This window comes from Coregonus lavaretus, assembly GCF_964263955.1.
Source record: "Coregonus lavaretus genome assembly, chromosome: 16".
NCBI lineage: Eukaryota > Metazoa > Chordata > Actinopteri > Salmoniformes > Salmonidae > Coregonus > Coregonus lavaretus.
The window spans coordinates 32,189,173-32,261,261 of NC_140003.1; the positions used below are offsets into that span (position 1 = coordinate 32,189,173).

Here is a 72,089-nt window from a genome sequence, read left to right on the forward strand (position 1 = left end):
TATATATATAAAAAGACCATAGGAAGATCTCATTTGCATACTCCTTGTGCCTCTCTTCAATCCTCTTCTCCTTCTCAAAACCCATTGGATGAGAAAGCCAGAGGACCTTCTCCTCCAATGGGTTTTGAGAAGGAAAGGAGGATAGAGGATGTGAGGAGTATGCAATTGAGATCTTCCCCATGTTGACAGTTGCAGGTTAGGAGAGCATTTTAGCTAACCCTAACCCTTTTTGGAACCATAACCTAATTCTCCTAACCTGATACATTAATTATCCTAACCTGCTGCGTAAGTTCTTCTAACCTGCAAGGAAAAGTTATCTTAACCTTCCGGTTGTAACTGTATACCACCTAGGGGTTTTCTCATTTGGACAAAAGACCGTCCTCCGTCCTCTCTCCTCCGTCCTCACTCCTCCGTGACCCGGAAACCGATAAGCGGTCGAGCGGTCGAGGAGTGTGTAAATTTGTTAGTAGGCAAATGGAAGAGTGTCCTTCCCTCCTCGATAGCCACCTTTCATCGAGCATACTCATGTGTACCCTACCACGGAAGAGTTTTGAAATCTGCCGCCTTTGAATCAGCTTTTGTTTTGTCAGAGGAGAAAAACATGCACACCTTTAAAAACAATGTGCTACCTATTGTTTTTATCTATAAAATGTCTTGCACAACTAATTTAATTTGTTTTGAGCGCTTTACAAAATTATTTTGGGATCCATCCCTGTAAACATAATTTGCCTAATGACACGCAAGTGGAGAAGTACCGTCTCATTTCAAGCAAGCGCATTTCCATCCATGTTCACTCTCCTCGATTACCTTTTTCAAAAGGAGGTGAGAGAGGACGGAGGAGAGAAGACGCAGGAGGTGAGCAAATCTAATTGATTAAAGGCCCTAGTCAAAACCCAGGGATAATCTCAATTTCATACTTTTCGCGTCCTCTCTTATCTCTCCTCGCCTACTTCTCAAAACCCATTGGAGGAGGAGAAGATCAGAGGGGAGGGACCTCTGGCTTTCTCATCCAATGGGTTTTGAGAAGGAGGCGAGGAGAACGATATTGAGATTCTCCCCCAGTTCGAGGCAGTGTGCACACATCCTGCAAATGTTTAGGTGCAGGGTACATGAAACAAAAGATTGGTTATGCCACCTAGTGGATTCAATAGTGAATAACATTATTGTAATATCTGAGCCTAACTGTAATATCTGACCATGAGAATACATTAGGTCTCTAAAAGCTCTCTGATAGCTGACAGCAGCTATGGGCCTTGGTTAATATGCCCACATTTATTATGATCGATTGATTTGATGAGGATGCTGTATTCTAAAGTAAAAGGCTTTCTTCTGGAAGAAAAAACTCTGGATCTTGGAAATCTTTTATATGACTGGCTGATCATTATGGCCCACTTGACAACGCTTCGCTCCAAAGATTGCCCACGAGCTAAAGCAGGCCACTGTGTGTAGGCTAATGAGCTGCTAGCTAGCTAGCTAGCCAACTTAACATACACATACTCTATAGCTAAGTGAAATATCATTAGCTAGCTAATTTCATATTAGCTTGTTATCTTGATGTAGGCCTATTTATCATTGTAAATTAAAAACACATGCTCCAAATGCATTTGTAGATAACATGGAAAATGTCGGATGTGGCAGGGCTTGCAAATTATTATAGACTACAAAGGGAAGCACAGCCGCGAGCTTCCCAGTGACACGAGCCTACCAGACAAGCTAAATTACTTCTATGCTCGCTTTGAGGCAAGTAACACTGAAACGTTCACAAGGCCGCAGGGCCAGACGGATTACCAGGACGTGTACTCCGAGCATGCGCTGACCAACTGGCAATTGTCTTCACTGACATTTTCAACCTCTCCCTGTCTGTGTCTGTAATACCAACATGTTTCAAGCAGACCACCATAGTCCCTGTGCCCAAGAACACTAAGGTAACCTGCCTAAATGACTACCGACCCATAGCACTCACGTCTGTAGCCATGAAGTGCTTTGAAAGGCTGGTCATGGCTCACATCAACACCATTATCCCAGAAACCCCACTCCAATTTGCATACCGCCACAACAGATCCACAGATGATGCAATCTCTATTGCGCTCCACACTGCACTTTCACACCTGGACAAAAGGAACACCTATGTGAGAATGCTATTAATTGACTACAGCTCAGCATTCAACACCATAGTGCCCTCAAAGCTCATCACTAAGCTAAGGACCCTGGAACTAAACACCTCCCTCTGCAACTGGTTCCTGGACTTCCTGACGGGCCGCCCCCAGGTGGTAAGGGTAGGTAACAACACATCCACCACGCTGATCCTCAACACGGGGGTCCCTCAGGGGTGCGTGCTCAGTCCCCTCCTGTACTCCCTGTTCACTCATGACTGCATGGCCAGGCACGACTCCAACACCATCATTAAGTTTGCCGATGACACAACAGTGGTAGGCCTGATCACCGACAACGACGAGACAGCCTACAGGAAGGAGGTCAGAGACCTGGCCGTGTGGTGCCAGGACAACAACCTCTCCCTCAACGTGATCAAGACAAAGGAGATGATGGTGGACTACGGGAAAAAGACTAGGACCAAGCACGCCCCCATTCTCATCGACAGGGCTGTAGTAGAGCAGGTTGAGAGCTTCAAGTTCGTTGGTGTCCACATGACCAACAAACTAACATGGTCCAAGCACACCAAGACAGTCGTGAAGAGGACACAACAAAACCTATTCCCCCTAAGGAGACTGAAAAGATTTGGCATGGGTCCTCAGATCCTCAAAAGGTTCTACAGCTGCACCATTGAGAGCATCCTGACTGGTTGCATCACTGCCTGGTATGGCAACTGCTTGGCCTCCGACCGCAAGGCACTACAGAGGGTAGTGCGTACGGCCCAGTACATCACTGGGGCCAAGCTTCCTGTCATCCAGGACCTCTATACCAGGCGGTGTCAGAGAAAGGCCCTAAAAATTGTCAAAGATTCCAGCCACCCTAGTCATAAACTGTTCTCTCTGCTACCGCACGGCAAGCGGTACCGGAGCGCCAAGTCTAGGTCCAAGAGGCTTCTAAACAGCTTCTACCCCCAAGCCATAAGACTCCTGAACATCTAATTAAATGGCTACCCAGACTATTTGTATTGCCCCCCCCTTTTACACTGCTGCTGTTCTGGTTATTATCTATGCATAGTCACTTTAATAACTGTACCTACATGTAAATATTACCTCAATTACCTCGACTAACCGGTGCCCCCGCACATTGACTCGGTACTTGTCGTGTGATTTGTGTGATTTTTTGGGGTATTCTTTCTTAAAACTGCATTGTTGGTTAAGGGCTTGTAAGTAAGCATTTCACTGTAAGGTCTACACCTGTTGTACTCGGCGCATGTGACAAATAACATTTGATTTGATTTGATTTGAATGGGTTGATAATCATGTGTATTATTGCTGGGCTGGAATAGTGGTCTGCTCACCCAGTAGATCAGGGAGTGGAGCAAGGTTGACCACCTCTGGTATGGAAACATTTTTGTTCACCTGAAATGATGCTTTAGTAATAATAGCCTACTTACTAAGATGTCTAATATTTACAAACAAGTTAGCTAATTTGTACATTTAGAAATTATATGTTGATTCGTTCAATGTTGATTCATTGAAGTGTTTATATTTGTTTTAATTGTTAACATAAAACTATTATTCAAGATGAACTAGTGTCAATGTTAATTAATCACAGATCACAATTCTGCAATAAAATGGGGTGAAGGGGATCTGTGTCTAATTTGTCTCTGTTTCTGTGTTGCTTTCTCAAACAAACATGACCTTTTTGTCCAGTTGTGAGCTCTCCAATCTGTTTAATTTGATTGTCACTCTGTCTCAAGATATCAGCCATGTGAACCACAGGAGGTTGTTGGTACCTTATTTGGGGAAAACGGGCTTGTGGTAATGACTGGAGCGGAATTAGTAGAATAGTATCAACACAGGGTTTCCAGGTGTTTGATGCCATTCCATTTGCTCCGTTCCAGCCTCCTGTGAATTGTGAACCCATTTTGCAGTTTATCATAATGGCATGCATCACCAATGCAGCCATAGGCCTACAGTATGATGGCATTACTGGCCTAATGCAGGGGTTCTCAAAGTGGGGTCAGCGGACCCCTGGGGGTACTTCAAGGGGTCTGCGGCCAGATCTAAAAAAAAAATATATATATATATATATATATATATATATATATATATATATATATATATATATATATTTATTTAATCTGTTGTTGTATATATATTTATATATACAACAACAGATTAAATAAATGTTGGCCAAGGGATCCATGGAATAAGTTGTAACACAATACAATGTAATATTATTAATCTACAATTTATATTATTAACCCTGGGCAACATGGTCCTGGGAGGCTCACATGGATATTGGTATCCACAGAGCTACACCAATTATACATTTTCCAAATTAATAGTTCTTATATTTTACATAAATGCACTGTATTTTAAAGCTACAGTCCACAGTTGCTACATCCATTTTTTGGTATGGAATACCATGATATACCCATTGATTTTTGAAGAATATAACTTATTGTCACGAATTCCGCCGAGACTGCTCCTCCTCCTTGTTCGGGCAGGCTTCGGCGTTCGTCGTCCCCGGAGTACTAGCTACTACCGCTTGATGTTCTCTATGTTTGTTTGGTTTTGTCTTGTTGGTGCACCTGTTTCGTCTTATGTATTGATTATGTCACCTATAAGTTTCCTTTGGTTTTGTTTGCAGTTGTGTGTTGTTGTCCGCCTGTCCGTTGGTGTACATTGTATTTTGTTGTTAGTGTATTTACGCACTGTTTGCGTAATCGCTCGCCTCCTGTGTTCGAGGCCCGTTATTTTTGCATTGTCGTGGTGAGCTAGTAAAGTCGTTTTGACTGAGCTTCTGTGTCCTGCGCCTGACTCCTACACCGCATCCACATCAGCTTTGTGACAGAACAACACACCATACTATGGAGTCAGCAGGAGCAGCGGCGGCGACAGAGTCGCTGGAGGATCGGATCAGCTGCCAGGACGCCAGGATCCAGCAACTCGGCTCCGCCATGCAGGAGGTGATGAACACCCTGCGCCGATGGGAAAGGGGAGGCGTGCCCACACCTCCTCCTACCTTACCACCACCATCGGCCAGCCCCACCATACCAGCTCCGGAGTCCCGTGGGATTCGGCTCTCGCTCCCGAGGGCGTATGATGGCACCACAGCCGGGTGTCAGGGGTTCCTCCTTCAGGTGGAACTCTACCTGGCCACCATACACCCGGCGCCCTCGGGATACGAGAGCGTTTCCGCCCTCATCTCCTGTCTCTCCGGCAAGGCGTTGGAGTGGGCCAACGCCGAATGGAGGGGAATAGACTATGCGGAGATCAGCTACGCGGAGTTCTCCCGCCGCTTCAGGGCTGTTTTCGATCACCCTCCTGAGGGTAAAGCGGCGGGGGAGCGTCTGTTCCACCTCCGACAGGGGACGAGGAGCGCACAGGAGTTCGCCCTGGACTTCCGGACTCTAGCGGCGGATGCGGGGTGGAATGAGACCATTCATCGACCATTATCGGTGTAGCCTGCGTGAGGACGTTCGACGAGAGCTGGCCTGCAGGGACACCAATCTATCCTTCGACCAGCTGGTGGACATGTCCATCCGTCTGGATACCCTGCTGGCCACCCGCGGACGTCCCGAGTTGGGGCCGTCCATTTCATCCCCCAGCACCTCCGAGCCGAGCCCTATGGAGCTCGGGGGTGCTGGCGCTAGAGAGAGGAGGAGAGAGAACCCGAGGGGGGCCGTCCCCTGCACCAACTGTGGCCGTGGAGGACACACTGCGGCTAGGTGCTGGGGAGGGTCTCCAGGGAGTCGGGGCAACAGGTCGCGCACTGGGGAGTCATTCCAGGTGAGTAGGCGCCCCACTCACCCAGAGCTCTCTGTTGTTCACTTGTGTATACCTGTGGTATTCCCTCAGGTTGCATCTCATTCCCAGCATAAGGCGCTAGTCGATTCAGTCGCAGCTGGGAATTTTATTGATCGGAAATGTTGTGCTAAGTTAGGGATTCCCCTCCTGCCCGTTGATGCACCCTTCCCTGTCCATGCCCTAGATAGCCGTCCGTTGTGATCTGGGTTGATTAGGGAGGTCACAGCACCACTAAAGATGAAGACGAAGGGGGGTCATGAGGAGTTCATTCAGTTGTACCTGATCGACTCTCCTGCGTATCCCGTGGTGCTGGGGCTTCCTTGGTTAATCGCCCATGACCCCACCATTTCGTGGCAACAGAGGGCTCTCAAGGAGTGGTCTGACCAGTGTGTTGGGCGATGTCTAGGTGTTTCCGTGGGGGCGACCACGTGGAGAGTCCGAACCAAGTGCCCGCAACGCACATTCCCCCCGAGTATGAGGATTTGGCACTAGTGTTTAGCAAGACTAGGGCGACGCGATTGCCACCTCATCGACAGGGAGATTGTGCGATAAACCTCCAGGCAGGTGCGGCACTTCCGCGGAGCCATGTGTATCCTCTGTCTCAAGAGGAGACGGCGGCTATGGAGACATATATAGCTGAGTCCCTGAGACAAGGATACATACGGTCCTCCACTTCCCCTGCGTCCTCGAGTTTCTTTTTTGTGAAGAAGAAGGATGGAGGGTTGCGCCCGTGTATTGATTATCGTAGTCTCAATCAGATTACTGTTAAATACAGTTATCCTCTTCCTCTGATTGCGAGTATGACGGAATCATTACGCGGGGCGCGTTTCTTCACAAAACTGGACCTCAGGAGCGCCTACAACTTGGTGCGCATTAGGGAGGGAGATGAATGGAAGACAGCATTTAGTACCACCTCGGGTCATTGTGAGTATCTCGTCATGCCATACATTGACGACATCCTAGTGTACTCTTCTACACAAGCCGAGCATGTAGCCCTGGTGCGCCGAGTGTTGGGTAGGCTGTTGGAGCATGACTTGTATGTCAAGGCAGAGAAATGTCTGTTTTTCCAGGAGTCCATCTCCTTCTTGGGTCATCGGTAGAGGTGGACGCGTCAGAGGCCGGTATTGGGGCAGTGCTGTCGCAACGCTCAGGCACGCCTCCTAAGCTCCGTCCCTGCGCTTTTTATTCTAAGAAGCTCAGCCCGGCGGAACGGAATTATGACGTAGGGGACAGGGAGCTGTTAGCCGTGGTTCAAGCTCTAAAGGTGTGGAGGCATTGGCTTGAGGGGGCTCAACACCCTTTTCTCATTCTGACTGATCACCGTAACCTGGAGTACATCCGGGCAGCTAGGAGATTGAACCCTCGTCAGGCTAGGTGGAACATGTTTCTGACCCGGTTCGTGTTTAAGATAACCTACATCCCAGGGTCCCAGAACGGTAAGGCAGACGCCCTGTCCAGGCGGTATGACACAGAGGAGAGGTCCATTGAGCCCACTCCCATACTGCCGGAGTCTTGTCTGGTGGCACCGGTGGTATGGGAGGTCGATGCGGAAATTGAGCGGGCGTTACGCACCGACCCTACTCCCCCAGAGTGTCCAGTGGGTCGGACGTACGTGCCGCTCGAGGTCCGCGATCGTCTAATTTATTGGGCTCATACGTCACCCTCCTCTGGACATCCAGGTATTGGCCGGACAGTGCACTGCCTTAGTGTTAAGTACTGGTGGCCAACATTGGCTAGGGACGTGAGGGTTTATGTCTCCTCCTGCTCGGTGTGCGCACAGTGTAAGGCGCCTAGACATCTGCCCAGGGGGAAGTTACAACCCCTGCCCGTTCCACAACGGCCGTGGTCTCACCTCTCGGTGGACTTTGTAACGGACCTTCCCCCCTCTCAGGGGAATACCACTATTCTGGTCGTTGTGGATCGGTTCTCTAAGGCCTGTCGTCTCATCCCAATGCCGGGTCTCCCTACTGCCCTACAGACTGCTGAGGCTTTGTTTACCCACGTCTTCCGGCACTACGGGGTTCCCGAGGATATAGTGTCTGATCGGGGTCCCCAAATCACCTCTAGAGTCTGGAGGGCGTTCATGGAACGTTTGGGGGTCTCGGTTAGCCTTACCTCGGGGTTCCACCCTGAGAGTAATGGACAGGTGGAGAGAGTGAACCAGGATGTGGGTAGGTTTCTGAGATCATATTGCCAGGGCCGGCAGGAGGAGTGGTCGGGGTATATCCCCTGGGCAGAGATGGCTCAGAACTCTCTTCGCCACTCCTCTACTAACCTGACCCCTTTCCAGTGTGTGTTAGGGTATCAGCCGGTTCTGGCACCATGGCATCAGAGCCAGATCGAGGCTCCTGCGGTGGATGAGTGGTTTCGGCGCTTGGAGGAGACGTGGAACGCTGCACACGTCCATCTGCAGCGGGCCATCCGTCGGCAGAAGGCGAGCGCCGATCTCCACCGCAGTGAGGGTCCAGTATACGCACCTGGAGATCGAGTCTGGCTCTCGACTCGAAACCTGCCCCTTCGCCTGCCCTGCCGGAAGCTGGGTCGGCGGTTTGTGGGGCCATTTAAAGTCCTGAGGAGACTGAATGAGGTATGCTACAAGTTACAACTGCCTAATGATTATCACATTAACCCCTCGTTCCATGTGTCTCTCCTCAGGCCGGTGGTAGCTGGTCCACTCCAGGACAGTGAGATAAGAGAGACTCCCCCGCCCCCACTGGACATCGAGGGGGCTCCGGCGTACTCAGTCCGGTCCATCGTGGATTCGAGACGTCGGATGGGGGGTCTACAATATCTCGTGGAGTGGGAGGGGTACGGTCCGGAGGAACGGTGCTGGGTGCCTAGGAGGGACGTTTTAGATCCATCCCTCCTGACTGAGTTCCACCGTAGTCATCCTACGCGCCCTGCTCCACGTCCTCCTGGCCGTCCCCGAGGCCAGGGTCAGCGCACAGCTGGAGCCGCGCGTCAAGGGTGGGGAACTGTCACGAATTCCGCCGAGACTGCTCCTCCTCCTTGTTCGGGCAGGCTTCGGCGTTCGTCGTCCCCGGAGTACTAGCTACTACCGCTTGATGTTCTCTATGTTTGTTTGGTTTTGTCTTGTTGGTGCACCTGTTTCGTCTTATGTATTGATTATGTCACCTATAAGTTTCCTTTGGTTTTGTTTGCAGTTGTGTGTTGTTGTCCGCCTGTCCGTTGGTGTACATTGTATTTTGTTGTTAGTGTATTTATGCACTGTTTGCGTAATCGCTCGCCTCCTGTGTTCGTGGCCCGTTATTTTTGCATTGTCGTGGTGAACTAGTCAAGTCGTTTTGACTGAGCTTCTGTGTCCTGCGCCTGACTCCTACACCGCATCCACATCAGCTTTGTGACACTTATAAATGCCTCCTGAGCTATGTTCAACTGTCATAATTATCAGAACCCAAAATATATGCTTGTTTTACTCCAATGTTTGTAAACAATGTAAATGTAAACAAACACTGTATAGCCTCAAAACATTGTTAAAACTATACAGCCCTTGCCTCCATAACTCTCAGGGGTTGGAACCGAAATGATTTTCCAATCGTTTAGTTCTGAACAGAACCATAATTTTTTCTGTTCCGTTCCACTGTTCCGACTAGCAAAATAAAGTTCTGAACAGTTTCGAACCCAAAAAACATAACGATGTACAGTTGAAGTCGGAAGTTTACATACACCTTAGCCAAATACATTTAAACTCAGTTTTTCACAATTCCAGACATTTGATCCTAGTAAAAGTTCCCTGTCTTAGGTCAGTTAGGATCACCACTTTATTTTAAGAATGTGAAAAGTCAAAATAATAGTAGAGAGAATGATTTATTTCAGCTTTTATTTCTTTCATCACATTCCTAGTGGGTCAGAAGTTTACATACACTCAATTAGTATTTGATAGCGTTGCTGTTAAATTGTTTAACTTGGGTCAAACGTTTCGGGTAAACTTCCACAAGCTTCCCACAATAAGTTGGGTGAATTTTGGCCCATTCCTCCTGACAGAGCTAGTGTAACTGAGTCAGGTTTGTAGGCCTCCTTGCTCGCACACGCTTTTTCAGTTCTGCCCACACATTTTCTATAGGATTGAGGTCAGGGCTTTGTGATGGCCACTCCAATACCTTGACTTTGTTTTCCTTAAGCCATTTTGCCACAACTTTGGAAGTATGCTTGTGATCATTGTCCATTTGGAAGACCCATTTGCGACCATGCTTTAACTTCCTGACTGATGTCTTGAGATGTTGCTTCAATATATCCACATAATTTTCCTTCCTCATGATGCCATCTATTTTGTGAAGTGCACCAGTCCCTCCTGCAACAAAGCACCCCCACAGCATGATGCTGCCACCCCCGTGCTTCACGGTTGGGATGGTGTTCTTCGGCTTGCAAGCAACCCCCTTTTTCCTCCAAACATAACGATGGTCATTAAGGCAAAACAGTTCTATTTTTGTTTCATCAGACCAGAGGACAATTCTCCAAAAAGTACGATATTTGACCCCATGTGCAGTTGCAAACCATAGTGTGGCTTTTTTATGGCAGTTTTGGAGCAGTGGCTTCTTCCTTGCTGAGCGGCCTTTCAGGTTATGTCGATATAGGACTTGTTTTACTGTGGATATAGATACTTTTGTACCTGTTTCCTCCAGCATCTTCACAAGGTCGTTTGCTGTTGTTCTGGGATTGAGTTGCACTTTTCGCATCAAAGTACGTTCATCTCTAGGAGACAGAATGCATCTCCTTTGTGGTGTCTAGACAACGATGCTGATATGCTGTGTAGACAAGAAATCCGCTGACACTGTCCTTGATTATAATGGTTTATTACATCAAAGATTACAGTATCAATTTACAGTCTCCTGCAGAAATCCGGAGAACAACTGACCCAATCTCTAATATGTTATTCTCTCCATCCTTTGTTCAAAACATGGTATTTATATCCTATGTAACATAAGATGGGTGGTTTTTGATAGACCAATCCCTGGCCTCTCCATATCTCCAAATGTCCTCTATTCCAAGAAGCCTATGTAGTAATGCTTTCCAGATGTTTCAGCAAAGCAGAGTAAAGTTCATCTATCACACCATTTGCAAACGTCAGCAAAATCATAGACTTTCAGATACTACATATTTCCCCCCTTCGAGTCTAATTAAGTCTCGAAAACAAAAAGAATAGGATTATGACAAATAACCATTTTTGTTCTTGAGTAACTTTAGCAATAAACCAAAATTTATGGAGAGTAAACACATTTTTATATAGACACATTTTTGTATGGAGTGTAAATAAATTGTTATGGAGTGTAAATAAATTGTTATGGAGTGTAAATAAATTGTTATGGAGTGTAAATAAATTGTTATGGGGTGTAAGAGCGAAAAACCTGTCTGGCAGCTTTCATTCCAAATATCCATCAATCAATCAAGACAGGAAAATTCTCTCACGGCCCCTCTGCCCCAGGCAACCACCTAAGTACTCCAGATCAATTTATAAATCTTTATCAATGCATTTTAAGCTATGATGCAATTGAATACACATGAAAACCTCAGAAAACAAAATACAATCAAAAATGTCCACATTCAGGCTGGTCGACCCATCGGACCCTCCTGTGGATTCTCTCTGTCCCTGCCTAGACCCAATATCCCTAAGCTTCAATGAAATAAACAAAAACATCTGAGGTCCCCACATGCATCCAACAACAGAAAACATCATTCTTCAAAAATGTATACAGAACACTGGAATGTAGTCCACTACACTGCAGCTCCTCCACAGTGTCGACTTTCAATGCAACGTCGATGATGGAATCTGAACATTTCCACACCTTCCTTGTTCCACTTCCTCCAGTCCATTCATATTGTCCATGTTTGAGTATTTGAATCCCACTCTACACATTCCCCATATACTTCTGGAAGAAAAGAAAACACCAACCAGTATCTTTTGCAAAACAACACATGCAAACTAAAACATCAATATCAACAATAATATAAAAATGATATATAAAATGATATATAAAATGAATCACATTCCATTTCCCCCCTTTGATTCATAAGAAAATACTAAATATCACAATAATATGTAAAAACATGTTTTATCTGACTTTTTTCCCCAATATTTATTTGTTTTTTCCAAAAACAAAATCCAATCCACAAAACTCTTTCCCATTTTCTGAGGATATTAAATCGGGAAATCCACACCTGCTTATGACTTCTTTACACAATAACTTTGCAATCGACTGAGCATATTTTAGTTAGCTTAGTTGGACATATTAGGACCTCTTGGTGTAGGAATGTAACCAGGAATAACAGTCACACCCCTGCAAACATAATTTTTCAGACAGATTGTGCACCGGCCTATGACATAGTCAACCTGTTCAAGCAAATAGAGTTCCCAAAAACCATACTCCTTTGTGATCTTTCTCCTAACCTCCCCCCTTGCAACAGGAGCTAACCCATGTGCTTCCTGAATCATCAGACCTAATAGGTCTAGAGGCGCTACTATCAACCCCTCATGGTTTCTCCAAAGACAACAAAGGATTGTTACTCTGAGGATTTTTTATTGTCCTTAAAACACCTGCTTTCGAAAGTCCTTCAATTTGTGGTTCAATCCCTTGGATTGCTTCATCTTTCAATGGATACTGATTCTTCCAAGGAGGTCTGGCTCCTGGTCGAAGTTCAACTTTCACCGGTTGGGATGATTTCACAAGTCCAATATCGGTACTGTGTTGAGACCACAAACATTCTGGAACTTGTTGCAACATCTCCTCTTTCATAGGGTCTTAATCCATCTTCGCACTGCAAATAGATTCATGTGTCATCCTTACAGCTTGTGGCTCTCCTTGTCCTTGAGCCGAAATAATGATTTTGAGAAATCGCTGATCTTCACTCCTCCAAATCGCCAAATTCTCTTTCATCGGTACGAAAACAGCTTTCTCTGCTTCTGTCATCATTTCTCCTATATGCTTCTGCTCATAGCCTTCAGAAACCAACAAGGTCACATGTGGCACACTCTTCTCAATCTCAAATTCTTTATCCAGATAATCGTCTGTGTTTATCTTCATAGCTGCTCCTTGTGGTCCTAAAATTATGCAACATGAGCTGAGTTGAACTTTCTTTGGAGTTCGATTGGGCAGCATTCTTGAAATACTTGAGCGTACAATGAAATGGATATTCCGGAAGCCTCGCATCTGGCATGTTTGCCACAATTAATTTCTCCCATATCTTAGCCTGCTTCAAAAAATATTCACTGAGATTTCCAATCCAGAATACTGAAGAAGAATCCATCTCTGTCGTCATCAACAATTGGTAAACCTTTTCCTTTGGCACTTCTACCAGACAGCCGTCTGGTGTACATTTTATTGTACAGTTCAATTTATACAATGCATCTCTTCCCAACAATGCGATAGGTGTATGTTCCGATACTAGTATGGGTATTGTAATTTTCTGATTTTCATAGCAGAGCACAATTGGTTCCGTAAGAGGAATCAGCTGTTTCACTCCCTCAAATCCGATTGTCCTAATTAGTTTATTGGACATAGGGAGATGTGTAGCATCTTCAGGCCGAACACAGGTAAAAGCAGCTCCGCTATCCGCCATCACTTCCAATGGTCGTTTGTTTACTTTCACCTCAATTGTTGGATCTTTTTACGGTCCTGATGCTACCAGCTGACACCCCCCTTTCGGATCTTCTGGGCACCTCTAGAATCCTTGCTCCGGGCCCCTATAAGGGTTCACCGGTCCTCCAGATGATCTTGACTGGCCCCTGTATCTTCCTCTGAAATTCCCTCTGGTGTTTCCTCCTGGCCCATTACACTCACGGGCAAAGTGACCAACCTGTCCACAATTATAACACACTTCTGAAGATTGCTGGAAGTATGGCTTAAATCTTCCTCCTCTTCCTCTTCCTAAGCCTTCTCGTCCTCTTCCTCTCCAATTCTGTGTCTGTCCAGAAACTGGCTGTGGATATGAAACAACTGGTACCGCTATTGGTGGCTGGTACAATTGCGGTTGGAACTGGTTCGGTTGAAGCTGTGGCAGTGATTGTTGATTTGGTGCACACTGATTCTGCATTACCAAAGCTTGTTTCTTCTCCTTCTTATTCTCCACCAGTTGTATTTGATTGAGTTTTCGGAGAGTTTCTTGGTCCTGTTCTTTCTGGTTGTGTTCCTTTTTCCTGTACAGATCCACTTGATGGGCTATATGATCTGTATAGACACCTTTTGTCATGCTTCCAAGTCCAACCACCTCTGCCAGTTTGCTCCTTACTGGTGAGGGCAGTCCCATCTGTAGTTTAGCTCTCAAAATTGACTGCTCAATTTGACTCACATCTGGATCATTTCCGGTAATATTTCTCCACACTTGATGAACTCTTGACACATAGGCTCTCGGATTTTCTTGTTGTCCTAGTGGGTCAATCAGAATGTTGTCAGGATGCACATTTGTTGGAAACGTATCTTTCAGTGCTCTCCACAGCCGATTTCTGCTTGCAGCTAGCAATTCAGGATCATTCACCGCAGTCCCCACATATCGATGAAGTCCAGCTCTCTGAAAAATGTCTTCCATACCTGGAATCCCAAGGAGATTAGCCAAAAGTCTCTTAATGTCTCCTATGGCAGACTGTGTTCCCATCGTAATTTCTTCCAACTTTGAAATCCAAGGATATGCTCCATCTTGAAGAGTAGGCAGCTTCTCAAGTATATCTGACATATCAGTATTCTGCAAAGGCTTATACTCCAGGTTCTATCCTCGAATTATCACTGGCATCATCTTCTTACTTGTGCTCCCTTGTCTTGGATCCAATTCTTGGGATCCTTTTTTCAGCAGTTTTTTCTTCTGTATCTTCAGCTTCTTGAGTTGTTCTTCCAGTTCTCTTACTTCTTCTAAATTATTGGCCTTATCCAGGCATGATATGCATCGGTCTATATATTTTTCTATTTCTTCTGTGCTAGTCATTGTAGGATAAAATCCTCTTGAATATGAAGCACCTTTAATCTCCAAATCTTCATCGCTGTCTCCATCTTCACTTTCATCAGAACTCGAATCTCTTGTATTCTTCTTCTTCCAACTTCTATCACCCCTTCTTTCCGCTCTGGCCAACCTCTGTCTGATCACAGGGTCATATCCACCCATGATCTCTTCTGAATCACTCTGATCATTATCATCATCATCTTCAAGTTCCATTCTCCTGAACCTCACTCCACCCTTAGTTTCCAGACATCTCATTTTCTTCTTACTTTTGGAGTTTGGATTCATCTTTATGGTCGTTTTTGCTTGTCCTCTCGCTATTATTCGTTCATCTTCATCTCTGATGCAATAATCACCCTCCTGAATGATCACTGGAAGCTGAGAATAGACGTCCTTAAACTCTACTTCTTCCTCGTAAGGTGGGGGTCTTTTTGCTGAATCCGTATGTGAGAAAGGTGTATTGACTTCTGCCATTAGTTTTTCTGTTACCTTCACTTCTTTTGCCATTTTCTCTATACCTCTGTCTCTTTTATCTTTTGTATCTTTTATCAGTTTTTGTCCTTCATTTTCAAACAGCTTAAGAACACCCAGCTCTCTTTGTCTCTTTTCTTTACGTTGTTCCCCTTTTTTCCCCTTCTTTTGATCTGCCTTATAAGTCGACACAAGCACTTTCATTATGTTGATGACATCTGAGTTAAGAGTCCCTTCCACTGGCCATGGTTGTTCAATGTCAGGCCAACGTTTATTCCATTTTCCAGATAACCTTGCAATACCATTAACTAGAGGATTACTATTTTGTACTACATCAACAGGAGTAATTACTTTCGTAGTTTTGATGTCCTTTTTCCCCATTGTAACAACTCTTTTATATTCCTTTATTGTGAATTATTTTATTATTATTATTATTTTAAATAATACATTTGTAAACCCACAAAACTTTTAGATATGTTGTTTATCAATCCCTCCTATTATTGTTTTTTATTATTAATTTAAATTAATTAATTAATCAATTAATTAATTAATCAATATATTTATTTATTTTTATTAAAATATTTATTTTTTTAGATAATTTTGTTATAATTCTTTTTGTTAAATTTTTTTTAATTTTACCAAATTATTGATTAGTGGCAATCTTACCACATCCGATCAGGAAAAGTAAAGGAAACTAGTCAACTTCAGAGCAATCCAAAAAAGAAAGACCTGTAATCCAGCAACACTACAGCACTCACAAACCAATTGCTTAATAATCACCCAATTACCTTAATTTTACAGAATAATGTCAGTGCTGGATTTCCAACACAACTCTAATCAAACCAACCCATGCACAAAAAACTCCAATGTGCAATTCTTAATTACATCAATTGATCAGTCTGTTGCCAAGTCCCTGTCAAATTGTCACAACATGAAATATGCTAGGCATACACAATATCCTGTATGGGAAAGTAAGTTTGTGAACAGAACAGTACTGGCCTTGATTGGACTGGATCCGGGGAAGCACACACTGTCGCGTGACGCACTGGTCAGCACCTCCTCTCTCTCTCTGTCTCCTCCTTCTCGTCTCTCACATGACAGGAGAACAAAGGAAACAGACAACAATTTAGTATTTTATGCATACCTATGTTCACATTCGTGCTAAGAAATAAGCAAACAGCTTAACTCAGGAATATTATAAATAGCGCAATAACATTTTATTTTATTTATTTTATTATTTTTATTTTTAATCCGTCAACATATCTCTCATTTATAAATTCAATAGATCTCAATCAAATAGTTTCATAGTTAAGCAACAGCCACTTATCAAACAGAATACTTTATCCGTGTGTATTCAAAATCTCCCCCCTTTTCACATCCCTGCAGCACTAAGTCTGCGTGTCACAGCAGCTCAGTGCAGGCAGGGGAGTGGCATATTTGCTCTACGTAACTCTAAACTCATAAAATCCCACGCATGCGCAGCTCATTCACCAGTGCGATTTCAAAGCGAGAGGAGCTCTCCCAAGCAGCTCTCTCCAAGCTAAACAACAGAAAGCAGACAGACCAGCTGTCCCTCCGTTATTTCCAACACAGACAAACAGTAACACTTAACAAAACTCACAAACCAACACAGAACATAGAACACAAATCCTACTTCGAAGTTTCTTATCTTCACTTATTCTAATCTGCAGATGTATAGTTATTTTCTTATCCATTACAAATAATCGTCCTCCCAGGGGCTCATAGTTTTTTAACAATTATTAAACGTTCCATTCTATAGAGACTCATATAAGAGTTTAACCGTAACGTCCTCCCGGGGGCTCATATATAGTAAACAAGTATTAACGTTCTCTCTAATGGAGACTCATAAGGTTTTAACCTTAACTAACATATTTCCTTACAAAAAACTAAAACCCCTGTTGTCATAGCCTTAGTCGACACACAGCAGAGACCTCCCCATTCACACACACGCATAGGCTCTCTTCCTCTCACACACACACAATTCAAGAGGAATGCATCCGTTCATACAATACACTAAGCATGCTACCGTCGCTCCTTATTTCTCATTGTTCCTTCCTAAATTTCTGCTACCTCGAGTTGCAGATATTCAATGAGAGCTTACTTCGAACATATACCTCGTCAACTATATGTCGAGAGGTAACGTGCAATTAAATGTATCTTCCACAAACTTACAGTTCCCAGAACTGACCCGAAAGTCAACCTAGTGACTCTCCTAGGATTTATGGCCCATCTTAATGATCGCCTCGTTTGAGGGCTTCCTTAAATCAGCGACGTCCTAAAAGTATACTTTTTTCCTTAGTTCCTTATTCTATTTCTTCATTCTATTCCTTTTCCCTTTAATTTTAGTCAAGCCAAATATCCCTGTGCCCAGTGTTATCAATTCCTATAGACACTCCCCCCTAAATTTAGAAATTTAGAACGGATTCTCATCACACAGCAAATAACAGCAAAGCGCACACGCAAGTCCTAAAACGGTACATCCCCTCAACGCACACACACACACAAGCACACGAACTGACCAGCACCCAAAATTGTGAGAAATCTCACCTTATCTGCCGGCGTCTTGAGCGGGAGTCACTTCGTAGCTCATGAATGGAACGCTGGAGAGACGCAACACGTCCCAAAAATCCTCGTCGCCATTCTGTGGTGTCAAGACAACGATGCTGATATGCTGTGTAGACAAGAAATCCGCTGACACTGTCCTTGATTATAATGGTTTATTACATCAAAGATTACAGTATCAATTTACAGACTCCTGCAGAAATCCGGAGAACAACTGACCCAATCTCTAATATGTTATTCTCTCCGTCCTTTGTTCAAAACATGGTATTTATATCCTATGTAACATAAGATGGGTGGTTTTTGATAGTCCAATCCCTGGCCTCCCCATATCTCCAAATGTCCTCTATTCCAAGAAGCCTATGTAGTAATGCTTTCCAGCTGTTTCAGCAAAGCAGAGTAAAGTTCATCTATCACACCTTTTGCAAACGTCAGCAAAATCATAGACTTTCAGATACTACACCTTCCTGAGCGGTATGACGGCTGCGTGGTCCCATGGTGTTTATACTTGCGTACTATTGTTTGTTCAGATGAACGTGGTACCTTCAGGCATTTGGAAATTGCTCCCAAGGATGAACCAGACTTGTGGAGGTCTACAATTTTTTTTCTGAGGTCTTGGCTGATTTCTTTTGATTTTCACATGATGTCAAGCAAAGAGGCACTGAGTTTGAAGGTAGGCCTTGAAATACATCCACAGGTACACCTCCAATTGACTCAAATTCAGTCAATTAGCCTATCAGAAGCTTCTAAAGCCATGACATCATTTTCTGGAATTTTCCAAGCTGTTTAAAGGCACAGTCAACTAAGTGTACGTAAACTTCTGACCCACTGGAATTGTGATAGAGTGAATTATAAGTGAAATAATCTGTCTGTAAACAATTGTTGGAAAAATTACTTGTGTCATGCACAAAGTAGATGTCCTAACCGACTTGCCAAAACTATAGTTTGTTAACAATAAATTTGTGGAGTGGTTGAAAAAATGAGTTTTAATGACTCCGACCTAAGTGTATGTAAACTTCCGACTTCAACTGTATATCATTCCTTTCTGTTCCTTTTTAAACCTCTGAGAAAAAAAAATATATATACATTTAGCTCGACATTAACTTACTTCACCAATGGATAGAGCAGCTTGCTATGGAGTGGGCAAGCTATGTACATGCATTGGACAGACAAGTGTAGTGTAGGTTGCGACATGCGACTGACATTTTGCGCGTGAGGAGAGCACTGGGTATGAAGTGCTGGGCATCTTGTTGTTATGACACGTATTATCTGAATTAGACCCACAGAATTATACCTAGGAGCGGCTTCTATGAAGGAACTTTGAATGTCTTTGAACTTCAGAGAGTTGGCTTAACTAGCCCTTGATCATGACTCTCAGTTCCATTACATTACACATAGTGAGAGCTAGACCACAGCTAGCTAACAAGCTTGTTTGTGCAGAGCTGCACCAGAATTAAAATAAAAACACGTCTTGCCTTTTTGTAGTTAATAAATTCATTGTGAAACGTGATAACTATAGTATCCTTAACTACCATTGAAAAAGTTAATCCATTGTTCTCTAATTAAAAATCTCTCTCCCTAATTTCAGAATCACGCCTGTAATGTCAGTAGCTACAGTAGACTATGCATGCTTCGGAGGGAGGGGAAGGGGCAGGTAGTCTACACACACTGGCAAAGATTTTCAGCTGGCAGGCAGACACTGGAATACGTTTGTGAGTAACAGTGAGTGCTTGCATAGGGGCTTTGTTGCGTTTTTTTGTGGGACTGAAAAAAAATGCCCTGAATGTAAAATAACTTTATTAACCGGTTCCCATACGTTTAAAATAATGGTTATGTTCCGTACAGTATAGATCACTTTCGTTCTTGGCTCTGGTTTTGTTTTTATGTTTGTGTTCCCTGAACTGGTTACAACCACTGATAACTATGTCTATGTATTTGAGAGTGGTTACATTTCTCCAGGCCCATCCCTCAGCTTTTTACCAAAACAGAGGCGGGGTGACTCTTTGCTATTGTTTCAATTAAGGACTATAACTTCAAGCTTTAAAACTGCAACGTTTTCTCTCTGACTCATGGCAAAATGTGTAGAATTGCAGGATATTAGCTTAAAAGCTGCAACAACAAAACAATTCTCTGCCCATGACAAAATGTGTAGAATTGCAGCAACTTTGCTTGAAAACTGCAGCATTTTCCAATGTCAAGAGGTGGGCCTTTAAAATGTTCCTTCCCAGGGCCTGGGACTTGGTTTGTCTGGCCATGCACTGCCGAAGTCAAAGTAAAACTCCTTGTATGCTATTATTTTTTCACTTGAGTTATGAGGGGGTCCCTGATGAATTCGCTATCACAAAAGGTGTCCCCGGACCCAAAATGTTTGAGAATCCCTGGCCTAATTGGCATGTGCAATGCACCCCTTGTCGTTGTACATCTGAAACAGAGAATAGCTTAACTCACATATTGCATATTGTTGAGCTAGCTATATGATCTCAATTTAAAATGATACCAGTAGATAATGTATATGAGGTAAGTACCCATTCATGTGCATTTTACATGTACAGTGGGGAAAAAAAGTATTTAGTCAGCCACCAATTGTGCAAGTTCTCCCACTTAAAAAGATGAGAGAGGCCTGTAATTTTCATCATAGGTACACGTCAACTATGACAGACAGAATGAGGGAAAAAAAATCCAGAAAATCACATTGTAGGATTTTTAATGAATTTATTGTCACGGTTTCGGCCGAGGCTGCTCCTCCTCCTTGTTCGGGCAGGCTTCGGCGGTCGTCGTCTCCGGAGTACTAGCTGCCACCGTTCTATGTTTCGATGTTCGTTTGGTTTGGTCTGTTTGTACACCTGTTCTTTGTTAGTGTTGATTATGTGCCCTATAAGATCTCTTAGGTTTTGTCATGTGTTGTGTGTAATTGTTTCGTGTCAGCTAGGCGTCAGTTTGTTCTCTCTCGTTCTGTTTTTGTTTTTGAGAGAGTGTCCGCACTGTGTGCGCAGTCTGGGTTACGCACTGTTCCCTGTGTGCGTAATTGTTTCGCTTGCCCTCCGGCTGGGATTTTGCCGTGAGTCTTTTGTATTTGTTTGATCCTCACTAAAGACTGTTGAAGAGCCTCTGTAGTCCTGCGCTTGATTTCTGCACCACATCTACGCTCAGCCCTTGACATTTATTTGCAAATTATGGTGGAAAATAAGTATTTGGTCAATAACAAAAGTTTCTCAATACTTTGTTATATACCCTTTGTTGGCAATGACACAGGTCAAACGTTTTCTGTAAGTCTTCACAAGGTTTTCACACACTGTTGCTGGTATTTTGGCCCATTCCTCCATGCAGATCTCCTCTAGAGCAGTGATGTTTTGGGGCTGTCGCTGGGCAACACGGACTTTCAACTCCCTCCAAAGATTTTCTATGGGGTTGAGATCTGGAGACTGGCTAGGCCACTCCAGGACCTTGAAATGCTTCTTACGAAGCCACTCCTTCGTTGCCCGGGCGGTGTGTTTGGGATCATTGTCATGCTGAAAGACCCAGCCACGTTTCATCTTCAATGCCCTTGCTGATGGAAGGAGGTTTTCACTCAAAATCTCACGATACATGGCCCCATTCATTCTTTCCTTTACACGGATCAGTCGTCCTGGTCCCTTTGCAGAAAAACAGCCCCAAAGCATGATGTTTCCACCCCCATGCTTCACAGTAGGTATGGTGTTCTTTGGATGCAACTCAGCATTCTTTGTCCTCCAAACACGACGAGTTGAGTTTTTACCAAGAAGTTCTATTTTGGTTTCATCTGACCATATGACATTCTCCCAATCCTCTTCTGGATCATCCAAATGCACTCTAGCAAACTTCAGACGGGCCTGGACATGTACTGGCTTAAGCAGGGGGACACGTCTGGCACTGCAGGATTTGAGTCCCTGGCGGCGTAGTGTGTTACTGATGGTAGGCTTTGTTACTTTGGTCCCAGCTCTCTGCAGGTCATTCACTATGTCCCCCCGTGTGGTTCTGGGATTTTTGCTCACCGTTCTTGTGATCATTTTGACCCCATGGGGTGAGATCTTGCGTGGAGCCCCAGATCGAGGGAGATTATCAGTGGTCTTGTATGTCTTCCATTTCCTAATAATTGCTCCCACAGTTGATTTCTTCAAACCAAGCTGCTTACCTATTGCAGATTCAGTCTTCCCAGCCTGGTGCAGGTCTACAATTTTGTTTCTGGTGTCCTTTGACAGCTCTTTGGTCTTGGCCATAGTGGAGTTTGGAGTGTGACTGTTTGAGGTTGTGGACAGGTGTCTTTTACTGATAACAATTTCAAACAGGTGCCATTAATACAGGTAACGAGTGGAGGACAGAGGAGCCTCTTAAAGAAGAAGTTACAGGTCTGTGAGAGCCAGAAATCTTGCTTGTTTGTAGGTGACCAAATACTTATTTTCCACCATCATTTGCAAATAAATTCATAAAAAATCCTACAATGTGATTTTCTGGAGAAAAAAAATCTCAATGTGTCTGTCATAGTTGACGTGTACCTATGATGAAAATTACAGGCCTCTCTCATCTTTTTAAGTGGGAGAACTTGCACAATTGGTGGCTGACTAAATACTTTTTTTCCCCACTGTAGGCCTATGTATCTTATAGGAAGTGAGCTATAAACATCAATTTCATTACACAGGTATAAGAGTCATAAGCTATAATATATGAGAATCATAATGTTAATAATATAATAATAATAATATGCCATTTAGCAGACGCTTTTATCCAAAGCGACTTACAGTCATGTGTGCATACATTTTTACGTATGGGTGGTCCCGGGGATCGAACCCACTACCCTGGCGTTACAAGCGCCATGCTCTACCAATTGAGCTACAGAGGACCACAATTAAGATACCATAATTCAATTGGTAGCATGTTACATGGGAAATTCATGCTTAGTGTTTCATTTACAATGTTATAATGTTTGTTACTGGTGATTTATAGTATATCCTTTGGTGGGTAAATTTCACAATTGAATTTAGTCAACACATTCACAAATGGTGGCTTTGATCACAGTTTTGAAGTTTAGGTTTGAGCCAGCTAGCTCGCACCACAAGCAAACATCGTTGTGCAAATCTCTCTTCACCTATCAATCCTCCTCCATGCCATTGATCTTCTGGTTTTGTCCCTGTATTCTAGCAAAGAGACATCATATAGAATTGGACAACCAGACACAGTGATGATTGGCTTTCCTACATATTTTTTTGGGTTTTGCTTGCCCGGAAGAAATCTACCCTACAAAGTCAAAACGCAGTAACAACATTTTATTTTCTACTTCAAAATCTGACTTCAAAGTATTTTTCTGTCTAGACAGACAGCAATTTCTGATACTCCATGATATATGCTGATCAACTGACTTGTTCTTGTGTCAGGAAACTACACTGAACAAAAATATACAGTAAACGCAACATGCAACAATTTCAAGGATTTTACTGAGTTACAGTTCATATAAGGAAATCAGTCAATTGAAATAAATTCATTAGGCCTTAATCTATGGATTTCACTTGACTGGGAATACAGATTTTCATCTGTTGGTCACAGATACCTTTTTTTTAAAGGTAGCGACCTGGATCAGAAAACCAGTCAGTATCTGGTGTGACCACCATTTGCCTCATGCAGCGCGACACATCTCCTTTGCATAGAGTTGATCAGGCTGTTGATTGTGGCCCGTGGAATGTTGTCCCACTCCTCTTCAATGGCTGTGCGAAGTTGCTGGATATTAGCGGGAACTGGAACACGCTGTCGTACACGTCGATCCAGAGCATCTCAAACGTGCTCAATGGGTTGACATGTCTTGTGAATATGCAGGCCATGGAAGAACTAGGAGATTTTAGCTTCCAGGAATTGTGTGCAGATCCTTGCGACATGGGGCCATGCATTATCATGCTGAAACATGAGGTGATGGTAGCGGATGAATGGCACGACAATAGGCCTCAGGATCTCTTCACGGTATCTCTGTGCATTCAAATTGCTATTGATAAAATGCAATTGTGTTCGTTGTTCGAAGCTTATGCCTGCCTATACCATAACCCCACCGCCACCATTGGGCACTCTGTTCACAACATTGATATCAGCAAACCGCTCGCCCACACGACACCATACAGGCTGTTTGCCATCTGCAAACCGGGATTAATCTGTGAAGAGCACACACTTCTCCAGCGTGCCAGTGGCCATTGAAGGTGAGCATTTTCCCACTGAAGTTGGTTACTACGTCGAACTGCAGTCAGGTCAAGGCCCTGGTGAGGACGACGAGCACGCAGATGAGCTTCCCTGAGATGGTTTCTGACAGTTTGTGCAGATATTATTCGGTTGTGCAAACCCACAGTTTCATCGGCTGTCCGGGTTCTGGTCTCAGATGATCCCGCATGTGAAGAAGCCGGATGTGGAGGTCCTGGGCTGGTTTGGTTACACATGGTTTGCGGTTGTGATGTCGGTTGGACGTACTGCCAAATGCTCTAAAACAGGGGTGTCAAACTCATTTTAGCTCAGGGGCCACATGGAGGAAAATCTATTCCCAAGTGGGCCGGACCGGAAAAATCATGGTATATATAACTTAAAAACAACAACTTCAGATTGTTTTCTTTGTTTTAATACGATCAACATACAACATAAAGCTGGAGCCTGAGGACAGTGTGTCCAAAATAGTACAAGCACAACATCACTATTAATCATAAAACACGTCAAGTTTATTTGAAAATTCTAAAGAAAAAGAACACACAAACACACAATGCCTCAGTGATTAACAGAACTGTTTCACAGATCACAGAACTATATCAGGGTGTCATTTCTCAGGCAGAAATGTAGATAAAAATAATGAAATCCTGTTCCCCAAACAAGTGCAAGAGCCACAGAGTCAAGAATAGGTTAAATATACAAATAAAATAAAATAAATTAAAAACAATAGCACATCAACATAAAAACATATAAACATAAATCTGAAAGCGTTGCTCAAACTCCCGTAACAGTCCAGTTATTTTATCTTTGAACCGCTTCATGTCTGCCACATGTTGGGTCGCGCACACATTTTTCAGACAGGGGAAGTGAGCTGCATCACCACCGGCAAGTTGCGTCTCCCACAATGACAGCTTCAACTTGAAAGAACGTATGCTGTCATAATACTGCGTGACAACTTTGTTGCGCCCTTGCAGCTGTTTGTTCAAGTTATTCAGGTGCTCTGTAACATCCACCATAAATGCAAGGTCCGGCATCCATTCTGCGGAATGAAATTCTAACACTGGTTTGCCCTTTTCTTCCATGAACTGTTCAATTTCTTCTCGTAAATCAAAGAAACGCCTCAGCACAGCACCTCGGCTTAACCATCTTACCTCAGTGTGGTATGGCAGGCCATAGATGTGGTCTTTCTCTCTGAGAAGGCTGTCAAACTGACGGTGATTCAGGCTTCTGGATCGGATGAAATTAACAGTTTGGATGACCACCTTCATGACGTTATCCATCTTTAATGACTTGCAACACAAAGCCTCCTGGTGCAAAATACAGTGAAAAGTCAAAAAATCACGTCCTCCATTTGCAGATTGCACTTTCTCTCTGAACTTTGTCACAACACCTGCTTTTTTCCCGATCATTGAGGGCGCACCATCTGTAGCCAGGCTGACAGCGCGGGACCAGTCCACTCCGACCCTGTCCAGCGCGCCGACGAGTGCGGTAAAAATATCAGCTGCTGTCGTTGTATCTGTCATCGGCACCAACTCCACGAACTCCTCGGTGACGGTCAATGTGTCATCAACTCCGCGGATGAAAAAATGGCCAGTTGTGCAACATCTGTAATGTCCGTGCTTTCATCAATTGCAACCGAAAACGCAATAAATGACTTTACTTTTTGCTTCAACTGGCTGTCCAAATCCACTGAAAGATCGGAAATCCTGTCTGCAACTGTGTTTCTTGTCAGGCTGATATTTGCAAAAGCCTGCCGCTTTTCAGGGCACACAATCTCCGCTGCCTTCATCATGCATGTTTTTACAAATTCACCCTCACTAAATGGTTTTGAAGCCACTGCGATTTCATTAGCAATGAGGTAGCTAGCTTTCACTGCAGCGTCACTGATGTCTCGGCTGTGAGTAAACACAGACTGCTGTTTCTTCAGACCCGCCAACAGTTCATTCACCTTCTCTCATCTCCGCTGTCCTTGAAAGTTGTCATATTTGTTGGCATGAAGACTCACATAGTGGCGACGAAGGTTATATTCTTTCAGCACTGCAACATGCTCTGAACACACCAAACATACAGCTTTCCCATTCAATTCCGTGATTAAATAGGATGACCATTTTTCTTGGAACACTCTGCACTCTGCGTCCACTTTTCTCTTTTTTGACAGAGACATATTGGGGCAATGAGGGTGCCAAAGCACATAATGTTAAAAGTAGAAGCCGTAATAAATATTGCGGACAAAACAAAGTAGCTCATTGGCTGCACGTGCTTGAACTACTTGCTCTGCCCCGGTATAAACAGTTTGCTTGCTTAACACAATTGCTATTGCGCCATCCAGTGGACGCAATTGGAACAGCAGTTTATTTTATTGAAAAATTGCAGCGCATTTTTATACTTCAAAAATTTTTTTTTTTAATAATAATAATAATTTCGAAATCATCTCGCGGGCCGGATTAAACCCGTTTGCGGGCCTGATCCGGCCCGTGGGCCGTACGTTTGACACCCCTGCTCTAAAACAACATTGGCGACAGCTTATGGTAGAGAAATGAACATTAAATTATCTGGCAACAGCTCTGGCGGACATTCCTGCAGTAAGCATTGCAAATTGCAAGCTCCCTCAAATCTGTGGCATTGTGTTGTGACAAAACTGCACATTTTAGAGTGGCCTTTTATTGTCCCCAGCACAAGGTGCACCTGTGGTGTTTAATCAGCTTCTTGATATGCCACACCTGTCAGGTGGATGGATTATTTAGCAAAGGAAAAAATGCTCAAACAGGGATGTAAACAAATTTGTGCACAACATTTTAGAGAAGTATGCCTTTTGTGTCTATGGAACATTTCTGGGATCTTTTATTTCAGCTCATGAAACATGGGACCAACACTTTACATTTTGCGTTTATATTTTTGTTCAGTGTAAATACCACATTGATCATATAATGTACCTGGCCATTACAACATATCAAAGATGTTTCACCAAATTCGTAGTTACTGTGACATTTGCATAAAGTAGAGCAGAGCTCAACTTTTTCCACCACTCTGCTAACAGTTCTCGCAGCTCACTTCCCACAATACCCTGCACATTTCTCTGTGTGCCCTCAAAAATGAATGGGGGCGGGACTTCTCCTGCTGACGCCACGTCTGGTGAAAATGCACTATTACAGCTCGCCTAGTCTATCAGCTCCCCGCTTTCTAATGTTAAACAGCTAGCTACAGTCGCTGTGGCTAGCGAAGTAAATGAAAAAAAGCTCTCGTGTACTGTAGCTAGTTAGCTAGCTCCGGCCTTGGCTGTAATACCGGCTAACGCATAATAAGAAAAGTAACGAATATTGTTTTTTTCCTGTAACGATAAAATGGCGGAAAAGCCAGAGGCTGGAGACAGCGAAGACGAGGTTGAAGATGTGTACGAAGTGGAGAGGATTATTGACATGCGAACGGAGGAGGTAACGAAACGAGCTAGCTACTACTGCTAGGCAGTTTTGGTTGTTAGCCAGCTAACTGAACGTTAGCTTAATCTAGCTACACAATGAGACGGTTTAAACTGTAAATAGACAACATAGCTAGCTAGAAATGCTAAAATGTCCACGCACAGTTAGTTAGCCAACCGCAAGGAAATTGAAATGGCTGCACAACTTTGCCCATACGACGCCCCCTCCTAACACTAGGCCAAGGTCGGGCAGACTGATGTTACTCTTTCGCCTTTCTGGACTTCAGCCAGCCCCACTTGCACAGACTTGCAAAATACAACAAACCCTCTGTGCTAACCGTGCACAACCAACTCGTAATTGTCTTTCATAATCTAGCTAACTAGCTACATGTGCTAGTTAGTTTGATATGCTAGTTGGTTAGGAAAGTGCTAACGTTAGCAGACTAGCTAACAGTCTAGACATGTTCTAGGTAGGTAGCTAGTTAGCTAAATAGCTAAATGTTTTAGCGATTAAGCACATTTTCCACGGTACCTAAAAAGATGGTACAGTCAGACCAGAACTATTTAGATATCACTAATTGTTGCAGTTTGGCGGATAGCCGTTGATACTTCTTAGGTAACAGTTAGTGTTAAGGGCAAGCAGGACATTTACGATCAATCTCTAATTGGCAATACTTAATCAATTCCCGACTTGGAAACCACCGCTGTCTTCTAAACTTCCATGGCTCCTTGCAGGTGGAATGTTGGAATTTAGAAAATGCGCCATTATTAAATTAAATCATTTTTTTGCACCATGAAGTAATCCAACAATGTGTATACCGCCATCTTGTCTATTTCAAATCTTAACTCATTGATGGAGAGAAGATTTGAAATAGACAAGATGGCAGTGTACACATTAGTTTGTTGACATTGAACAGCTGACTTACCTTGTATGCTAATTGGTGTAGACAGTCAACCATATTTCTTACACCAATCCAATGCTTTTATATGTATGAGGGTAAATGCACATTTCGGCGAGAAGGGGGGGAGAACCAGAGTTTGGCAAAGGTCGCTGACAATCAGACAGATGGCTACCACATTTCAGTCTGGTGACATCACTGTACTACACTATAGAGGGGCCATGTGTCACTGAGTGATTAAGCAGTAGGCTCCTCTATTAAAGTGCAAGCAAGAATATGTGTGTAAGTAAAGGGAGAGAATGTGTTTGTGTAGGTCTGATCTGTGTGTGTGTGAAATGGAGAGAGTGTTAGCTGAATGGGAGAAAGAGAGGATTGTCTGAGGCTTGTGATTGTGGCTCAACAGCGATTCAGAGTTCCAGAGAAAGAGGGGAGGGCAATATTGGATGAGGGGTCTGTGTGTGTGTATGGAGAAGTCACATGCACAGCCAGTTCCTCTTATCTAAACTGCTTTTGAGCTGAGAGTATGAAGGAGGGAGAAAGGAAAACAAAGCCTCTGAGGAAGATGGAGGCAGGTGGAGAGAAACCTGACTATCTTGTTGTGCTTTGTTTACAATCACGACCAGCCATGCACTGTGCTACAGTCACACTTGTACCCCATTTGAACCAGAACACATTAGTCACATGATACAAACAAGCAAAATCAACTGTCAAAGTAACCAGGTTTTCAGCCAACCGTTTTATGTGAGTAAAGTACATGTTGGATAAAACATTTAATGACAGGCCTGATGGAAATAGCAAATTTGTATGTAAACTTTCCAAATGTTGACAAAACAAAATACGCTAGACAAGGTGGGATCTTTTTGTGTCTGTAAAATTAATTATGTGAGAAATGGACGTGGAAACGCCTTTATACGCAAATATTGATATAATAACCATCATATCAAAGTAAACTTGGGAGTCACGTGATGATATGTTGTGGTCCTCCCACTGCGACTCGGGAAAGCATGCAGTTTATTAGGCTACAGATGAAATAAGTTATGATAAACTTCACAGGGTGGTGAAAGTGCACGATGATGAGCTTGATTCTCCTTTCCAATAAATATCTAGGGTCCTATTCTGGTGACATGATGATCATGCTTGGCTGTCATTTGACAAATATAAATTATCTCGCTCTTTTGTCCAAAATAATCTCATGTAGGTAGCCTACGCGCACTGTATTGGCTAGAGCGCACATGCCAAAATAAGAGTGGACACCTTTGCTATATAACACAACATTTTTTGTGACAAAACAATCAGTAGAGTTAAATGCGATGTAAACCCATTTAACTTGGGAATTTAACCTCAAAAGTTATCTTTATGTGCAATACGTTATCACGCGCATCCTTTTATCTGCAACAAGTACATTTGACGGAGCCACATCTCAGGCGGGAAAATACGTATATTGATTTTAGAATATTCTCATGAAAATCTGTCACCAATTGGATGGAAACCTAGCTAGTGTCAGAACTCCTATCACCTGTGACTGGGTCTCTGTTGTCCCAGTACCCTGGATGGGAAGGAGGGGACTGGGAGTACTGGCTGTGTGTCACATTGCCAGACACAGCCGCTCAACGGAATGTGTGTTTGTCTCAGATGGAGAGGTCTATGAGTAGGTATGGGTCAGACCTAATACAAAGTCTCTGTCAGGCTTTTTTATATACACAGGTCTATGAGTAGGTGTAGGCCTAATACAGTCACTCAGTCAGTCTTCATCTTCTGCAATGATGTGAAAGAACTGGACTGACAAAAAAATAAAAGCATTCTCCGTATTGCTCTCACCCACTTGTATTTGCCCTTGTCTTTAGGGGGAGGTCCTGTACCGCGTTCGCTGGAAGAACTACTCATCTGATGATGACACCTGGGAGCCTGAGGCCCACCTGGAGGATTGTAGGGAGGTGCTGCTGGGCTACAAGAGGGCTCTGGCAGAGGCTAAGGTCACAAAAGACCAAGATGCTAAGAAAGGCATGGTAAGTCCTATCCAGAAGGATCATAGCCATCATAAGAAATGCGAGTCTAATTGCTGGAATGAAAAGTGCTTTGTAGGACTGACTGTTACTTAACTACCTTTTGAGTAACCGATATTATCACTTTCAATGGCTGATGTGAATGTCCCCTCTCCTCTGTAGAAGCTGCCCATGAAGAGTGATGTGTTCGATGCTGACTCTGACAGCGACAGTGATAAAGACAAGCCCACAGACCTTTATGTCAAGAAGAAGAAAAAGAAGAAGCCCCAAGAAGAGGATGAGGAGGCACATCCCCTGAAGGAGAAGAGGAAAAAGAAGAAAGACAAGCGCAAAGAGGACTTCAGGCCTCGTCCAGCACCAGAGTCTGATGAAGAGGAGCTTTCCCCTCCCCCAACCCCGGGCCGTGGAACCAAGATGTCCGACTCCAAGAAGAGATTTGTTGACTCCGATGAAGAGGAAGAAGCCCCCGTGCCCTCCAAGAAGCACAGGAAGGACAAGGCTAAGGATGGAGGGAAGCACGGGAAAAAAGAGAATGTGGAGGAAGGGAAGAAGAAAAAGAAGAAAAAGAAGGATAGAAGGGGTGATCTGGAGTCCACTGAAGATGAGGCCACTGCCCCACTGGAAGAGGAGCTTAGCGAGGGGCCATCTGAGTCCCAGACAGATGATACCACCGCAACAGAAAAGTCTCGCGCTGACGACAAGCCCAAGAATAAGAAGGGTAAGTCAGAACTGAAGCTGCAGGGCATCAAGGACTTCCTTCAGGATAAGAAAGGCAAGAAGCCGGAAACTTCATCGCCAATGCTCTCCGCAAGCGGCCTCGCAAAACTAAAGAGCCTCACTTCCTCCAAGAGCCAGGGCCGGGATGAGCCCACACAAACCTCTGACTCCAGCGACACCCCTGCCCCGGCCCACGTCCACAAGAAGGCCAAGGGCAAGAGCCACGAGGCCACCCCTGCACCGCCTAAAATCCCCTCTTCCTCATCCTCGTCTTCCTCTTCCTCCTCTGGTGCAGGGGCCAGCACCAGCAAGACTGTGGAGGAGTCTAAAGTTGTAGTGGGCGGTGATAAGGAGCAGGCCGCCTCCACTAACCTGTTTGAGAAGTTCCTGCTGAACTGCGAGGCCAAGGACCGCGTTCCCCGCAAACAGATGGTACACCAGCCCACCCCCACAGAGAACACTAAACCACCAAAGGTACGCCAAGCTGCTCTGCACTAAATGTAGCGGGGTTAGTAAATCAATGCTGGTGACATAGCCAGCAGCAGGGCCCTCGCTGTTGTGCTGAAAGTCTATCTTAAGCTGCCTCAAGTAAAATCTTAAATATATTTCTGTTCAAATTTCAGCTCATAGGGAAAATTGAGAAAAGGACCAAGCTGACAAAGGAGTCACCTGCTCGGAAGCCAGAGCCAGACAAGACCAAACATACAGACGGTGAGAAGAATTACAAGGGTCCATTGTTAAGCTTTTATTTTTTAAAATTGCGTATGAATGATAGTGACTCAATCAAGACAAACAAAAATGTAACTGACATTTTAGTCATTTAGCGGACACTCTTATCCAGAGCAACTTACAGTAGTGAGTGCATACATTTTCATACTTTTTCGTACTGGTCCCCCGTAGGAATCGAACCCACAACCCTGGCGTTGCAAGCTACCAACTGAGCCACACAGGTCCCCCTTTTATTTGTTTATTTTCCCTTATCTAACATATTATTTGTTTATTCCTCTCTAATAGCATTTAGGCCCAGTCAGAGCCCCGCTGCTATGGAGACTGGTGACAGGGCGGAGGCAGAGGAGGAACCTGCCCAGAAGTCAAAGTTCGGCGGAGAGGACCGGAGGGAGGAGGCTCAACGTTGGGACAGGAGGACCCAAGAGGATGACAGGAGGAGGAGGAGGAGGGAGGACAGCGAGCCACGCCTCTTCATCGTCTGTGACGACAATCAAGACCCCCTGGAGAGCGCCGACAAGTCTGGTACGCAGTCTGGTACACCACAGAACCAACAAACACACACACAAACACAGAAAAGTCAACACAAACACACACACACGCATCTGTTACAAAACCTACCGTATTGCTTACACCTATCCAATCCTTTCAGATCTACACAAGTGTCTAGGGGTTAGGGGTTGTTTCTGGACAGAGTCCCTCATAATGGCCATGTGAAATAATACTAATGTACTATTGGATGTGGTTTGTGACTGACAGACAAAGGGCAAGCCTCTCTTAACCTTGGAATGGACCTCAACTTGGACTGGATGACACTGGAGGACTTTCAGAAACATTTGAACGGAGAGGATGAGATTCTCTCTGCTCCACCTCTATCTCCCAGTAAGTGTATACCCTCTTTCTCTCTCATGTTTCCCAGCAGTCTCTTAACATCGGCTGTACATGGACTTCTCTCTTCCACACACTATGTACATAGATGTTGACAACTACTGATGGGAAATATGTGTCCCCCTCAGGTGAGCTGCGGGATGCAGTGAAAAGCGGGGATTACATGTCTGTGAAACTTGCACTCAATTCCAAAGAGGACTACAATCTGGACCAGGAGGTACGTTCTGTGTTCCAAAGAGTACCTCTCACCTGTATTCTCCTCCCTGCTTTCCTCCTGTCTTTGGGGAGCCCCAGCTGTTTCACATATTTATTCAGTCCCAGTACAAGCACGAACTAGTCACAACTAGTCAATTAAATATGTTTTTACCTTTGTTAGAGTAGCCTATGTGTGTGGTTATACTTGTGAGTTCATTCAAATGAGGACCATTTTGGGACCAACATCACAGTTCTCTTCTCACAAGCTTTAGCCTTTGTTCTCGGGTTTTCCAACAAAAAACATACGTTAACCAACTTGTGCGACAACAGATTCACTTTTGATACATATGTTTAGCTATTGCATATACGTCAGCGCCAAGTGCCATAATTAATTACTTAATTAAAGCCACAATATGTAACTTTCATTAGCGCGAATGACTGGAAATTAAAGTTCCAGATTGCTGCTTTAATGAAATGTGTTGTGTAGAAAGATGTTTCATTTAGCCAGTCTGGTCAAGCATATACAACTGGATCAACTTAGCCACTCTGATCGAGTTATAATACAGTTTAAATATTGGATATAACGTGAGAGCCAGTAATGGCTTGCAGAGGTTGAATACCAGGACATTGAAGGAGAGAATCCGACTACAGTACCTGCTGACTGTATCCATTGAGGACCAGTAAGCAATCAAAGGTAAGCAGATTATGCCCTTCAACTACTGTTATTTAATTTAGCCTAATGGAGCTACAGATTGTTTTGTAATGATGTGTTAAACTTGAATAGGAAAATGCAGTTTGTAAAATTAATGTTTACTGCATTGCTTTAAAAAAAAAAACGTTTTGGCTATCATCATACCTAATAAACTGTTGTGCCAACTTGATGGCTGGCAATGAATAAATCCAAGCTTACATTGCATTGAATGTTTGTTGTTGTTGTGCACAGTTGGCAGATAATTTTCATACGTTACTATGGAGACAGCTAGAGTGATCTCAGACAAGTATTATCTTCTCATTTACAGACAAAGAACATGGTGAGCAAGAGGTCAAAGTTCACAAGAAGCTATAAGATACAACATTTACCTCAGGTACAGTAATGCCTTCGGAAAAGTATTCTTGCACCACCGCAGAGCATGTAAAACTGCTGCAGATTTTCGGTCATAGCAGTACTGACATTTTACTCATCTTCATTATCGACAACAAAAAGCCGAAAAACTAAAATATAAAACCTTCTTTTGAGTCACTCATTACAATACCAGTAACACATTTCAGCTTTCATAAATATTAATCGAACAAAGCCTTCACAGTTTAACAAACTACTGCCGTAAGCCTGTATTCCATTGCTTAACAAAATATGTATTTACATAGGCTAATATTACTTGTCCAGTTACATTGTTATTTTGTTTGGGTTGTCCAATATATCCTGTTTATTATTACAATTTATAAGGTCTCAATAGTATTAGTGTGGGCCAATCAGTGTTTTTAAGGGCGCTTTCATATTAATTTAGTACCGTGCTGCTTTTAAGAGAATGGAAAGAAATATATTTCTCAAACGTTCTGCTGTAACTGTTGGGCAAGTACCAGAATTAATTTGGACCAGGGTTTGTTTTGCATCTTCATAGGCATCCAAACGCTCCAGGATCTTATTCAGGTCTATATGTGAAAACACTTTTAAATCGACCACCAAACCATTATTGCACGCACGTCACAAAATACTGAATATATTGAGGATTCAAAACCGTCACTGGCAAAATGAGGTTAGAGGCCTAGTTGCATGGAGTTTTATTTTCTGTACCGTCCTCGTCTCCATGCAGCATCTCATCCAACATCACATTATTAAATCCTCATCAGACATATTTACAATGTCAAAACGTTGTAGTTCGTTGATTTAATACAATAAAGCCATAAACTATTCCTTGAATGGGTCACGTGGTTTTTTTTATTATTGAAGAATTCCGTCTACACGTAGTTTGGTGCTGTGTAACCATTGCATTGATTCTCGCTTGACTGTGATTGAAGTTTGAGAGCATTGTTGAGGTGCTCTTATGCGATCATTTGAATGACTCACAATGTGTACCGTACAGGTTTTCAATGAGCAGTACTGAGGTTTTCACTATTTAGAGTCCTCTGCATATGAAACAGGGCAGGGGACGCCAGTTTTGTCTAGTATGATGGTATAGTTAACCTAATTTCTCTTTGCCACAAAAGTTCAATGCTAACTCCCAACAGCTATGAAGCTGCTTGTTTTCCACGTTGTACGTCCCACTTTTCATAAATGTTCAACCAAAAGCATCATTAGATTAACCTTTCATAAGGTGTTATGAATCTTACGTTTACTTGTTCTTTTACAGGCATGCACTGTTGAACAGAAGAGTTTAAGTGGCAAAGAGAAGAGTTTAAATGAGCAAGAGGATATTTTAAATGAGGAAAAGAAGACTTTACGTGATGAAGAGAATAGATTAAGTAATGAAGAGAAGCCTTTATGTGCAGCAGGGAATCCTCACCGCGAGGGGAATCCTCACCGCGAGGGGAATCCTCACCGTGAGGGGAATCCTCACCGTGAGGGGAATCCTCACCGTGAGGGGAATCCTCACCGCGAGGGGAATCCTCACCGCGAAAGGAATCCTCTATGTAAAGAGAATCATTTACACAAGGAAGAGAATCCTTCACATGAGAAAAATTCTCTACACAATGAAGAGAATACTTCATGTGGCGAAGAGAATACTTCATGTGATGTGGAGAAGACTTTATGTGACATGGAGAGAGCTTTATGTGACATAAAGGGTGCAAGTGCTGAAGAATTCAGTTCAAGTGATGACGAGATTCACAAAAACAGTTCAGGTGATGAGGTAGAAGGACAAAGACTGGATTCAAACGTTCCAAGTGGGTCCGATCCTCTTCCATCTAATGCAGAAAGCTCCTGCGACAATAATGAATATGAGCAGTATCCTCCAAAAACAGCACAAGCTAAAAAACCTTGCCGCAAGAAATTTGCACCACGGAAAGGTACACGGTCAAGCTTACGTTCCAGCACAAAAATGACAGTCAGCGCATGTAGTACGATAGAAGATGAGGATGAGGATGATGATGATAAAAGAAAATTGGGCAAAAAGCACTTTTGCCTGTATTGCAATCAACCACACCACAAAATTGCAAGACATTTAGAAAGGATGCATGCAGAAGAAGCAGCTGTTGCTCATGCGATCAGCTTCCCAAAACTCTCCAAAATCAGGGCTCTCTTGCTTGACCAACTCCGTAACAAAGGCAACTATCAACACAACTTTGAAGTTCTTCAAAGTGGAGATGGAAAAGTTGTGACAAAGAAAATACCCTCTTACGATGGTGCTTCTGTGCGTGACTACCTGCCCTGCCAACACTGCTTAGCTTTTTTCAACAAAATAGATTTATGGAAGCATGAGGGCTCATGTAATACCAGAAAAGGACAAGATGAAACGAGGGGAGGAAAAAGAGTGCGGATCCATGCTGCGTCCTCTCAACTTGTTCCATTGCCTGTCTACTCTACTGGAGGATGTGAAGAAATAATACACAATATGAATCAAGATGACATCTCATGCCACATCAAAAATGATCCCCTGATATGTAAATATGGCAATGCACTATCCGCAAAGCATGGCCATGCCAAGTCACAGTTTACTTACATTGGTTCAAAAATGAGGGAATTGGCTAGATTTGTACTTACAGTAAATGAGATGGACTGTGGTGTCCAATACTTGCATGAAGTATGTGTACCATCCAAATTCAAATTGGCCGTTCATGCTGCCAGGAAAATGAGTGGTCATGACCCTGCCTCTGACAGATACAAGACCCCATCTCTTGCTTTAAAGATTGGCTATTCCTTGAAAAGAGCGACCGAAATAGCTTTTGGGGAGAGTCGTATGACAGAGGACCGCGAGGCAGAGGAACAAGCCAAAAGGTTCATTGAACTTCTTGAAAACGATTGGAATAACAGTTTTTCTGGTCTATCCCTCAGCACTGTCCCTCAGTGTGATGAAGTTGATGTGTCTTCACTAACTGAGGATTTGATCAAACTTCAGAAGTTTCTCAAGGTTACAGAGGACACAGCGAGGAAAGAATTGCTGGAGAGCCCTACCAATGTTGTCTGGAAAAAGCTCAATGAAACTCTTCTTGCAGAAATAGCTCTCTTCAACAGAAAAAGGACAGGAGAGGTTGCGAAAATGCTGTTGGAAACGTACACAAACAGGAAGAAAGCTCCAGCTAGTGCAGACATTTTCAATAGCCTCTCAAGGCTGGAGCAGGAGCTTGGTGACGACAAATTAACCAGGGTGGAAATAGAAGGAAAAAATGGTAGGAAAATGCCAGTCCTACTAACGGAGAGGATGATTTCATCTCTTGACATCCTTATTGCAAACAGAGACAAAGTTGGTGTGTCAAAGGACAACCCTTATGTCTTCGCACGGAGCCTGGATGCAGCAAGCTACGTCAGAGGGTTTGACTGTCTGAGGAAATTTGCACATGAGTGTGATGCAAAGAATCCTGAAAGTCTGATCCATGCGACAGTGAGGAAAGAGGTTGCTATTCATTGCCAAATACTGAACTTGAATGAAAGTGAATTGGATCAAGTTGCAAAGTTATTGGGACATGACACCCAGGTCCATAAAGAGTACTACAGACTCTCTGAAAATGCAGCACATCTAGCAGAAATCAGCAAATTGCTGCTTGCAATGGATCAGGTTCCAGTTGTAATTCCAGGGCCGTCTGAGGAAAGGGTTGTTTCTCCTACATATGGTGAGTATCAGTTGCTTTACAGGATATTTGGACTAACATTTCCATTGTGTTTTAGGAGTTAAATGATAAATGTTGAGTGGGAAAATCCCTGTTTTTGTGCCATTTACATGTTAACTAGACATTTTTGAGACGCTTGCAACTTATTGCTCTATAGTGTTTGCTCTGTTCCTCTTCACAATATATGATAATGACACATGTTCATGAATCCTTTTCTTCTGTATGTTTTCATTTCATAGGGACATATTCTGCGGGGACAGATTCTGCGAGGACATATCCTACCGGGACACATCCTACTGGGTCAGCATATCCGACAGAGACATATTCAGCAAAGTCATATACTGTGGGGGCACAGCCTTCAAGGTCATATCATGCTGGGACATATCCTGAGAAGTCATATCCTTCAGAATTACATTCTGCAATGTCATATTCTGAGGGGACAGATTCTGCGAGGGCATATCCTAGTGTGACACATCCTGCAGGGACCTATCCAGCAAGTTCATATGTTGCAGGGACATATACTGCAGAGACACATGATGCAAGATCATATCCTGCAAGTGCTTATGACCTCTCATCTCCTGCAAGATCATATGCTTCGGGGACGAATCCTGTCAGGTCATATCCTGAAGGGACATATCCTGCGGGGACACATTTTGCGGGGACACAACTTGCGAGGTCATATCCTGCCGGAACATATCCTGCACAGACACTTCCTGCGCAAACACTCCCAGCGCATACAGTTATTACGCCAACACTTCATGCCCAGACACTTCCTGCCCAGACAGCTCCAACACAGACGCTTCCTGTCGGGGCAGTTCCTGCAGGGACAGGTTCTGTGGGGACGGGTAAGGTGGGCACAGTGTGGAAACGGAGGCCGTGGAGTGATGCTGCTAAGGCTGCAGTGAAGCGTCAGTTGGGACACTTTATCTCAATGATGGAGGTTCCAGGTAAACGGGACTGTGAAGTATGCCTCCACAATGAACCAGCTCTACAAGACAGGACATGGAGAGACATCAAAAACTATGTGCACAACACAGTAAAATCTATTAAAAGGAAGAAGGGCCTTACAAGAGTGGACCCCACCCAACAGACAAAGAAAGGACCGGCAAAGAAAGAAAAAGAAACGGAGGCAAAGAGTGCTAAGGAAGGAGTTGGTGGAACAATGACAGTACCTTCACAGGAGAGACTAGAGGCAGGTCCTGTTGCTGTGGCAACACCAAGGAAACAGAAAATATGGGGTGATGAGGCTCAGGCTGCGGTGAGGCGGCAGCTAGGAGACTTCACTAAACTGATGAAGATTCCAGGTAAAAAGGAATGTGATGCATGTATTGCAGCTGAACCAGCTCTACAAGGCAGGACATGGAAAGATGTAAAAAACTATGTGCATAACACATTAATGACGATGTGCAGGAGGCATATTTCAGGCAAACAAAACATGGATCGTGAAAAACCAAGTCCAGTGACACAGAAACCAGGGTTGCAACAGAGTCCAGGGGTGCATCAGAAACAAGGGGCGCTGTTGGGACATCCAGAAGATCCTCCTGTTTATCTGTCCTTATGATTACCTTGAACTAGTTTGAAAACCTACCATGGTTCAAGGTAAGCTAAAGGAGAAGAGGATAGCTTTTGATTTAATCTGACAATCCTTGCTCACTTTGATCTCACTTTGTGACGGAAAGCAAGAATGAAGTAGCATTTTAAGGATATAATATCAGTACCTACTTTATTCTGCAAATGTATCCGTAGCAACTACATAGTGATATATTATGCATGAAAACTTCGCAGATGTTGAAATTCTCAACTACAAAATTCCATTGTCATAATGCATTATGTGGCGGCAAAACTCAAAGCCTTTTGGCATAGGCTACACATTTGCAACCTTGGAGAAAGGAGGCAAGGAAGGATGGACTCATACCGTTTTGTTTATTTAAAAAACCCAATGGCCCTTTATAAATGCTGTCAAACTGAATCTTCTGGGACGGCAACAAGGCCTCATGGACGCACATTCGGAATCCAAACGCACCACATGTTTCGATTGAACCATGTTGCATAAAAATGCCCAAGATAACTGACTGAAATACAGTATATGCTCCACATGGATAGATAACATGTACAGGCATAATTTATGTTAATTTTTTAACAACTTCGTTGATTGTTGTGCAAACCTATACAGTTAAACTGATGACTTTAGCTTTTTGATCACATTACTAGTATACTTTACTTTCACCAAATGGATCTGGATCCAGATGTACAAAATATTTTGTGTATTCTTGCCTGTACCATTGTATATGTAGCTAATGTATACATGTAGGTTAGGTTTTGAGTAAAAACAACTGACCAGCAAACCTGGGAATTTAGCAGGTTATTCCTGGTAGAAGTGCGGTGTGAATGGTTTTCAGGGCTCCATCGGTATGAGCTTCACATTCTACATAGTCACATCACTCAAAACCTTAACATTTTTGGTGTGGCTAAAATCATGATATGGTCAAACAGTAAAGTTCATTATCCTCATTCCTGTAATATTAGAGTCTACACTCCTGCCCCTGTTTCGCTGGGGCCTGCTGATGTGATGAGTGAGCCACTCCTCTCCAGGAGAATAACATTTGTTCTGATTGTATAACAATAAGGAGGTCTCTGCTTTCTGCATATTTAGAGTTGGCAATCTAATGTGTTTTGAGTTTCCACTTCCACGGGTGTTGAATTAGCCCCAATATCCATATTGTTAACCCAAAATTAATGCCAGTCACGGGGTTAGGTTGTATAACTTGAATCATTCATTCCTGATTGGACATGTTAGATGAAACAACTTATTTATTGAATAGCATCTCGAGGTAGTCTATTACATTTCTTAATAAAGAATGACTGACTTTATAAGATGATTACAAACATTTTATATTGCATGACGCTGCTTTTTGGGGGGGTTGAGACCAAATCATGGGCTGGTGCCATCAACTGAAAAAGTTACGCACAGTTCAAACGCAAAAAACGTATGGTGAGTCGAACTGAATAGAAATTAAAAGCAGGCTGGCACGGTTGAGAGCTTTTATTGATTTACCAATTTGGTGTCATACAACCGGTCTCAACACTGCAGACTTTCTTGTTGGGTTTGAGTCGAATTCAGGCATAACCGCGTTCTCTTCTGTGTTAAAGAAACCACAAGGTTTATTGCACTAAAAAGGCAAAGACGATTCACATCTGTGCAGTGCGGAAGTTAATGTCTGAAACTGAATATGATCGGTTTAATGTGTCTCGGTTAACGTAGGCCATAATGTATCTAAAGATTTCATAACTCACGTTTGCTAAGGAATCACGAAACGTCCCCTCATCCCTAAAATAAACCATGCGATATTACTGTGCAACGTAGACGTTTTAGTTTCTCCCGAGATTGCAAAAGGATTTTTATGTTTGTGGTGCCCATCAGTTATGACTATTACAACCTGTGTGTTGATGTTGTTTTTACCGTCAGTTGCTGGTTTCAAAGAGCACCAAAAACTACACTAACCCAGTCAACGCGTCCACCTGTGAATCCGAGGGCATACTTCTGCTGTGGGTGTTGTAGCGAAGCAACCTTTATTTGCATGCAATTAACATATATTAATAGACATTACAATTTGACTGATTGTGGAAGAACTGCTCTTGCGCGCTGCATGAAACAGGCGTGCTTCACCCGCGCGGAAAGAGCGGCAGAGGCTGCTGAACTATCATCAAAAGTCAGACGAGGCGCACTGCGTGGTTTCAGACGGCACTCTATCCCTGCTTCCAAAGAGAAAGTGACATATTTTTTGTTCGGTGCTGTGTTTGAACAAGGGCTTAGTGGCCCAGGTGCCACCAGGGGAAAATGCTGGTCTGGAGCCATGGGTTTACATACGAAGTGTGTTCCCAGCTAAGGGAGTATGGTTTGATGTTTGAGGCGCTTGAAAACCAATCATGTCAAGAATAATGTTTATTTGGCTGTTCTAGAACTATAATCTTTAGATGAAGAGACGGCTCCATTTGAAAATGGTTACTTATTATAAATACAAGGCATACATACACTATCCACATTCAATTGCTTTTGAAGCATGGTTGAGTTTATTATCATGGATATTGTACTTATGTTATTAACGTTAGCGAGCTAGCTAGCTAGTATTCCTAGCTACCGGTATGTATCAGTAGTTGTTTTTTATATTCGTTTTTAAATATATATATATATTTATAAACAATTTAGATTTTATCGTTCATTTCAATCTCGCTCGTTTTTGTGGATATTTGCTTCTAGATGTAATTCATTTTCATTACTAAGCCAGATTCCCCCAGCTGCATGACCCAGTGAGCCATCTCAGTCCTGGCGAGTTGCTTTATTCAAAAGGAGCTGTTGATTAGGCTTGCCAGGTGGTCAGAGTTTGTGCTTTAGGACCATTGAAAGGGCAAGGTCAGTGAACTTTTCAGATCCTATCAAAGGGCCCATTAATGGCTACATCCCGATTTTCCACCCTTCTCCCAAAGTGACTGGGAGTGTGCAAGTAAACTCTTTGAAAGAAGTGTGGAGAATCTGTAAGCAGCATGAGTGATGGCTGATGGGTTTGGCAAGGACTGGTGGACTTTTATTGGCCATCCCTTTACATCGAAAGTTTATATGTGTGGAGGCTCTAACATGATTCCTAAACCGAAGCCTTGTTTATTGTCACTAGTAACTTTACTGTAATGTTCACTAAAATTTGATGACTTCCAATCCAATTTGAGGCAGTTTTTGGTTCTCCGATCCACTCCTTTGACCCAAAAGTTACTATTGATAAGTAACTGAAATCTGCTTTGCCAACTGGAAACAGTTCCTTTGTTCTGAGTGTGGAATTGGTTTCAGAGATTCGCACACAACCTAGGCTATTCCTCTTGTACCTGTCTTTCCTACTAAATATGATGTGGATGATTAGGCATTAACTGTCCATGTACTTGTTTAATTGCTTCTTGTCAAATGATAAACATTTAAACTTTTTATATTAATGTTGCTATTATTCACTACGGTCTTAACCATATTGATTCACAGCAGCCGTTTAAGTTCCTCAACACTAATTTAGGCTGACTAACTTGTATAGGGTTTGATGGCTGTTGCTTCTCTGTATTATTTGATCCACTTGCCTACTAGATAATGTTACTATTGCAAGTAAACCTTTCTGTTGCTTCTAATTGGATCAAGGTTCAAGGAGGAATAATGTAAATAAATTAGTTCATAGTTATCAGTTCATGCTATAACTGCATAAGGTCTGCCACAGTGTTAGGTGTTAACTGAGAAAAAATCAGGGGTTTCAACCACACCCCACTATTTACTGTCTAAAGACATGGACATCATTGCTTGAATTGTGTTTTTTTCACCAACATGTATTTGTTATCAAGCTGCCTTTTGTTACCACCTGGTGCTCATTGTGTGTACTGTAAGATACTATATTTGCGCCGTTAATAAATTGTTACTTGACGTAAACTTTCTAAGCTGCAAGACATGCTCTTTCAGTTCTGAGAATATTCATACAGCCTACTTGATGTCCATCATTAGTGTTCCAACAGGGATTTAGAATCGTACCAATAACGGTAATGGAAAACAGCTTGCTTCCATTCAGCCAAGAGCATTAGTGAGGTCGGGCACTGATGTTGGGCGATTAGGCCTGGCTCGCAGTCAGCGTTCCAATTCATCCCAAAGGTGTTTGATGGGGTTGAGGTCAGGGCTCTGTGCAGGCCAGTCAAGTTCTTCCACACCGATCTCGACAAATCATTTCTGTATGGACCTCGCTTTGTGCACAGGGGCATTGTCATGCTGAAACAGGAAAGGGCCTTCCCCAAACTGTTGCCACAAAGTTGGAAGCACAGAATCGTCTAGATTGTAATTGTATACTGTAGCGTTAGGATTTCCCTTCCCTGGAACTAAGGGGCGTAGCCCGAACCATGAAAAATAGCCCCAGACCATTATTCCTCCTCCACCAAACTTTACAATTGGCACTATGCATTCGGGCAGGTAGCGTTCTCCTGGCATCCGCCAAACCCAGATTCGTCCGTCGGACTGCCAGATGGTGAAGCGTGATTCATCACTCCAGAGAACGCGTTTCCACTGCTCCAGAGTCCGATGGCGGCGTGCTTTACACCACCCCAGCCGACGCTTGGCATTGCGCATGGTGATCTTAGGCTTGTGTGAGGCTGCTCAGCCATGGAAACCCATTTCATGAAGCTCCCGATAAACAGTTATTGTGCTGACGTTGCTTCCAGAGGTAGTTTGGGACTCTGTAGTGAGTGTTGCAACCGAGGACAGAATTTTTACGCTCTACGCACTCGGCGGTCCCGTTCTGTGAGCTTATGTGGCCTACCACTTCGCGGCTGAGCTGTTGTTGCTCCTAGACGTTTCCACTTCACAATAAAAGCACTTACAGTTGACCGGGGCAGCTCTAGCAGGGCAGAAATATGACGAACTGACTTGTTGGAAAGGTGGCATCCTATGACGGTACGATGTTGAAAGTCACTGAGCTCTTCAGTAAGGCCATTCTACTGCCAATATTTGTCTATGGAGATTGCATGGCTGTGTGCTCGATTTTATACACCTGTCAGCAACGGATATGGCTGAAATGGCGAATCCACTAATTTGAAGGGGTGTCCACATACTTTATAAATATAGTGTATCATCACCATTGCTCAGTGCTTTGTGCTTTTACGAACTTAACCTTTTGGATGAAAAGAGAACACCCTAGGTAAGTCGATAAGTTTAACTTTCAAAAAAGTGAACTTGCCCTTTTTTTGTTATTTTTAAACAATTAGCTGTACAGATACATTTGGATTGCTGCCCCGCTTCCCATTGTGTTTGCTACAAGAGGCTTTGGAAAGCTTTAGTCCTCAGTAATGAAGGAGTTTGTGTCTGTGTGTGTTGCCTCCTGCAGGACTCCAGTGGTATGTCCCTGAGTATGTTGGCAGCAGCAGGGGGACAGGATGACATCCTGAGGCTGCTGATTAAGAAGGGGGTGAAGGTGAACGGACGGCAGAAGAACGGAACCACTGCCCTTATGCACGCTGCAGAGAAGGTAACACAGGACAGACTGGTTTAAACCGCCTCATTACAAGTAAAGTCTACACACATGTATACGCTACTCTTGTTTGTGTGTAAATGTCTGTTTGCAAGGTTTACTTACTTACTTAACCCTCTCCTTACATTTTTTCATTTCAGAACTTCCTGACCACAGTTGCTATCCTCCTGGAGGCAGGGTCCTACGTCAACGCTCCGACACTGGGAGGAGAGACGGCCCTGATGAAGGTACGGAGGAGGAGGGGGAAAAACGGGGGTGATGAAGAGAAATGCTGTGTTTTAATTAGAAAGCAACATATCACCCCTGAAGCATAGAGACTAAGCTCGTCAATGACCCCTATTTGTGAATACCCTCATTTCTGCTAAAGTCCTGTGGGACAGACTTATCGCTATAGTTCTTTACCAGTAGCCTCTGTTCTTCAGGCGTGTAAGAGGGGGAATGCTGACGTGGTGCGCCTCCTACTGGAGTACGGGGCCGACTGCAACATCCTGTCCAAACACAAGAATACGGCCATGTACTTCGCCAAGGTCAGCAACAACCTGCTTGTGTACGACCTCATCAAGGACCACATCAACATGTGAGTGTTGCTGCCATGTCTCACTCTCGCTCTGTAAACGTATGAATCAGTCTGTATAAATAAAGGTACATATGTAACAGAGTTAAGATTGTATACTGTAACCCCACATACTGTTAGCAGCACAGTGATGCCTTATTCTTTCTCACACATTCTCTCCCTCACATACACAGGTTGTCAAGTGTGGCAGAGGACACTATCCGGGCGTTCTTTGAGACTCGGCTGGCCCTGCTGGAGCCGGTGTTCCCTCTGGCCTGTCACAGACTCTGTGAGGGACCAGACTTCTCTCTGGAGTTTGGCTACAAACAATCGCCTCACACACCTGGAGAGGGTAGGATACACCTACAAACAGTGCTAATCACTTGCACACACTGTATTGGGGGGTTAGGGAAAGCATTTAATCTCTCCCTCCCTCTCTCCTCCCTCTCTCCTCCCTCTCCTCACTCCCTCTCTCCTCCCTCTCCTCACTCCCTCTCCTCACTCCCTCTCTCCTCCCTCTCCTTCCAGGCTCAGGCATCCTGCTCTTCATCTTCCATGCTAACTTCCTGAGTGAGATCACAGCCAGGCTGTGTGGGCCCTGCAGTGTCCATGCCGTGGTGCTCAATGACAAGTTCCAGTTGCCCATCTTCCTGGTGAGTCTCACTCTAGATCAGGAGTACTGGAGGTCTGGAGAATGGCTGGTTTTCTGTTTTACCTCATAGTTAGTTGATTGATTCGTGTCACTGATCTTTTCCTCTTTCAATTACACCCCACAGGATAGTCACTTCATCTACTCATTCAGCCCAGTGCCAGGCATCAACAAACTGTTCATTCGCCTGGCAGAGTCACCAACAGCCAAGGTAAACACACACACACACACAGCAGAGTAACCTATGACCATGGTGAGAGGGGGTCTAGGCCAAGTTACTGTAAAAGACTGACAAGTTGTTGATAAATTAAATTTGACCAATACATTTGATTGATGGACTCTTTCTTTCTCCCCAGGTGAAGCTTCTCATCTGTGCATACCGTGTTCAGCTACAGTGATGCGTAGCACCTGCCAAGTTCAGAGTTTGCAAGCTGTCTGGATCCCAAGCACACCATGGGAGATCACACAAACCAAGATTCACACATGTGCAATCACACATGAAGAACAGTTTGAGCCACACGCCAGGCTACCTTCATATAAAGTTGTTGGACATTAAGCATCCACCCAGAGTTTGAGAGACTGTTTCTCTGGCAGAGGATTAAAGGACAAGAACAGCATCTCAACCCTGTCCATTGACCAATCATGTATATTTCTGTGTGTACGATTTAATACTTTAACTGAAGTCTTTGAGTTCTGCTTTTGTGTATGCGTAGGGGGACAATAGCCTGATGTATTTTTGTTGGTGCTCTTGATGGCATCACAGGCAAGGAGTTAATGTCAGATTCTTTAGACCAAGTTAATGCTTTGCCCAATTATACAATTTTAGAAATGAGTTGTTGCATTTGCCTTTCTGGAGTTGTCTATTTTATTGTCTGTAGATACACGTGTGGAGTGTTAAGTTTGAAGGATGTTTGTTGATTTAGGCACTTTTGCCACTGTTGGAGTGGGTTAAATTATAGCATGACGCTTCAGATGTAATTTTACTAAAGGGCTAACGTGTCACTCCTTACGAGTGAAGAATCCTGCTTCTTGGGATTGGAGGAAAACACTAAAGATGAATACTCTAGTCTAGGACTACATGAGAGCTTTCAAAAATGCATGATTTTAACGACTTTATCAAAATAGATCGCTTGTAGTTATGGTGGTAGTTGCAATGACGAAAATGCAGAGTACATCCTGGCAATGACATGACTTGCTGACATACGATAGATATGGGATGAACATTTATCCATGATAATCTACTGTAATATGAAGGAATTGCCATCCTTGTTTTATAAGATTTGGGAACTAATTTGATATGAGGATTTATTCTGCCTTAATAGCCACATCATTGAAATAATTTCCCCCTTTTTGTCAACTGCTGTGTAAGCTGTGGCAATGAAGTAAAATGGTGAAATTCACCAAAGGATACCAATGTCTGTAGTTTATTCTGAAGATATGTCAATGTAGGCGCGGAAGCACAAGCGTATCCTACCAGAGTCCTTCCCGGAAGAGTTTTGAAATCTGCCACACACCCTTTGAATCAGATATTGTTTTCTCGAAGGAGAAAACATTTTAAAAAGAGTATCTATAAAATGTCTTGCACAACTAGCTAAATAGGTTTTTATCACTTTATACATTTATTTTGGGATTCCACCTTGTAAACGCCATTTGCCTGATTTTGCGTTTGGAGAAGGAGAGTCATTTCATACGGTCCGTGTTATCTGGGATCCTTGGGACTTCCCTACCCAATTGAAGTTGAATGGTAAGGGTTATGTTCAGTGATGCTTTTAGCATGTAAATCTTGGTGGGGAAAACTACAAAAATAATGCATGCCAGCAAAGCCACAACACGATTGGAATAACAGTTTTTCTGGTCTATCCCTCAGCACTGTCCCTCAGTGTGATGAAGTTGATGTGTCTTCACTGAGGATTTGATCAAACTTCAGAAGTTTCTCAAGGTTGCAGGGGACACAGCAAAGAAAGAATTGCTGGAGAACCCAACCAACGCTGTCTGGAAAAAGCTAAATGAAACTCTTCTTGCAGAAATAGCTCTCTTCAACAGAAAAAGGACAGTGGAGGTTGTGAAAGCGCTGTTGGAAACGTACACAAACAGGAAGAAAGCTCCAGCTAGTGCAGACATTTTCAATAGCCTCTCAAGGCTAAAGCAGGAGCTTGGTGACGACAAATTAACCAGGGTGGAAATAGAAGGAAAAATGGTAGGAAAATGCCAGTCCTACTAACGGAGAGGATGATTTAATCTCTTGACATCCTTATTGCAAACAGAGACAAAGTTGGTGTGTCAAAGGACAACCCTTATGTCTTCGCACGGAGCCTGGATGCAGCAAGCTACGTCAGAGGGTTTGACTGTCTGAGGAAATTTGCACATGAGTGTGATGCAAAGAATCCTGAAAGTCTGATCCATGCGACAGTGAGGAAAGAGGTTGCTATTCATTGCCAAATACTGAACTTGAATGAAAGTGAATTGGATCAAGTTGCAAAGTTATTGGGACATGACACCCAGGTCCATAAAGAGTACTACAGACTCTTTGAAAATGCAGCACATCTAGCAGAAATCAGCAAATTGCTGCTTGTGTCACGAACGTTGAGAGACGGGTCGGACCAAGGTGCAGCGTGAAAAGCGTACATGTTTATTAACTAAATAAACATTCAACAAAACAAGAAACAACGTAATGTGAAGTCTAAAGGGCTATACACATACCAGCCTAACAGGAACAAGATCCCACAATACACAGTAGGCAATAGGCTATCTAAGTATGATCCCCAATCAGAGACAACGAGCAACAGCTGCCTCTGATTGGGAATCATACACGGCCAGACATAGAGGATGCCTGGTTGTTCTTTAAAAGTAATTTCCTCTCAATCTTAAATAAACATGCCCCATTAAAAAAATACAGAACTAAGAACAGATATAGCCCCTGGTTCTCCTCAGACTTGACTGCCCTTGACCAGCACAAAAACATCCTGTGGCGTACTGCATTAGCATCAAATAGCCCCCGCGATATGCAACTTTCAGGGAAGTTAGGAACCAATATACACAAGCAGTCAGGAAAGCAAAGGCTAACTTTTTCAAACAGAAATTTGCATCCTGTAGCACTAACTCCAAAAAGTTTTGGGACACTGTAAAGTCCATGGAGAATAAGAGCACTTCCTCCCAGCTGCCCACTGCACTGAGGCTAGGAAACACTATCACCACCGATAAATCTACAATAATCGAGAATTTCAACAAGCATTTTGCTACGGCTGGCCATGCTTTCCACCTGGCTACCACTACCCCGGCCACCAGCTCTGCACCCTCCGCTGCATCTTGCCCATGCCCCCCCCCCCCCCCCCCGCTTCTCCTTCACACAAATTCAGACAGCTGATGTTCTGAAAGAGCTGCAAAATCTGGACCCCTACAAATCAGCTGGGCTAGACAATCTGGACCCTTTCTTTCTAAAACTAGCCGCCGAAATTGTCGCAACCCCTATTACTAGCCTGTTCAACCTCTCTTTCGTAACGTCTGAGATCCCCAGAGATTGGAAAGCTGCCGCGGTCATCCCCCTCTTCAAAAGGGGTGACACTCTATATCCAAACTGTCACAGACCTATATCCATCCTGCCCTGCCTTTCGAAAGTATTTGAAAGCCAAGTTAACAAACAGATCACCGACCATTTCGAATCCCACCGTACCTTCTCCGCTATGCAATCCGGTTTCCCAGCTGGTCATGGGTGCACTTCAGCCACACTCAAGGTCCTAAACGATATTATAACCGCGATTGATAATAGACAGTACTGTGCAGCCGTCTTCATCGACCTGGCCAAGGCTTTCGACTCTGTCAACCACCGCATTCTTATTGGTAGACTAAATAGCCTTGGTTTCTCAAATGACTGCCTCGCCTGGTTCACCAACTACTTCTCAGATAGAGTTCAATGTGTCAAATCGGAGGGCCTGTTGTCTGGACCTATGGCAGTCTCTATGGGGGTGCCACAGGGTTCAATTCTTGGGCCGACTCTTTTCTCTGTGTATATCAATGATGTCGCTCTTGCTGCTGGTGACTCTCAGATCCACCTCTACGCAGACGACACCATTTTGTATACATCTGGCCCTTCATTGGACACTGTGTTAACAAACCTCCAAACGAGCTTCAATGCCATACAACACTCCTTCAGTAGCCTCCAACTGCTCTTAAACACTAGTAAAACTAAATGCATGCTCTTCAATCGAACGCTGCTGGCACCTGCCCACCCGACTAGAATCACTACTCTCGACAGGTCTGACCTAGAGTATGTGGACAACTACAAATACCTAGGTGGTCCTCTGTAGCTCAGCTGGTAGAGCACGGCGCTTGTAACGCCAAGGTAGTGGGTTCGATCCCCGGGACCACCCATACACAAAAATGTATGCACGCATGACTGTAAGTTGCTTTGGATAAAAGTGTCTGCTAAATGGCATATTATTATTATCTCACTGGTCATCCCCAAAGCCAACACCTCCTTTGGCCGCCATTCCTTCCAGTTCTCTGCTGCCAATGACTGGAACGAATTGCAAAAATCTCTGAAGCTGGAGACTCTTATCTCCCTCACTAACTTTAAGCATCAGTTGTCAGAGCACCTTACCGATCACTGCACCTGTACACAGCCCATCTGAAATTAGCCCACCCAACTACCTCATCCCTATATTGTTATTTATTTTGCTCTTTTGCACCCCAGTATCTCTATTTGCACATAATCTCTTGCACATCTATCATTCCAGTGTTAATACTAATTGTAATTATTTTGCACTATAGCCTATTTATTGCCTTACCTCCATAACTTGCTACATTTGCACACACTGTATATATATTTTCTGTTGTATTTTTTGACTTTATGTTTTTTTTTACCCCATGTAACTCTGTGTTGTTGTTTTTATCGCGCTGCTTTGCTTTATCTTGGCCAGGTCGCAGTTGTAAATGAGAACTTGTTCTCAACTGGCTTACCTGGTTAAATAAAGGTGAAATATATATTTTTTAAAATAACTTAAACATAGAATGTCTAACATAGAATTCCACACCCTGACTCAACAAACAAGAGTTCTATAGGTCAGGGCGTGACAGTACCCCACCAAAGGTGCGGACTCCGGCCGCACAAACCTGACATGAAAGGGGAGGGTCCGGGTGGGCTTTCAACCTCGTAGGCGGATCTGGCTCCGGCGTGACGACCTCTCCCTCTCTGTTGCGCCCCTGGTCTGGTCTGGACCTCTGCGCGATGCTTCCCCTCTCCTTCCTCCCATGATGCACCAAGCCCTGTCTGGACCCTGGTATGGGAGACCCCGAACCTGGAGAGGGGCTGACATCTGGGCCTGGATCGGCAATCCTCCCGCGATGCACCAAGCCCTGTCTGGACCCTGGTGTGGGAGATCCCAAACCTGGAGAGGGGCTGACGTCTGGGCCTGGATCGGCAATCCCCCCACGATGCACCAAGCCCTGTCTGGACCCTGGTATGGGAGACCCCGAACCTGGAGAGGGGCTGACGTCTGGGCCTGGATCGGCAATCCTCCCGCGATGCACCAAGCCCTGTCTGGACCCTGGTGTGGGAGACCCCGAACCTGGAGAGGGGCTGACGTCTGGGCCTGGATCGGCAATCCTCCCACGATGCACCAAGCTCTGTCTGGACCCTGGTGTGGGAGACCCCGACCCTGGAGAGGGGCTGACTTCTGGGTCTGGAGTGGAGCCGCTGACCAGAGCTGGACTGGGCACCGGTGGAGCGGACTGTTCTGGCTCCGGAGTGGAGCCGCTGACCGGAGCTGGACTGGGCACCGGTGGAGCGGATTGCTCTGGCTCCGGAGTGGAGCCGCTGACCGGAGCTGGACTGGACCCCGGTGGAGCGGACTGCTCTGACTCCAGAATGGAGTCACTGACCGGAGTGGGCTTGGGCACCGGTGGAGCAGAGTGCTCTGGCTCCGGAGTGGAGCAACCGACCGGAGCTGGATCAGGCACCGGTGGAGCGGATTGCTCTGGCTCCGGAGTGGAGCCGCTGACCGGAGCTGGACTGGGCACCGGTGGAGCGGACAGCTCTGACTCCGGAATGGAGTCGCTGACCGGAGCTGGATCAGGCACCGGTGGAGCGGACAGCTCTGACTCCGGAATGGAGTCGCTGACCGGAGCTGGATCAGGCACCGATGGAGCGGATTGCTCTGGCTCCGGAGTGGAGCCGCTGACCGGAGCTGGACTGTACCCCGGTGGAGCGGAATGCTCTGACTCCGGAGTGGAGCAGCTGACCGGACCCGTATCCATCCCCATCTCTGGAGCAGGACTAAACGCCGTGCCCAGCCTGGGCACCGACGCAGAGGAAAATTCCAGCCCTGTAGTAAGACTGGTTGCCGGCCCCAGACTGGGCACCGACACGTTTAGGAGATCCTGCTCCAGAACGGGGCTGTACGTCGTGCCCACCCTGGGCACCGACGCAGAGGTGGTTTCCAACCCTGTAGTTGGGCTGGTTGCCGGCCCCAGACTGGGCACCGACACGCTAAAGTGCTCCCTGCAGGGAACCGTCGCTGGAGGTCGAGTGAGTTGTGTGGTTGGAGGAGGTGTAGAAACGCCATCTCTCTCCCAACGCTCCAATGTACTCACCACGCGCTCCATTGCGCTGCCGAGAGCCTAGATCCTGCTCGCCTGCCGTTGGATACGTTCCTCCAAAGATCTGGACGGACTGACTGTCCCTGCTGACTCCATTTTAGGTGCGTGTTTCTGTCCTGGAACGGGCCGTGCCGGACTGGGAACACGCACCACTGGCTTGGTGCGAGGAGTAGGCACGGGCCGTGCCGGACTGGAAACACGCACCACTGGCTTGGTGCGAGGAGCAGGCACGGGCCGTGCCGGACTGGGAACACGCACTACTGGCTTGGTGCGAGGAGCAGGCACGGGGCGTACCGGGCTGGGAACTGGCATTGGAGATCCACGACTGTTCCAGTCCTTCTCTCTCCGCGCCCAATCCTCCTCCAGTGAGGACTCCTCCGGGAGCCTCCACGAGTTAGGGAACAGAAACTCATCGTTGTCGTCATCCTCCGACTCCTCAGTGTAAAACTGTTCCCATTCCTGTTCCCATGGTCGTAGGGACTCCAACTGGAACCGCACCGGGTGCAGTGGTCGGGGCTCTTCTCTCTCGATCCCCGACCACCCCTCTAGCCCCCCCCAACATTTTTTATTGGGGTTGCTTCTCGGGCTTCCTCAGCGGTTGGTCCCGTTGGCGTCGTCGTTGATCCTCTCTTGCCAGGGTCTGTACCTTCGCCCAGGATCCTTTCCCAGCGAATATCTCCTCCCATGACCACCATTCGCCCACCTGTGACAAAGCTATTCGCTCCGCCTCGGCACGCTGCTTGGTCCTTTTGTGGTGGGATCTTCTGTCACGAACGTTGAGAGACGGGTCGGACCAAGGTGCAGCATGAAAAGCGTACATGTTTATTAACTAAATAAACATTAAACAAAACAAGAAACAACGTAACGTGAAGTCCAAAGGGCTATATACACATACCAGCCTAACAGGAACAAGATCCCACAATAAACAGTAGGCAATAGGCTATCTAAGTATGATCCCCAATCAGAGACAATGAGCGACAGCTGCCTCTGATTGGGAATCATACCCGGCCAGACATAAAAATAGAAAACTAGAACTTAAACATAGAATGTCTAACATAGAATTCCACACCCTGACTCAACAAACAAGAGTTCTATAGGTCAGGGCGTGACAGCTTGCAATGGATCAGGTTCCAGTTGTAATTCCAGGGCCGTCTGAGGAAAGGGTTGTTTCTCCTACATATGGTGAGTATCAGTTGCTTTACAGGATATTTGGACTAACATTTCCATTGTGTTTTAGGAGTTAAATGATAAATGTTGAGTGGAAAAATCACAGTTTTTGTGCCATTTACATGTTAACCACACCTACATTTTTGAGAAGCTTGCAACTTATTGCTCTATAGTGTTTGCTCTGTTCCTCTTCACAATATATATATATGATAATGGCACATGTTCATGAATCATTTTCTTCTGTTTCTATTGATTTCATAGGGAGATATTCTGCAGGGACATATTCTGCGGGACATATCCAGCGGGGACAGATTCTGGAAGGACATATCCTACAGAGACATATTCAGCGAAGTCATATACTGTGGGGGCACAGCCCTCAAGGTCATATCATGCTGGGACATATCCTGAGAAGTCATATCCTTCGGGATCACATTCTGCGAGGTCATATTCTGTGGGGACAGATTCTGCTGGGACAGATTTTGCAAGGGCATATCCTACCGTGACACATCCTTCAGGGACCTATCCATCAGGTTCATATGTTGCAGGGATATATCCTGCAAGTCCTTAAGGCCTCTCATCTCCTGCAACATCATATGCTTCAGGGACTAATCCTGCAAGACACTTCCTGCACAAACACTTCCAACATGTACAATTATTATGCCAACACTTCAATCACAGACACTTCCTGCCCAGACACTTCCAACGCAGACACTTCCTGTCTGGACAGTTCCTGCACGGACAAGTCCTGTGAGGCTGTGGAGTGATGCGGCTAAGACTGCGGTGAAGTATCAAATGGGACACTTTATCTAAATGATGGAGGTTCCAGGTAAACGGGACTGTGAAGTATGCCTCCACAATGAACCAGCTCTACAAGACAGGACATGGAGAGACATCAAAAACTATGTGCACAACACAGTAAAATCTATTAAAAGGAAGAAGGGCCTTACAAGAGTGGACCCCAGGAAATGGACAAAGAAAGGAGCGGCAAAGAAACAAACAGAAACAAAAGAGGCAAAGAGTGCTAAGGAATGGGTTGGTGGAACAAGGACAGTACCTTCACAGGGTCAAGAGGAGAGACTAGAGGCAGTTCCTGTTGCTTTGGCAACACAAAGGAAACAGAAGATATGGAGTGATGAGGCTCAGGCTGCGGTGAGGCGGCAGCTAGGAGACTTCACTAAACTGATGAAGATTCCAGGTGAAACGGAATGTGATGCATGTATTGCAGCTGAACCAGCTCTACAAGGCAGGACATGGAAAGATGTAAAAAACGATGTGCATAACACATTAATGACAATGTGCAGGAGGCATATTTCAGGCAAACAAAACATGGACCATGAAAAACCAAGTCCAGGGACACAGAAACCAGGGGTGCAACAGAAACCAGGAGTGCCTTTGGGACTTCCAGAAGATCTTCCTGTTTATCTGTACTTATTATTACTTTGAACTAGTTTGAAAAGCTTTTGATTTAATCTGACCATCTTTGCTCACTCTGATCTGACTTTATGATGTAAAGCAATAATTATGTAGCAGTTTTATAATGTCACTACCTACTTTATTCTACCTACGTATCCGGTAGGGCTGGGAATTGCTAGGGACCTCACGATACGATGTTATCACGATACTTCGGTGCCGATACCATATATACAGTGAGGGAAAAAACTATTTGATCCCCTGCTGATTTTGTACATTTGCCCACTGACAAAGACATGATCAGTCTATAATTTTAATGGTAGGTTTATTTGAACAGTGAGAGACAGAATAACAACAACAAAATCCAGAAAAACGCATGTCAAAAATGTTATTAATTGATTTGCATTTTAATGAGGGAAATAAGTATTTGACCCCCTCTCAATCAGAAAGATTTCTGGCTCCCAGGTGTCTGGTCCTCTGTAGCTCAATTGGTAGAGCATGGCGCTTGTAACGCCAGGGTAGTGGGTTCGATCCCCGGGACCACCCATACGTAAAAATGTATGCGCACATGACTGTAAGTCGCTTTGGATAAAAGCGTCTGCTAAATGGCATATTATATTATATTATTAGGTAACGAGCTGAGATTAGGAGCACACTCTTAAAGGGAGTGCTCCTAATCTCAGCTTGTTACCTGTATAAAAGACACCTGTCCACAGAAGCAATCAATCAATCAGATTCCAAACTCTCCACCATGGCCAAGACCAAAGAGCTCTCCAAGGATGTCAGGGACAAGATTGTAGACCTACACAAGGCTGGAATGGGCTACAAGACCATCGCCAAGCAGCTTGGTGAGAAGGTGACAACAGTTGGTGCGATTATTCACAAATGGAAGAAACACAAAAGACCTGTCCTACCTTATTCCTGGTAGTAGTGCGGTGTGAATGGGTTTATGTACACAATTTGTTCCCAGCTTAGAGAGTATGGTTTGATGTTTTAGCCGCATTAAGTCCACCAATCACGTAAAGAAGAACGTTTCTTTAGCTGTTCTAGAATTAGAATCTTCAGATGAAGACCCAAAGACCACCAGCTCCGTTAGAAATTTGTGTGACTTTTAATGGATTATAAATACATGGCATCACAGGAAGTTGGTAGCACCTTAATTGGGGAGGACAGGCTTGTGGTAATGGCTGGAGCGGAATCAGTGGAATGGTATTGTGATATCTAAGGAATTTATGACTTTGTTAGCTTTGCAAATGGTAATGTGGTATCTAAGGAATTTATGACTTTGTTAGCTTTGCAAATGGTAATGTGGTATCTAAGGAATTTATGACTTTGTTAGCTTTGCAAATGGTAGTGTGGTATCTAAGGAATTTATGACTTTGTTAGTGTTTGCAAATGGTAGCTTAGAGAATGTTGATTTGGCCCAGGGAGACATCTGGAGAGCAGTTCTATAGGAGTACCCTAAAACAGAGGAAGTCTGTTGTGTGGAGTGATGGGATTGGTCTGTAGGGGAAACCACCCCTATCTTGGTAAAGATTATAAATACTTGGTGAAGACAAAGGAGGTCAGGACAACATATTCTTTTGGGTCCACTGTTCTCCAGATGCCTGCAGGTATCTGTAATTCGACGCTGAATTCCTTTGTTATGAATAAACCTTTATAATCAAAGTACAGTGTCAGCGGATCTCCTTGTCCTCCACAGCATGATTAGCAACATGTTTTCAGACAACAGTATGAAATACATCAAACATATGTTTTCCATGTGTTGGCCATTCCATTCGCGCCGTTCCAACTATTATTATGAGTCGTCCTTCCCTCAGCAGCCTCCACTGCATGGCCTACATGCATACACTATCTACATCCATGCATTTTGAAGCATGGTTGGTGTAAGGGTTGGTGTGAGGTGTGACCCAGGTGCGGTGTAGGATAGACAGTAGGCAGTAGGCAAAGATGGTGAAACAAGGATCTTTACTGGTGGTCCAAAAGCCAGGATACAAAACAACGGACTATACACGAAACAAATGAGGAGCACATAGGTCTCCAAACAACAGGCTGACAACAAACAATACGAAATACTAACTCTGACTGGAAAAACACAATGACACAGGGAGAACACTTCTCGAGTACCTGTAACTCTGTCACGTGATCCGACACTGATACGTACTGCTTGACATCAAGGAACTAGCAGAGAAAACTGAGCAAGGGAACACATGGAAGTGCGGGCATAAATACACAGGTGAATCAGATAGCCACAGGTGACACCAATAGGCAGATAATTAGTCCCGACTGTGAGTGAGGAGGTGCCTATGGTTGTCGGAGGATGACACCTAGAGGGTCGCTCCGGAACTGCGAACCAATCCTGTAAAAGGTTGGGTTTATTATCATGGATAACTTACTTATTTTATTAACGTTAGCTAGATAGCTAGTGTTCCTAGCTACTGGTGTATCAGTAGTTGTGTTTATATATATTTTTTAAACACTGTTTTTATCATTCCTTTCAATCACGCTAGTTGTTGTGGATATTTGCATCTAGAGTTCATTCATTTTCATTACTTAGCCAGATTCTCCCAGCTGCATGACCCAGTGAGCCATCTCAGTCCTGGCGAGTTACTTTAGTCAAAAGGCGCTGTTGATTGCCAAGTGTGCAGAGTGTGCACTTTAGGACCATTGAAAGGTTCTGAAAGGGAAAAATCTGTCCACCTATTGCACCAGGCAAAGTCAGTGAAACTTTAAGACCGTAGCAAAGGGCACATTTATGGCTGCATCCCGATTTTCCACCCTTCTCCCAAAGTGACTGGGAGTATTCAAGTAAACTCTTTGAAAGAAGTGTGGAGAATCCCGACGCAGCGTGAGTTATGGCTGATGGGTTTGGCGTCAGACCAATGCCTACTTCTCACTTACACTGAGTGTAAAAAACATTAGGAACATCTTCCTAATATTGAGTTGCACCCCCTTTTGCCCTCAGAACAGCCTAAATTCGTTGGGGCATGGATTCTACAAGGTATCAATTGTTTCACAGGGATGCTGGCCCATGTTGACTCCAATGCTTCTCACAGTTGTATCAAGTTGGCTGGATGTCCTTTGGGTGGTGGACAATTCGTGAAAAACCCAGCAGTGTTGCAGTTCTTACCATACTCTGTTCAAAGGCACAACTATTTTATCTTGCCCATTCACCCTCTGAATGGCACACATACACAATCCATGTCTCCAATTGTCTCGAGGCTTACAAATCCTTTAACTGGTCTCCTCCCCTTCATCTACACTGATTGAAGTGGATTTAACAAGTGACATTGGATTTATTGATTAACCTCAGCTTGAATACCACCATATAGCTAGCTATCTACAGTAGCCTAGATGTGTTCGCATACACTTCTTATGACTGGCAGCCTGGTGCAAGCGGCTGTGTTGTTGCCGAGCAACCGACCTGGTGTTAGAACTTGTAGAAATGCATTGTGGAAATGCTACAAGAAAGGGAGCACGTTGTTTAATGGTTGTTATTGGAAAGAAATGAGCACGTGAGAGCGATACATTGTATATTTAATCAAAACTGTTGCCCCTACGGGGGGCGCTGTTGGAAGCCAAGGATGTAGCACGCGTCTCCCTATCGCTCCTGAATTAGTGACCAAATTTATATATTTAACTTTGCAAAATTGCATACATTTCTGTTTGCCCAGGCGTCTGAAGAGACCCATAAACAACTCAGTTCAAGTTTAATAAATTTAAATTCGTAATGACATCAACCCGGCCAAAAACAGAGTCTGCAAGAGCAGGCCGCAGCAAGCCTGCAACTTCTCCCGACTCACCCCCGCCACCGAACGCTGCCAATGCCGGCCCCACGGAAACACTGACTGTGGAGATGCTGCAATCCGTGATAGGCACCCTCAAAACCGACATTTTCGGAAAAATTGACTGTCTCTCTACCAATCTCAGGTCAGAGATATCAACGATCAAAGACGAGCTTAAAAAATCTATCGAGAGTATACAGAATAAGCTCGACGCACATGGGGTGACTTTATCGGATTTGGAGCGAGGTGCTACAGACCACAGCACTCGCATTAGCGAGCTAGAGGCTAACGTCGGCTCATTGACAACTAGGGTGGCATTCCTCGATAATAGATGCGAAGATATGGAAAGTAGAATGCGGAGGAACAACATTCGTCTACTGGGAATACCGGAGGGAGTGGAGGGCCCAAGGCCCACGGAGTACATGGCCCAGCTACTTCAGGAGCTGCTCGGGCTAGAGGAGAAGCCATTGCTAGACCGGGCTCACCGCACTCTGCGTAGCCGACCCAGGGATGGAGAACCCCCGCGACCATTTGTCATCAGGGTGCATTTCTTTCACGTCCGCAACGACATACTGAGAAGATCGGGAGAAGCATCCCCTCTTCTACATAAGGGTAAAAGAGTCTCGATATTTGCGGACTACACAACAGCTGTGGCTAAGAGGCGGGCTAGCTTTGGAGCTGTGAAACGCCAACTACACGCCTGCCCGGGCGTGAAGTTCGGCCTCATCTACCCTGCGGTTTTGAGACTGACTTTACCGGACGGCTCCATGCACAGATTCGAGGACCCGGCTATAGCGGCAGATTTCATCAACAAGAACGTGAAAGCGGCTGTTGTACCGCATGGTGTGTAACAAATGGTTGGCTGGCTGGTCTTCCTAGCAGGCTAGTTAGCAGGCCGAATGGGTGACTAACGAAGCCATCTTTGCTGGGTTCATCGACATATGAAGGTCATTCTCTTTTTTATCTCTTTATTTCCAGCCCAGGTTTGCCGCCTCTAATGCCAATATCTGGGGGTCTGCATGGCTGTTTCAGTTTGATCATTTACCATCTGCGTCGAGGTTAAACCTCTCTTAATCGAGGATAGTTTTCCTTAGACTCTGTTGGGGACCATTCTATCCATGTTTGGCTTACTCTAGTTAAATGGTCACTAATCTTAGGTAGCACAGAGTAAGAGTTATCATGCTTAGCTCTAAACTTTCTTTGTATTTAGGGTTTTGCTTGCATCTCATTTGGGGAGATGCTTCGGCAAGGGCGGGTGTGAGGGAAGGGTTTGTTCACTCTCTATTTGTATATAGTTTGTATATGTTTTTTGTGCCTCTTCGCTTGTCTTTGTTTTTTACATTTGCGCTTTTAGGTTCAACTAAGATCTTCAGTTTACATTGTACCTTGTCCTTTACACATCCTCTCTCTCTCTTAAGATATGACTCAGCCTAGTGTAGCCCATACTGCTGGAGGGAATGGCTTTAATTTTCTTACTTGGAACTGCAGGGGCATAAATAACCCAGTTAAACGTAGTAAGGTGCTACACCATCTTCATCATTTGAAAGCTCACATCATCTTTCTCCAAGAAACTCATCTGAAGGTATCACAACACTCAAGTCTTAGGTGCAGATGGGTGGGTCAGGTGTTCCATTCCTCATTTCAGAGTAAGGCGAGAGGGGTGGCTATTGTACTTCACAGATCGGTACCTTTTACATGTTCTAAGGTGATCGCAGATCCCCATGGTAGATATATAATTGTCAGTGGTAGGCTGCTCAATACAAAGGTTCTTCTTGTTAATATCTATGCTCCTAATTGGGACAATGGTGATTTTTTCAAATCGGTTTTCTCTACACTCCCAGATATGTCCACCCATATGTTGATTTTAGGAGGTGACTTTAACTGTTGGTTAGACCCACAATTGGATCGATCCTCCACTAAACCTACCACCTTATCAACCTCAGCTAGAGTTGTTCGAACCTTTATGTCTGAATTCGCAGTCTCAGATCCTTGGAGAATGGTTAATCCAGCTGGGAAAGCATACTCTTTTTTCTCAACGGTTCACCACACTTTTACGCGCATAGACTACTTCCTTGTTGATGACCGGCTCCTCCACTCCATATCTTCATGTTCATATAACCCAATTGTTGTATCTGACCACGCCCCTGTTACTATGGAAGTAGCTTTTCAAAATGTTGACAATCAGCGACCGCCTTGGCGACTAAAAACTCAACTGCTCAGTAATGAACACTTTGTCAATTTTGTTTTGAGTCAAATCGACTTTTTCATGATTACAAATAGAACCCCAAACATCTCTGCGTCTACTCTCTGGGAAACTTTGAAAGCTTATATCAGAGGTGAAATTATCTCCTACACCGCACATGAGAACAAATTGAAAAGGCATAGGTTATCTATGATAACACGCTGTATTGCCCAATTAGATGACATTTATGCCGTTTCACCATCCCCGGATATTTATAAGGAACGTTTAACTCTGCAAGCAGAATTTGACACACTATTAACAGACCAGGTTACTGAAATGCTTGTCAAGTCTAGGAGCACTTACTATGAACAAGGAGATAAAGCCAGTAAATTATTAGCTCACAAGTTACGTCAACTATCATCATCATCTCAGATTACAAAAATTCGTACATCATCTGGGATATCATTAGATCCTGGGGGGATCAATGAGGAGTTCAAGAGATATTACCAGTCTCTATATACCTCTGAAAGTAAAGCGGATACACTGGAATTGGATGATTTCTTCCACTCACTTTCTGTGCCTTCGGTCGGCCGGGATTTGGTTAAAAAATTAGAGCAGCCGATCACTGTTGAAGAACTGTCTAACGCTGTCAAATCCCTTCAATCTGGGAGAAGCCCAGGGCCTGATGGCTACTCGACAGAGTTTTATAAAAAGTTTATCTCCAAAATAGCCCCTATTCTAATTGAAATGTACAATGATGCATTTGTAAATGGTGCTCTCCCACATACTCTCACTCAAGCAACCATTTGTGTTATTCTTAAAAAAAACAAAGACCCTCTTGACTGTGCATCATACCGTCCAATTAGCCTGCTAAATGTGGACTATAAAATTCTAGCCAAAATTCTGGCAACGCGGCTAGAAACAGTCCTCCCATCAATTATCTCTCCGGATCAAACAGGATTTATAAAAAATAGACACTCATTCTTCAATCTCCGAAGATTATTTAATATTATATACAATCCTTCTGTCGACAATACCTCTGAAGCCATTATATCCCTGGACGCGGAGAAAGCGTTTGATCGGGTGGAATGGAAATACCTTTTTTACACTCTAAATAAATTTGGCTTTGGCTCCAAATTCATGACCTGGATAAAACTTCTGTACTCATCCCCCCAAGCCTCTGTCAGGACTAATAACACTCAATCAGATCGCTTCCCTTTGCAAAGATCGACACGTCAGGGTTGCCCTTTAAGTCCCTTACTGTTTGCCCTCGCCATAGAGCCACTTGCAATAGCACTTCGCTCCAACCCCCTCATCAAAGGCATAGTCAGATACGGACACGAACACAAACTGTCTTTATATGCAGATGATTTATTAATATACACATCCAATCTTTCTGTCTCTGTCCCTGCTGCCCTTGCTACTTTCGCATCCTTCGGTCACTTATCAGGGTATAAACTAAATCTCAGTAAAAGTGAATTGATGCCACTTAACATGGCTGCAAAAAAATCCCCTTTACATAACTTGCCATTTAAAATAGCTCACAGTAGTTTTATTTATCTCGGGGTACATGTCACAATTAGGTTTGAAAACCTTTTTCAAGCCAACTTTGCTCCTCTCTTAACTCGTACTAAGGACGATTTGGAACGGTGGTCTTTGCTACACCTCTCCTTAGTTGCTAGAATTAACTCTATTAAAATGAATACTCTCCCTAAATTCTTATACCTCTATCAGTGCCTTCCAATATTTCTACCCAATACATTTTTCAAAAAGATCGACGGCCTAATTCTACCCTTTATATGGGACAAAAAGCCTCCTAGGATGCGAAAACAGCTCTTGCAGAGGCCCAAACCAGACGGCGGTCTAGCTCTACCAGATTTCAGATTCTATTATTGGGCCGCTAACCTTAGGATCATTCAGTACTGGTTGCAGAGCAGAGTGATATTCCCACCCCCAACTTGGCTGGAGATGGAGGCTGCCTCGTCTACACCGGCATCATTGTCTTCCCTCGCTCACTCCTCTGTTACAGGCCCTTACTCCTCCTTCACCAATAATATATGTGTCAAAACAACATTGAAGATCTGGAATCAATTTAGGCGCCACTTTGGGTTTCAAACAACCTCTTCCTTGGCTCCGGTAGCCTCAAACCCAGCTTTTCCCCCATCTATGATTGATGGTGCTTTCTCAACATGGTCTAATCTCAGTATTAAAAGATTCAGAGATCTGTATACTAACAATACATTTAGTACGTTTCAACAATTATCAGCTAAATTTGATCTCCCCAGACATCATTTTTTTAGGTTCTTACAAGTCCGGAGTTATGTCCGCAGCATAGATCCAGGATTCCCCAACCTTTCTGGTGGAACACAGTTCGACACATTTCTCACCCCACTTCCTAATCAGAAAGGCACATTGTCAATAATCTATAGTCAAATTTGCTCACTACAAGCCATCTCATTAAACAATATCAAATCCTCTTGGGAGGAGGAACTGGGTGAGGAAATATCTGATGAACTATGGGAAGGGGCACTCAAAAGGGTACATAGCTCTTCTATTTGCGCTCGACACGGCCTCATCCAATGCAAACTCATTCATAGGGCCCACTGGACCAAAGCAAGACTATCAAAAATTTACAAGGATGTGAACCCTAATTGTGTTCGATGTAACCAGTCCCCTGCTAATCATGTGCACATGTTTTGGTGCTGCCCATCTCTTGTTGGTTTCTGGAAAGACATCTTTAACACACTCTCAGAATTAAGCGGCACACAGATCGAGCCAGACCCTCTCATTGCATTATTTGGAGTTTCCTTACCCACAATACAATTGACCAAAATGAATAAGGATGTAATTGCCTTTCTCACGTTGTTAGCGAGACGATTAATTTTACTTAGATGGAAATCCCCTGCAGCCCCTTCTCATGCTCTTTGGATTAAATCTATTTTGAATTTCATAAAGTTGGAGAAAATAAAACAGACACTCAATGGGTCTGTAGACAAATTCTATGCAAAGTGGACTCCCTTCTTTTCTTATGTTAAAAGAATACATTTCCCTGCAGTTCCAGAGTGATGTGTATTTATATATTGGTGATGTAAGAAGCCTGGTATGTGCATATACGACATCTCGGATGTTAAGGACGGTAATAACTGTGCTAGCTGACCTATAACAACAGGATCAAAACAGATATTTAACCTATTTTTTATTTTATTTTTTATTTTATTTTTTTATTATTATTATTTTTTTTTTTTTTTGTGTTTTATCTTATTTATGTGTTTAATGTCTATTTTTTCTTTCATGTCTGTCTCTCTATGTTTTGCTGTATCGTTGTCTTCAAATTGTTGTTCCATATTCATACCAAATAACTTTCAAGTGCAATTATTTACTAAATGCTGGTACTGAAAATTCAATAAACAAAGTATAAAAAAAAAAAAAAAAAAAAACTGTTGCCCCTACAAACTTATTCAGTCCGAAAAGTGGCAAGTGTGGCCACTTTATGGTTGTCAGATGGTCTGTTCGTAAATTCAGAGCATTTCATTCTCGGAGTGTTCAGAGCACACACCGGAGTCTCTGGCGAGGAGTAGGGTTGACCCGAGCGTTCAGACCTCACAATGGCAGTCAAGCGCCCAAGCTAACTGGCTAAAGTTGGCTAGCTTACTTCCAGACACAAATTAGAGAACTCACTCTGACCATTTAACTCGCCCTAGCAGAGCTAGTTAGGCTGTTTTCATGTTATCTAGAGTGTTAGTGACTAACTGTAATGCTAGCAACACTTTAATTCAGTTTTTTGCCAACCTTTACTGACACCAGTCATATTCAACCGGTGTTGCGCATTCGTAAATTCATCAGTTATTCCACAGATGGAACAATGAAAAAATCTTGGGTTATTGTGCACTCTGGCACACTCAAAAGAGAGTGCTCTGAAATCGGAGTAGATAGTGTCACGAGAATTTATATCTCTAATTCAACCTAAGCTTGAATCATTACCAGAGGTTGTAAGGCTCTGGTTTTAATCATAAATGATTCAAGGTCCACAACCAGCAAGAATGATCTGATCTCTTTATTCATGGAGAGCTCTGGCGCCAAAACCCATACACTCCTGTTTTATACCCCTTGACACACAAAGGCACTTTGCTCCGCCCACCTTTAGGAGGATTTTTTAAACCCGTTTTCTCAGTCCCCTTCACCCTGGAATGTTTAGTCCCGCCCCCCTCTGTTAGTGGGTTGCCACTACATTATAACTCTAACACCGTTCACACATTTATACTGTATTTGGGGTGAAATCCTTTAGTCATTATTCTTAAAATACAAATTAATCTAACAATCCACCCCTTTGACTAAATGTTTTCACATTCAGGATAAATGTATTTTACAAGCATGATTAATCTCAGAGATTACGTCAGAACTAATAAACATTTCATCCAATTGCGGTCTTTCAGGGTCCAAATCCTCGTCATCCACCAAGCCTGGAGGATTGTTTTTCACATTCCCCTGGTCAGAGTCCGGAGTCAGTCCATCTCTCATCATTGTTTATATACTGCATTTCACCAACGCCTGACTCACCAATCCTCAGACACAGGGAACAAGACAACAACCACATAATACAAGAATACCCATACAAACACTGACCGCTCCTAAGATGGTGGCTGCTATTGTTTTCCATTTACCAAACATTTCATCAAACCACCCTATCCACAATGTACTAACTTCTGAGTTCTCAGTTCATTCTTCACTTAGTGCAGTTAATTCTGTAAGAGCTCTGGTGACTGTCCCATCCAGTGTGGTGTTGTTAGGGATAAATGTGCAACAATGGCTTATCATTCTATAGACACCGGCCCTTTCTGCCTGATCTAGAACCAACCTCTACTAAGTTATGAGCGGGATGGCGGATAATTGCTCGAAGATCCCCTTTACTGCATCTCTAGTCGGGTTAATAAATCGTTGTTGGTTGTAATAGATATAATTTATCCAATCCACATTCTTGTTTATTGTCACCCACCAGAAAAATTTTGTGGTAAAACCCTCCCATATTTGATTCATAGCTTTGTATTCGTCTGGAACACCCCTGGGGATGCCTATACCATCTATCCAAATTGGGCTATTTCCTTCCTGACCTATATTTCTCCTCCTCCTGATTATTCTTCCTGTCACTGGTCTTTGATGACTAATTCTTACAGGTTTGGACCAACAATACTGGTGCAAAAGTACCCACCCATCCCTCTGGTAATGTCTGTCGAATGCTCCCTTTGTTAGTACATGCCCACCACACATCAGTCAGAGGGATGGTAAGGTTAATCATTTTTTCCCTCCCTTCCTTATCTAAATCAGTCACATTAATTATCTCCTTACACCCATCAAAATCACCCAAGTTACGGGTGCCATTTCTATGTCTGCAACACTGGTATTCGCCAGGAGTTAAAGTGAATCTAGGTGGGCTGGCCGAGTAAGTCAACTTTGCCAGCCCAATCCCTGTGCAATTGGGCTCTTTTTGATTGGACCCCAGGTCTAATACACAGGGAAACATTGCCTTTGGCATTGGGGCGGTCAACATTGTCGGTCGCCCAATGGAGCATACATAACAATTGGTCTCCCCAAGGCCCTAGCGGTGTACTTCATCCACTTTAACCAGAGATTCTCATCAGGGACCCCCTCCACTTCCCCTTGGTTCCATTCTTGGAGGAGAAAATCTTTCATAGTGGACGGGTTAGTCGAATTGACTCCGTCATCCCTTGACTGATCTACTCGGTCTATTGCTATTAATGGATTAATGACAGTACCTGTGTGTCAAGAATGCTGAGTGTGGATGTGGTGCGAGAAATCAAGCGCAGGAACAAGGGCGTTCGTCAACAGACTTTAGTGATCCAAAAATATAACTCCAAACAGGTAACTGGCCAACCCAACCGGGAGGCATGAACAATTACGCACACACACAACAGTGCGTAAAATAGTAGAAACGCGCACGCAGTGCGGACTCTCAAAAACAAACAACATGAGAGGAAAACCCACCAACAGCTAACAGCTGACATAACAATCACACATAACACCTGACCCAACACACGATAACTAAATAGGAAACAAAATCAAACACTAACAAGGGACAGGTGTACAAACAGACAAAACCAAACAAACATGAAACATCGAACGGTGGTAGCTAGTACTCCGGGGACGACGACCGCCGAAGCCTGCCCGAACAAGAAGGAGGAGCAGCCTCGGCCGAAACCGTGACAGTACCCCCCCCTTGACGCGCGGCTCCAGCCGTGCGCCGACCCCGGCCTCGGGGACGACCAGGAAGACGCGGAGCAGGGCGCGTAGGATGACCCCGATGGAACTCGGTCAGAAGAGACAGGTCTAATATGTCCCTCCTCGGCACCCAGCACCGCTCCTCCGGGCCGTACCCCTCCCACTCCACGAGATATTGGAGACCCCCCATCCGGCGTCTCGAATCAAGGATGGACCTAACGGTGTACGCCGGAGCCCCCTCGATGTCCAACGGGGGCGGAGGAGTCTCTTCTATCTCATAGTCCTGGAGTGGACCAGCTACCACCGGCCTGAGGAGAGACACATGGAACGAGGGGTTAATATTCTTGTAATCAATGGGCAGTTCTAACCTGTAACACACCTCGTTCAACCTCCTCAGGACTTTGAACGGCCCCACAAACCGCCGACCCAGCTTCCGGCAGGGCAGGCGGAGGGGCAGGTTTCTGGTCGAGAGCCAGACTCGATCTCCAGGTGCGTACACAGGCCCCTCACTGCGGTGGAGATCGGCGCTCGTCTTATGTCGACGGATGGCCCGCTGCAGATGAACGTGGGCAGCGTTCCACGTCTCCTCCGAGCGCCGCACCCACTCATCCACCGCAGGGGCCTCGATCTGGCTCTCATGCCAAGGTGCCAGAACCGGCTGGTACCCTAACACACACTGGAAAGGGGTTAGTTTGGTGGAGGAGTGGCGGAGAGAGTTTTGTGCCATTTCGGCCCAGGGAACATATCTCGCCCACTCCTCCGGCCGGCCCTGGCAATATGACCTCAGAAACCTACCCACATCCTGGTTGACACGTTCAACCTGCCCATTACTCTCCGGGTCGTAACCCGAGGTAAGGCTCACCGAAACCCCCAACCATTCCATAAAGGCTCTCCACACTCTGGAGGTGAACTGGGGGCCTCGATCAGACACTATATCCTCGGGTACCCCGTAATGCCGAAAGACATGGGTAAACGGAGCCTCAGCGGTCTGTAGGGCAGTAGGGAGACCCGGCATGGGAAGGAGACGACAGGCCTTCGAGAACCGATCCACAACGACCAGGATGGTAGTATTCCCCTGTGAGGGGGGAAGGTCTGTAACAAAGTCCACCGAGAGGTGGGACCAGGGTCGTTGCGGAACGGGCAGGGGTTGTAGCTTACCCCTGGGCAAATGTCTGGGCGCCTTACACTGGGCACACACCGAACAGGAGGAGACATAAACCCTCACATCCCTGGCTAACGTTGGCCACCAGTACTTAGTGCTAAGGCAGTGAACTGTCCGGCCGATACCTGGATGTCCAGAGGAGGGGGACGTATGAGCCCAATAAATGAGGCGATCGCGTACCTCGAGCGGAACGTACGTCCGACCCACTGGACACTGTGGAGGACTTGGGTCGGTGCGTAACGCCCGCTCGATCTCTGCATCGACCTCCCATACCACCGGTGCCACCAGACAAGACTTTGGTAGTATGGGAGTGGGCTCAACGGACCTCTCCTCCGTGTCATACCGCCGAGACAGGGCATCTGCCTTCCCGTTCTGGGACCCAGGGATGTAAGTGATTTTAAATACAAACCGGGCTAGAAACATAGTCCAGCGAGCCTGGCGAGGATTCAGTCTCCTAGCTGCCCGGATGTATTCCAGGTTACGGTGGTCAGTCAAAATGAGGAAAGGGTGTTGAGCCCCCTCAAGCCAATGCCTCCACACCTTTAGGGCTTGTACCACGGCTAACAGCTCCCTGTCCCCTACGTCATAATTCCGCTCCGCCGGACTGAGCTTCTTAGAATAAAAAGCACAGGGGCGGAGTTTAGGTGGTGTGCCAGACCGTTGTGAGAGAACGGCCCCGATACCGGCTTCGGACGCGTCTACCTCTACCTGGAATGGTAAAGCGGGATCCGGATGCGCCAGCACCGGCGCCGAGGTAAACAGGTCCTTCAGTCTCCCAAAAGCCCTGTCCGCCTCAGCTGACCACCGCAAGCGCACCGGACCCCCCTTCAACAGGGACGTTATGGGAGCTGCCACCTGTCCAAAACCCCGGATAAACCTCCGGTAGTAATTCGCAAAACCCAAGAACTGTTGCACCTCTTTCACAGTGGTTGGGGTTTGCCAATTACGCACAGCTGACACCCGGTCAACCTCCATCTTCACCCCTGACGCAGACAACTGATAACCCAAAAAGGAGACCGACTCCTGAAAGAACAGACATTTCTCTGCCTTGACATATAGGTCATGCTCCAACAGCCTCCTCAATACTCGGCGCACCAGGGCTACATGCTCAGCTCGGGTAGAACTGTACACCAGAATATCGTCTATGTACACGACTACTCCCTGCCCCTGCATGTCCCAGAAAATCTCATCTACAAAGGATTGGAAGACTGAGGGAGCATTCATTAACCCATATGGCATGACGAGATACTCGTAATGACCGGAGGTAGTGCTAAATGCTGTCTTCCATTCATCGCCCTCTCTAATGCGCACCAAGTTATATGCGCTCCTGAGATCCAATTTTGTGAAGAACTGAGCACCGTGTAATGACTCCGTCATAGTCGCAATCAGAGGAAGTGGATAACTGTACTTCACCGTAATCTGATTGAGACCGCGGTAATCAATACACGGGCGCAAACCTCCATCTTTTTTCTTCACAAAAAAGAAGCTTGAGGAAGCGGGTGAAGTGGAGGCCCGTATGTATCCCTGTCTCAGAGACTCGGCGATGTAAGTTTCCATCGCCTTCCTCTCCTCTTGAGACAAGGGATACACATGGCTCCGCGGGAGTGCTGCTCCTAACTGGAGATCTATCGCACAATCCCCCTGTCTATGAGGTGGCAGCTGCGCCGCCCTTGTCTTACTAAACACCAGTGTCAAATCCTCATACTCGGGGGGAATATGCAGTGCGGGCATTTGATTTGGACTCTCCACCGAGGTCGCCCCTATGGAAACACCCAGACATAGCCCCTCACACTGAACAGACCACCCTTTAAGAGCTTTCTCTCGCCACGAAATAGTAGGATCATGGGTAATCAACCAGGGAAGTCCCAGCACCACCGGATACGCAGGAGAGTCAATCAGATAGAGCTGAATCGTCTCCTCATGACCCCCCTGCGTCTTCATCCTAAGGGGCGCTGTGACCTCCCTAATTAACCCAGATCCTAACGGACGGCTATCTAGGGCATGTACAGGGAAAGGCTTATCAACGGGAAGGAGAGGAATCCCTAACTCTACACAGAACTGGCGATCTACAAAATTCCCAGCTGCGCCTGAATCTACTAGCGCCTTATGCTGGGAACGAGGTGCAACCTGTGGAAAACAAACAGGCAAGGTTATGTGAATGACAGAAAGCTCTGGGTAAGTAGGGCGCCTACTCACCTGGGAGGACTCCCCAATGCGTGGCCTGCCTTCACCTCCACCGGGGGACCTTCCCCAACACCTAGCCGCAGTGTGCCCTCCACGGCCACAGTTGGTGCAGGGAACGGCCCCCCTCGGGTTCCTACTCCTCCGTTCTCTAGCGCCAGCACCTCCGAGCATAATAGGGCTCGGCTCGGAGGTGCCGGAGGGTGGAATGGGCAACCCCCACCCGGGACGTCCACAGGTGGCGAGCAGGGTGTCCAGCCGAATGGCCATGTCGACCAGTTGGTCAAACGACAACGTGGTATCCCTGCATGCCAACTCTCTCTGGACGTCCTCCCGGAGGCTGCAGCGGAAGTGGTCTATGAGGGCCCGCTCATTCCACCCTGCATCTGCCGCTAGAGTCCGGAACTCCAAAGCAAAATCCTGTGCGCTCCTCATCCCCTGTCGGAGGTAGAACAGACGCTCCCCCGCCGCCTTCCCTTCTGGTGGATGGTCAAACACGGCACGGAAGCGGCGGGAGAACTCCGCATAGGTAATAGTAGCGGCATCTATTCTCCTCCATTCGGCGTTGGCCCACTCCAACGCCTTGCCGGTGAGACAGGAGATGAGGGCGGAGATGCTCTCGTGTCCCGAGGGCGCCGGGTGTACGGTGGCGAGGTAGAGCTCCACTTGCAGCAGGAACCCTTGACACCCGGCAGCGGAGCCGTCGTACGCCCTCGGGAGCGAGAGCCGAATCCCGCTGGGTTCCGGAAGGGGAACAGGAGGACTGACCGATGGGGATGGTCCGGTAGGTGGGGGCGTGGGTACCCCGCTGCTTTCCCATCGGTGGAGAGTGTTCATCACCCGATCCAGGGCGTGACCGATCTGGTTGATCCTGTCCTCCTGCCCACGAAGACGGTCCTCCATGATGTCCGTTGGCGCGGTTGCTCCTGCTGATTCCATGGTGTGATGTGTGATTCTGTCAAGAATGCTGAGTGTGGATGTGGTGCGAGAAATCAAGCGCAGGAACAAGGGCGTTCGTCAACAGACTTTAGTGATCCAAAAATATAACTCCAAACAGGTAACTGGCCAACCCAACCGGGAGGCATGAACAATTACGCACACACACAACAGTGCGTAAAATAGTAGAAACGCGCACGCAGTGCGGACTCTCAAAAACAAACAACATGAGAGGAAAACCCACCAACAGTTAACAGCTGACATAACAATCACACATAACACCTGACCCAACACACGATAACTAAATAGGAAACAAAATCAAACACTAACAAGGGACAGGTGTACAAAAAGACAAAACCAAACAAACATGAAACATCGAACGGTGGTAGCTAGTACTCCGGGGACGATGACCGCCGAAGCCTGCCCGAACAAGGAGGAGGAGCAGCCTCGGCCGAAACCGTGACACTGTGCCCTCCATATATTTTGACTCCATCAAATGTAATCTT

General features: G+C 44.8%; 1 protein-coding gene across 2 annotated transcripts; it reads left to right on the plus strand.

Moving 5' to 3' along the window:
- Nucleotides 1-27,208: 27,208 nt before the first annotated feature.
- Nucleotides 27,209-47,342, plus strand: LOC311143622 (M-phase phosphoprotein 8-like). 2 transcript variants are annotated; one of them, XM_084179482.1, is made up of 14 exons: nt 27,209-27,520; nt 30,248-30,409; nt 30,569-31,597; nt 31,747-31,834; nt 32,138-32,374; nt 32,609-32,731; nt 32,866-32,954; nt 44,587-44,727; nt 44,871-44,957; nt 45,153-45,307; nt 45,478-45,635; nt 45,812-45,936; nt 46,060-46,143; nt 46,289-47,342. In XM_084179482.1, the coding sequence occupies exons 1-14, from the start codon at nt 27,431-27,433 to the stop codon at nt 46,328-46,330; spliced, it is 2,610 nt and encodes an 869-aa protein (XP_084035608.1). In that variant the 5' UTR covers nt 27,209-27,430; the 3' UTR covers nt 46,331-47,342. The 2 variants fall into 2 exon arrangements, with proteins under 2 accessions (XP_084035608.1, XP_084035607.1); XM_084179481.1 differs by lacking the exons at nt 44,587-44,727; nt 44,871-44,957; nt 45,153-45,307; ... (2 more) ...; nt 46,060-46,143; nt 46,289-47,342 and adding exons at nt 35,281-37,696; nt 37,933-40,563.
- The last annotated feature ends 24,747 nt before the right edge of the window (nt 47,343-72,089 follow it).

Coding starts and splice junctions, on each gene's coding strand:
- LOC311143622 (XM_084179481.1), top strand. CDS start 27,431: ATGGCGGAAAAGCCAGAGGCTGGAGACAGCGAAGACGAGGTTGAAGAT. Junction 31,598..31,746: donor AGAACACTAAACCACCAAAG/GTACGCCAAGCT, acceptor TTCAAATTTCAG/CTCATAGGGAAAATTGAGAA. Junction 32,375..32,608: donor GGAGAGCGCCGACAAGTCTG/GTACGCAGTCTG, acceptor TGTGACTGACAG/ACAAAGGGCAAGCCTCTCTT.